The sequence below is a fragment of the Lepidochelys kempii genome, chromosome 19 (assembly GCF_965140265.1).
Source record: "Lepidochelys kempii isolate rLepKem1 chromosome 19, rLepKem1.hap2, whole genome shotgun sequence".
Lineage (NCBI taxonomy): Eukaryota > Metazoa > Chordata > Testudines > Cheloniidae > Lepidochelys > Lepidochelys kempii.
The window spans coordinates 3624515-3675954 of NC_133274.1; the positions used below are offsets into that span (position 1 = coordinate 3624515).

General features: G+C 46.7%; 1 protein-coding gene across 7 annotated transcripts; it reads right to left on the minus strand.

Annotated features, from left to right (window-relative positions):
* Positions 1 to 257: 257 nt before the first annotated feature.
* TFAP2E (transcription factor AP-2 epsilon) lies at positions 258 to 51007 on the minus strand. 7 transcript variants are annotated; one of them, XM_073317757.1, is made up of 8 exons: positions 50807 to 51007; positions 45690 to 46136; positions 43491 to 43542; positions 11085 to 11183; positions 9296 to 9524; positions 7953 to 8071; positions 2786 to 2927; positions 258 to 1872 (listed from the first exon to the last, which is right to left on the minus strand). In XM_073317757.1, exons 1-8 carry the CDS (start codon positions 50852 to 50854, stop codon positions 1584 to 1586), a joined length of 1425 nt encoding a protein of 474 aa, XP_073173858.1. In that variant the 5' UTR covers positions 50855 to 51007; the 3' UTR covers positions 258 to 1583. The 7 variants fall into 7 exon arrangements, 6 of the variants coding, with proteins under 6 accessions (XP_073173858.1, XP_073173860.1, XP_073173861.1 ...); XM_073317759.1 differs by lacking the exon at positions 50807 to 51007 and adding an exon at positions 46601 to 46848; XR_012155639.1 differs by lacking the exon at positions 258 to 1872 and adding an exon at positions 5029 to 5603 and having other exon boundaries at positions 2862 to 2927.
* Between the last annotated feature and the right edge of the window lie 433 nt (positions 51008 to 51440).

Consider the following 51440-nt stretch of genomic DNA (forward strand, 5'->3'; position numbering starts at 1 on the left):
ATCCAAAACATGGATCCAAACACCCCAGAACTTTGTGGGGATCCAGATCCTCATTTTGTAAACCCATCTCTGCTGTATTGTCTTCAGTAAAATCAAAGACTTCAATCCTGCCACTGGCTCTGTGCTCTTGCAGGGGGCCTGCCCAAAGTACAGCTGTTTGCAGGATCAGGGCGCGAATCCTAGCTCCAGTAACTCTCAGCTCATTTCTATTAATCCATAGTTTATTTCAGTCAAACGTCAGCTACACAAACAAAACAAAAGGGGACTTCCCCTCCCTTGGATTTATAGAACTTTTCCTTCTGGCAGCCACAGAAACAGAAGAAACCAAGTGTCCCAGAGAACATGAAGGTGTTTTCTTCAAATAAAAAGAGGTTTATTAAGATAATGAGAATGACACTGTGGTGTGTTGTACATCGATTGCAGCTCTCAGAGAAACAACAGCAAGTACAAAACCCTGCAGAACTTTGATAGCCATTATCATCACAGCCTGTTGTCCATGCTACAGGCCTGTGACTCCAAAACTTCATTCCCATTTCTAATGGCAGAAAATCCAAAGACTTTCCTCTTTCAAAAAAAAAAAAATCCCAACTCAATTAGATATAAATAACTTGCACTGGACATTTTAAAACTTTCAGATTTAATTACACATAAATAAATATGTACAGATTTAGAACAGTTCAGTTCAATTTGGCCTGGTTCAAGTTCTGCTCCTTGTGCTTTATTAATTATTATTATTATTATTATTAATTTTAGAAACCTGTGTGCTGTTATTTGTAGATTGTGGAGTTTTATTTAGTCCCAGGTGTAACTTAACCTGCTTGACCCCATTGGCTTGCATGTAACATTCCAGAAGGTTCTCGTTGATCAATTCCCATCTTGGAAAGAAGTCTGAGTGTAAGACTGTTCTCCTGACATGGTTCAGGGTTCCATAGGCCCTGGAGAAAATCTGTAGTGAGTGTCAGTTTGTTGCAAACTGTAAACAAAGTCTTAAAACCGCTTGAAAATCAAGGCAGCAACGCTGGTGATTTTCCTCTTGTCTTGGGCATAGGACGATTGTGTAGGTGGCATCATTGGAAGATTCCCTGTCTGCCTGTTGAAGGCAGGTTATACATCCAGATCTGCCTGCAATGCAAAAAAATCCCACCTGACTTACTTCTGCCTCAGTTTCAAAAGCATCTTGAGTGGCTGAGGCCTTTCCTCTCTGGTGATTTTTCGGTGTTTCAGTTTGAACAGACTCCTGGGGCACTTCAGTATTTTGTTGTGGGTTAAAAAACAAAACAAAATAAAATTGCACATGACTTGGCTTCCTGCATCCACCATTAAAATAAACAAAAGCCATCAACCTGTCTTATTCTCTTGATCTCAGTGATGTCCATTAAGGTTCTTTTCTTCTTTTTCTTCTTCTTCTTTTTTCTTAAATTCTTTAAATCTTCTTGTTTATTTGTTTGCTTTAAGAGTTGCGTCTCAAGTTCAAACATCGTAGTTCGGAAAACATATTTTTTTTCTAACACCAATAAGATCAGACCTCCTATCATGAGCTGGGAAGAACTCCCCCCAGTGGGGAGGGGGAGGGAGACAGCATGTTATTTCCGATGTTTCACTTCTTTCTCTGATGCTTTAGAGTCTCCAGCTGCATGCCCATTCCCTGTGCTGTTCATGAACATTTTATCCAAACCCTTGAGGGACTCCACCAGGTAGTTCTGGAAGGCTGTGAGTGCTGCACAGATAGCTGGACCCCCGAAGCCGTGGGTTATCAAGCTGAAGTGAGTCAAGCAGCTTTGGACACCTGGCTCTAAGATGAGAGACGGGCGGCTGTTCCCAAGCGGAGAACGATCCTGGGCCATCAAGTCTGCAAACTCTTTACAAATTTGCCTACAAGAGAAAGGAAGCCATTACGTTTTTAAAGAGGCTGGAAACCTATGGTCTTAAGTTTCTGTTTGTGCTCTGTTTCTGTAATTCATTTAATCTGTTATCACTGGGGAGACTGACTGAGCCAAGAGACTCCAAGTGTTTCCCTTCCAGGACACTGGTCTGAATTCAGCCCTGAGCTGGTAGGGATTGAAGGTCATTTCCATTGGCTAGCTGTTTGCTAGCCTGGACGAGATGAGTTTAATGGGTCTCCGATTCAATTCCCTGTGCATCATTATGAAGCCCCAGTAAGAATCATGTTTGCACAGGTGTCACTGAGGGCATGATTTGAAGGCAATGGGGTTGCACAGGTATTACTTAGGGCATGATTTAGCTTGCAGAATCTTTATGATTGGTGATGATGTCCAAGAAGGAAAGAACCTGGCTTGAAGTTCAGGTCCCAGGATGAGTTTGCAGGACTGGCAGTTAAATAAAATCCTTTTACTTGTAAACTAAGTGAAATGATCTGAAAGTCTCTGAGGCCCAAAAAGCAAGGAACCCCATGAAGCTATTTTAATGAGTCACTGTTTGGAGCAGAACACCATTTGAAAACAGTTAGCTTAAAACAATCCAACAACAAAAAATAAGAGGAAAGTGTTTGGTGAAGTGATGCGTTATCCCCAGGGGAGATGTCATAAAAGGCAAACATAAGCCAAATGCGTGCAGTGTCAATGAGCATGTCCTTTGAATGTTCATGTTCGTCCTTCCAATGTGAGTGAATGATGCATTTTTCTGTGTTGTGTATCCGTTGGATATGAGTGTGTGCAGCCCATTACCGTGAGTGTGTCCTCCTTGGGGCAAGGACTGTCTTTCCGTGATATGTATGTACAGTGCCTAGCACAAGGGGGCCTCGATGCTGCTGGGGATGCATACTCACTTGGTAGCCAGGAGCATGTTTTTCCGGGTGTGGAGTTCGCTGGGATCGGAGTGCTGACGGCACAGGTATTCCGCTGCTGCCTTCGCTGGGAACTCTGTTTCACACACGTATCCAAAATCCCGGGCGAGGTGAACCGCTTCGCCTAGAAGAAGGACAAATTAATGAGCTGGGTCTGTACTTGTGTAACAACGAGGGAGCATTTTGTGCAGAAGTCTCCACATATCTTATTGGGATGCCTTGCTCATTTCTGTTGGGGCTGGATGCCCTTTTCCTCAGATCTCTAGCCAAGGGGAGAAAAACTCTGGACTCTCCAGGATTGGCTCTAGCATTCTGGGACTAGCTGCGTCACAGGGTGGCTAGCCCCTGTGAAGAAGTAGGTCCAGCTCTCCTGTGCAAAGACAAGTGCTCCCATTTGGCCAATTAAGAGGGCAGGGCGCCAGTGGGGGCTATAAAGAACCAGAGAGGATCAGAGGCAGGGAGGGGAGTGAGGGATGCTCCCCTGGTAAAGGGATGGGGGGAGGGATAGCTCCGTGGTTTGAGCAATGGCCTGCTAAACCCAGGGTTGTGAGTTCAGTCCTTGAGGGGTCCATTTAGGGATCTGGGGCAAAAATTGGGGATTGGTCCTGCTTTGAGCAGGGGGTTGGACTAGATGACCTCCTGAGGTTCCTTCCAACCCTGATATTCTATGATTCTATGATCTCCCAGCAGAGAGGCTGTGGGGTTCCTGCTGGGAAGAGTGGAGCTGTTCTCTGGATGTGGAAGGGCTGGGCTGGCTGCCTTGGTACAAGGACAGGAGAGGACTGGGCTGGATAGCTGGAGCATGAGGAGGGATCCTAGGACGGTATGCTGTGCATACTGTTTTGGATTATGCTAGGGAAGTTCTAGACAAAGGTTGTGGCACTTTGTTAAAATTTACATGCATGGGACTTCTGTAATAAATGGAATGCACAAGGGCTATATTTATACTTGGGAAGATGCTTTGGAGGGAAACTGAGGCAGACAGGCCTGTTGTGTTGCACCTGCCACAGGGGGGCCCTTCTGGAGGTGCTGCACTATGTCAAGCTCCCACCGAAAGCAATGGGAGTTTCTTGTGCCCTGCTGTGGGAGAATCATGCCCCAGGAGTCCTGATTAACAGTCACCGGCTCTAAGAACAAAATCCCTCCCTCTCTCCTTTGCTGGCTGATAAAGTAACACACCAAAGTCAATGTGGCTGAAGTTACATCTGGGTGGAATTTGGCCCATTGTGCTGTGTTCTTACAGGAGGAAGCATAACAGAGACAACTCTGTCCCTCCCACCTCCCGCATCATCTCTCTCTTTCTCGCACCGGTTTTCTCCTTCTATCTTTTCATACTGGCCCTCCTATTTCAGAATCAGAGTATGATCCCATTGTGTTAGGCAACCATGCTGCCTTACCACAAACCCGGACTATCAAAGGGGACTGACTCCTTTTTTGGGGGGGAGGGGACACCCTAATATTGTGATTACTCAAGAACAGGGGAAGGGGGGAAGCACAGGAGGAATAGAAGGAAGATAGGTTCTTGTTTGTATCCTTCCTCACTGAACAGAAAGGCCTAAGGGGAGAGTGCTCAGCCTAGGTATCCATCATTCCATGGAACTGCCCTCTCATTGATGAAATTGATCCATCTTCAGGCATCCCCATGGAAATAATCAGAGCTGATGGCAATTGATCATGCCCAAACCCCCGGTTAGGCAGACAGAGCTAATTTGACTTGCCCCCCGCTGTTCATACGTATTAGGCCATCCATCCTAATAGCATTAACCTAGTTCCCATCGCTGCCACCCCAGCTCTGAGAATGGTGCGTGAAGCCTCGTTTGGGCAGAGTGTTTGCGCTTCCCCATCTGAAGCGTCTCAATTTCCTTTCCCTCCTCGCTCCCTCAGCCATCACTATATCATGAAATACTAGAAGATCAGAGTGGGGGCAATTTTGTGTGTGTGGGCGCATGTGCGTGTGCACAATATGCATGAAAATACAGTCACTTCTGTGGAACCAAAGCTATAACAGAGGGGTTAAAGCAAAGCACTGGAAGTTGGGACTTCTTGGCTCTGTCCTTGGTGCTTGGTGGAAGCATGTGCTAGTGGCTAAAGCTAAGTGTTTTGAAGGTGACTAGTGATTTGGGAGCCCAACTTGAGACACTGTAAAGGGGCTTGATCCGAGGGTCAGTACATGTTCTTAAAGTGCTTTGCTGAATCAGGGCCTGGTGGAGCAGGGGCTTCCTTACCTGCTGTAATGAAATAGATTGGGACACCTTCAGGCCAGTGTGGCGCAGGAGGGCACATGGCAGAGATGGCCATGAAGGAGAGTTGTCAAGTGACTTTACACAGGTAATGCCCTAATTCAGCCAACATTTCATCCCACGTGTTTCTTTCAGCGCCTGGGCAGTCTCAGTAAAGTTTTCGGGCCAGATGCCTACGTTAGCCACGTTCTTTTCAAACTCTTTTCTGGAGTGTTTGAGAGTGTTTTGAAAGTTGGAACGTAACCTGGTATCTTGTGTAGAATTAAGGCCAACTTCATCCCTGGTGTAACTCCAGTGAAGCCTGCACCCAAAATGCCAGAGAGCAGACGGCCGAAAATCCCATGAAAAATTCCAAACACACATTTCTATTTCTACTGATTTGCCCATGTGGCTCTCTTAAATATTTCTAACATGTCTAGCATTGCAGTATCTAAGTGCTAAATACTGTCCTTGAGTTTTGCATAGTACATTCATGGAGGACATCAGGATGGCTTCTGCTCTTCCCTTCCCCCTGGTTCTAGCATGCCATGCTTCCTCTTTATAAGATGATGAGATTGGCACTTGAGAATCAAAAGAGACAAATCTTAGACTCCAAACTGGCTGAACCTTAGCACAGGAGAAACAGCGTGTGAGTTCTACTTGAAGCAAAGCTCTGGAAGCAAGCAAACTGTCCATTAAGCACATCCCTCGAGTACAGCCTTATGTGTCTAATGTTCTTCTTTTGCTATTTTAGGTGATGATTTTTATTCCCCTGTCTCATTTACCCACGGCCACCAATTCTCCCTACATCTATAAAAAGAAAAGGAGTACTTGTGGCACCTTAGAGACTAACCAATTTATCTGAGCATAAGCTTTCGTGAGCTACAGCTCACTTCATCGGATGCATACTGTGGAAAGTGTAGAAGATCTTTTTATACACACAAAGCATGAAAAAATGGGTGTTTACCACTGCAAAAGGTTTTTTCTCCCCCCTTTTGCAGTGGTAAACTTTTGCAGTGGTAAACACCCATTTTTTCATGCTTTGTGTGTATAAAAAGATCTTCTGCACTTTCCACAGTATGCATCCAATGAAGTGAGCTGTAGCTCACGAAAGCTTATGCACAAATAAATGACATCAACCCTCCATCTATAGTTATGAACAGCTCTGCATCGATATAAAAATATAATTAATGCTCAGAAACACCCAGTAATAAATAAAAAAATGAATAAATAAAAAGTACAGAGGTTGAAGAGGCAGAGGGGAGCAAACAGATTAAAATAAGACGGCAAATGTCCAAGAAAAAAGGGGCCTGGGGCATAGCAGGGCAACCTAGTTTCTATCTGCTGAAAAATGGCAAAGCATTAGCACCTTCCCCTGGGTGAACCATCTTCCAATACCAGAACGCTGAGTTGCAAGAGGAAATCAGATCCATCAAGCACACATGGCCCCACTCTTTTATTTACTATGAGCCGTTAAGCAGTAACCAAAAAGCCAGCAGCCTCGTGAAATCAAAATGTATATTTCTTCCTTTCTTTCGTTCTTTTCGTTCTTTTCTTTGAATGGAAATCAGCCTGTCACTCAGCGCGCACCGACTGCCCTTGGTAACAACCTCCACCTAATGAAGCGGGTCATTTAATTTGCTGGCAACAATGGAGACAATTTTCTATTCAAAAACTGCAGGCAGCTGCCTCCAACACGCTGGGCGCAAATACAATGGATTCCAAAGCTGGAAGGGAGTTGGAGCTACCATTTCATTTGTCTCCTTCCTGTGTCCTTTGGTCCATAGATGCGGTAGCAACATCATCATTTCCATAGTGTGAAGGCTGGGAGGAGAACTACTAAACGTGCAGCTTTAAGCAAGGGGACTTCATGTTTAAAGGGCAAGTTATATGTTGACTATGGAGGCCCTACATAGCATATTTCCCATAGCCTCACTCAGCACCCACCATACTCACAGATCAGCCACTACAGACTGTCTCCCTCTACACACCCTAGAAGGCTGTGGTTCCCTCACTGTTCTCTTTTGGGAATTGAACCCTGCTGTCTCACACAGCAGAGCCATTGAGCCAACCTCAAGCATATTTTTAAGGAGTGTGCGGAGCACTAGTGTATCATGAATCCAGAAATAGGGGCAGCTAGGCTTGGAAATGCATTTGACCTATTTCAAAGGCAAGTCAAGGGAACATGTGGAGATCTACACAAGTCTGAGTCCCAACAAACAGGTCTGTTTGGGCCAAGGACACAACATTTTCAGTAGTGCAGTAACTTTGCAATAGAAGTGAGTGCATATTTGTGAATAGGTTGGTGAATATTCGTGATAATTTCTTAATGAGTTTGCTTTGGCCGCGTTCCTGCTCCTTTTGTGTTTGCTTTCTGTGAATCTTCATGCAACTGAGTTTTACTTGTAGTAATTCACAAAAGTGAATTTTAAGCTCCAATAGTCATTTATAGCACATTTCAAACTAGTGCTGAAAATTTGATTTGAAGAGTTAAGCTCATACAATGAGGGAGCAGAAAGAATAACATTTGACTTATGTGAACCAGTCATAGCTAAGCAACACAGGTTGGGTTTCAGATTTCAGTGGTTCTAAATTCTAGATCCCGTGATGTTCTAAAGGACCCCAAAAGCATTGGTTGCCATGTGTAAGCGCTGCAACATTTGCCCTGACAGGTCTGCAGAGTCCTACCTCGTTCCGATTGTGAGTGCTTTCTCCAGACTGTGCTCTTGTTAGCCCAGCAGAAATCTGTTAGTTCAGAAGATGTGCTTGGGTCAAGATGGAGAATTACATGCAGACCCCACTTTGGCTTAATGATGGCTGCTGCATAATCTGTTCTGTTTTAGGCCTTCTGTCAAATTGCAAATGGAGGACTTAGAATGGGCAAAGGTTGGGCACCCCAGTCTGATGTTAAACCACAGAACAACTCTTACCTTCCACCAACGACGTCAGCAAAGTGACATTGGCAGCTTTACGCCTTCCTGCAGGTAGATTTAAGCCTATTTTCTCTAATCTTTCCCTTAAACACCTTCCACCATTTTTTGATTTTGCCCTGCAAGAGGGAAACAAGGAGGGAAAAGATTTTAGTTGAAAGGAAAGAAAAAGCAACACACAAATTGCTGTTGTAACTGAGTAGTCTCTTGATCTGGCATAAAATATACAATAAGCTTCATGAATCTCAATTGTAAGAACTACTGATAACAGAATATAAAGTTTGTTAAAATCAGTTTCTATATTCCAAATGACACAGTAGTCCTGGATTCTTTTATAGCCCTGGAGAGAATGAAACAGATATGAGACTAAAAAGAACCTTCATCCAATCACTAGTTTTATTGTTTCAAATTCTCAACAATAGCAATCCTCTGTGATGCCTTTGTTCCAACAAACAGCAGCTCATCTAAGTTTGTGCAGGAGACTCACAGATTCATTAACAAAGAAGCATTTGGGCTGCAAACTTGTAGGAACTTGCAAGGTGATGCGCTGTATTTCAAAAATACCCATGTGCCCAGAAGTGCACAGAGACCTGCTGGGCTTTAATATTGTTCCAAAAGGTGGGTCTTACTGGAGTGACAACAGCAACAGCCAACCAGTGAGCTCATTGCAGGTTTGGGGCTGCATCTCCGCAAAAGGCAATAAAATTGACTATCCCCCAAAGCAGCAGCAAAACATGTGGCCTGTTACTGGAATAATTTAATTCAACAACTCTGCAGCCTTTGCTGTTCTGAGATAAAAAGAGCCCTGGACTGGGACTTCTCTATCCGATGACAAGATATAAGAATAACCACGTGGTAGAGCTGAACAAAGCACTTGCAATGGATCCCAGAACTAGGGCACAAGCTGCAAAATTCGTACTTGGGTTCAGATATTGAACACCCCTGAAGTTTGGCAAGGTGTTTGGGATAGGGCTTTGGCTTGGCCTTTTATAGACCTAGGGGGCAGCTGCACAATTTGGATCAGAATGTGAACTTTCCCAGATTCAGATCTCGGGGTTTGAAATTGTAACCAGACCTGTACATCATACCAAATCGGAAGGACCCGCAGATGCCATCTGAAGTCAGTGGGACAGTCTCAAGGGCATTCCCTAGACTGTAAGCTCTTTGGGGCAGGGTTTATCTTTTTGTTCTGTGTTTGACTGAGGCTCCTAGGCTCTACTGCAATGCAAATAATTAAAAATGACCGGCAAGGGTTCATCACTGGAAATAGCTCAGACACTTTGACCTGAAGGAAGCAGAGGAGAGACCAAATCAGAGGAAGATAAGTAAGGTGTGGTACTTACCTCCTTAGGACTCCCCCGAGAAGAGAGGCATTGAGACACTCTGGTGGGGAGAGCCTTCTCTGCACCTCCCCGACAGTCACTTTGTACTTAGAGGTGGAACTGAGAAGGGAGAGCCGGCCAGGCACGGAGCAGAAGACCTCGTTGGGATTTGTCACCCCTCCAATCAAACTGTCTTTGTTCATCGATAGGGCAGAGATGGTGGTGCCGTTTGCCTTTGAGGGGATGGGCACTGGAAGGAAAAGCAGCAAGAGAGAAAGAATGTCACTGGAAAGGATCTAAAGCAGAGGAAACAGAAACTTGGTGATGCTTGGGGCCACTCTGGCAGCATTCCAGGAGCTCAATGTACAGGCATTTCCGTCGTAAGAAGTAAACAGACATGACCAAGGTGTTTTCCTTGGTCTTGTATGTTTCTTAATGGAGAAAGAGAAACTGCCTGAGGGGTGGGTTTGAAAACCAGGCAAAATGCAGATCCGTAACTTATCCCTCCAAATTCAGGGGTGCTAGGACCCGGGGTTCTTGTTTGGCCTCTAGGAAAGGACCAGGTGCATAATTTTGACCAGATCCCCAATCCCGCCTTCCCCTGTCTGTCTTAGGGGTGCTTAGGATCCAAGATTTTGGTTTGGCCTGTCATAGAGAAAGGGGCCATTTGCAAAACTCAGATCTGGATCCTGTTTCAAGATTTCCAGCACTGCTGATTTTTGGAGGGGTTTTGGATTTGGGATTTTCATTGAGGCCCATGGTCACACAGCACCATTAGGGAGGAACAACAGACCTGGACTCTGTTCCTAGCGCCTCCGTTATCTGAGACTCAGCAAACCCCAGGGGAGCTAAGGGAGATGTGTGTGGACATGGGAAGGCTCATATTGACTTCATCTGGCTTTGGATCAGGCACACAGCAAGCGGGAACCCCACACTTGGGTCACCCTGGTCTAAAGTTAACTGAAAAGATCAGTTCACCAAACAACCCAGAACAAACTGCCTTATACTTAATGGGGAAAATGCCAATTAAAAGCAGAAAGGCAGACGGATGATGGTGAACAGCAAGCTCACACAGAGCCCATGGCCTTACACCGAGAGTGAAACTGGCCTATTTTCCCCAGACATCACTTCAGTAAGAAACCTCTTTAGACACAATAAAGGTTTCTTGATTAGAGCCATGGCAGAGGCTTGTGCCAAGTGACTTTGGGTTTTATATTTTGAAATTAATACCCAATTTAACTCTGAATCCACGGTTTTCAAAGACGCCATAGCTAACTGCAAATGCAATCACTCCAGATTGTTTAAACCCTGGCATTCTTTGTGGTTACTGAGTAATGGTCACTCCATGATGTACATTCAAACAGTACACATGCCTAATACTTAGAGCAACAAATAACAGGGAGAGATCCAGGTTTTATAAAGGAAATACACATGCCCAAAATGAAACAGCAAACCTGAAATTTAATCGGAAAGGGCAAGTATACTGAGCCCATTAAGGGGGCCTTACAATCAGCATATTGTAAATACAGCTCAACAACTTGTTAGCATGGCAATAAAAGAGCAGCACATGTTACATAAAAATGGCTAATGTTTTAGGGCTAAAAGATTAATGGAAATAAGCTATGGTCTATTAAGTTCCCTCTCAGTGTGAAACTCTGACAACGTCGGGGGACTGAAGGACAGGTTGCATGGGTTTCCCTTCGGAACTGACTAGCAAAGGGTAAAGTTCTGACAGTTGTGACACTTGGGATTGTGGCTGATGGAGAGGTTCTAAGGGAAGAACAGAGGCTAAAAGATTCAAGAACATCACCGTATGGGCTAGGAAAGCAGAGCTGCTTCCAGACAGCAGCGACGTCAGGGCTTTCTTTCACATTCCCCGGATGGTTAATATTTATCCCTTGGCACATTCCTAAAATAAAAAGCCAGAGCATGTTTTAAAAATGTCCACGTATCACTGCAAAGATGTGTCTCACTGCAGGTCCATGCATTTCTAAGTTTTTGGACTTCATTGAGACATGAATCAACATGCATCCATGCAGCCCCATGCATCCCTGGAGAGCTGTGTATGTCTTGTGGTTTCATGTGTTTTGTGCATCACAGTGTGTCCACGTGTTTCCATGCATTCATGTGTCAGTGAAGAGTTGTGCATTACTTGTAGGTTCATACTTCATCCCTGTGGATTCATGCATCAATGTGTATTCATGCTTCCGTGCACCACTGGGCACCTACGTATCTGTGTGTCTGGCTACATATCCATGCAGGACGGTACAACCATGCAACGCGACTCATCCACATGTCACAGCATTTGTTTTCCCCTGGTCCTGGATGAGAGAGCGAATCTTGGACTTGGTGCGGTATAATGCTGGAAGCTATTGGAAAGCTCACCTTGCAGAGCAAAAAGGTAAAATGCAGACATGTGTTTGGGAGGCATTCCATGCCGTGACAGAGTGCAGGGCAGCAAGGCCAGGCACTACGGTCCATGGCAGCACGGTGACGGGCGGATGAACAGAACATGATGAGGCATTGACACATGGTGTGTCACTATGACAGTTTTAAAACGTGCTGACTTTTTTTTAGGAATATGCACACTGCAGAAAACCAATCCACCTAGAGAAGACTAAGCTAGTCCCTGCCACTCCCAGAGCCACAGTCCAGAACCAGTTAGGCAGTCTCTGTTACATGCAATGACTTTCTGAATGTTATAGGTGCTGTGACAAGGAGAACCCATAGCAGACAATTAATTTGAATAATGATCTGTATTTCAGTAGTGCTTAGAAACCCCAACTGAGACCAGGGCCCCATTTTGCTAGGTGCTGTACATACACAGAAGGAGAGAGTCCCGTCCCAAAGTGTTTGCACTCTAAATAGACAAGACAGACAAAAAGGTGGAAGGGGAAACAGAGGCAAAGAGAGGGGAAGTAACTTGTCCAAGGTTACAGAATAGGCCATTGCTAGTGCTGGGAATAGACTCCAAGATCACTACCCTATCCACTAGACCAGGCTTCCTTAATCCAATCAGACAATCAAACATAACTACATGAAATATTTTTGTTTTGGTGTCGCTTTCTGTTTGCCTGGTCCGATCTCCAGCTTTTTTACCAATAAACCTGCTGCAGATGAGAGACAAAACTACCATCAGAGACTGGGAGTTTGGTTTCCTTGGCCTTTTTGGAACCAAAATTGGCTCTTGTCATGAGCAAACCAAAATGTCCCCCTGATCTGCAGAAAGCTGCTTTCCTGTTGCCTCAAGACTCAGGTGATCGGAACACCAGTCAGCCTGCAGACAAGAAGGAAGCACAAGACTATCAGAGGTTTGCCCAGTACTCAGCAGGCAACACGAAGCCCTGCCTGCACTAGCTCTGGGTTTGCTTTGTTTCCGATGCAAGCAGAATCTCACTTTCCAAACCATGTTGGTGCTTCCAGATGACTGACCATCTGGGAAGTGCTGCGTTGCACTAAGCAAAGAACATTTCTGAGATTTAGACCTGGGCCCCAGTGCAGCAGGAGGAACCACTGTAGCAAGATTTAAAATTACATTACGGGGACAAGGTTTTCAAGGCAAACTAGCTGGGCTTCGGGCCATTGGATGGTTCTCCCCAGGAAGCGTTCTGCTACTCTGTGTGCTAAGCAGAGGCGGCACTGTGTTGTACGGTTTGGATACAAATCTAAATCGGAACATTCCCAGTGTTCAGGGGTGTTTGCCTCCAGCCTTAAGGCTCTGATATACAAATTAAGCAGGCTGCATTGTACTGGGCTTTCTCCTTTAAAGTCTGCTTGGTTTAGACCACCTGAGATGTCCTGTCTGGGGTTTGATCCACCTTGGAACACTGCGGGTATTGCCTTCCCATCAGTAGGCTTATTCTTCCATTAGACTCCATGAGAAATAGGTGTGTATATCAAGGGAGGAATTCGCAAAAAGAAAAGGAGTACTTGTGGCACCTTAGAGACTAACAAATGTATCTATCAACTTCATGAAAAAACTCATGCAGATACAGACAGACATCATCTTCCTCTCCAAATGCAAACAGATGGACATCAGTGGTCAAATAAATTGGTTAGTCTCTAAGGTGCCACAAGTCCTCCTTTTCTTTTTGCGAATACAGACTAACACGGCTGTTACTCTGAAACCTGTCATTATGCAAGGGAGGAATTGACCCCACTGCAGATGGATAACCCTAGAAATATAGGACCCAAATTAGGAACTTTGGTGAGCTGAGCCATCTGTCCTTGTATTATACAAAGACTGTATTTCCACCATGAATGTTACAGGGACACGCCCAAGGCTCTGCTCATCTGTGTAACAGGGTGAATATAAACCCAGCCACTGGGTGGCAAGGAAGGAGTTAAAATGCTCTCCTGGACACAGAACTCACCACAGGTGTTTGTCTCCTCACTGCAGGGATTGCCAGACAGCCAGGCTGGGGAGGAGAGGTAATTGGATAGGGCTCAGCTGAAGGGAATTACTCCAGGAGGACAAAGGGATGCAGCAGTGGTGGGTTTCTCTGTGTGAGTGTGTGTGTTGAGCTGGGCTAGGGGACTGGCAATGGATCTGATTTAAGTTAGTGAGCATCACCTCTACCTGCCAGAGCTTTCAAAGTTACAGAAATCAATGGGATAGGGAGAATGGGGAAGCTGATAAAATATGGCTAGGTGGCACTGTCTGCATAGTTTAGCTTCTATGGATTTAAGCCTTTGCCCTCTTGACTCACCGGTGATACTTTTATTGTGTATTTTTAGTAATTGCCTGGAAAACTTGAAACCTCTTTCTTTCCTGATGCTTTCTGCTTCACTACAACAATTATTATTACTTAATTATTTCTATAGAAACAGTTACCCAGATTAGTACCCCATTTAGCTCCAATGTTGAAAGACAGCCCCTGCCCCAGTGAGCTTACAGACTATGCAACAGCTAAATAATGCGCTCAGACAAGGGAGGACCTGGTAGCGTTAGAGATGGGGCTGGGGGCGTGTTCCCAGAGGTCCGCAGTTGCAGGGAGCCTACAGCCCAGGCAGTGCTAGAAGACAGTGTTCTGCAAAGCAAAGGTGGGATTTAAGGAGGGATTTAAAAGATGTGGCTTGTGTGCTGGGTGACCAGCACGGATTTATTTTTAAGCAAGGAACATTAAGTTCCCATTCTGGGGGGAAAACTCATGGAGTCTGCAGACAGTTTTAGGCAGATGGATAGATTGTGTTTTGGGGCCACCTATCTTTAGTTTCAGAGTAACAGCCGTGTTAGTCTGTATTCGCAAAAAGAAAAGGAGGACTTGTGGCACCTTAGAGACTAACCAATTTATTAGAGCATAAGCTTTCGTGAGCTACAGCTCACTTCTTCAGATGTGCATCTGAAGAAGTGAGCTGTAGCTCACGAAAGCTTATGCTCTAATAAATTGGTTAGTCTCTAAGGTGCCACAAGTCCTCCTTTTCTTTTTGCTATCTTTAGTTGTGTCCCTTTAGAAATCCCAAGTTAAACCCGGGGCTTTAAGACTATAAATGGCAGCGTGACATTAATGAATAGCATTTATTTGGCACAACTGGTGTATTCTGTTTGTGCAAAAAGGCTCCGGTTGAGAAAAGGGACCCATAGTACTGAGTGCTGAACAGACACATAGCGAGAAGCAGTCCCTGCCCCAAGAAACTTACAGCGTAAATAGACAAGGGTGAAGACAAGGAGTATTATCATCTCCATTTTATAGATGGAGAACCGAGGCCCAGATTCACAAAGGTACTTAGACATCTAGCTCCTACTGAAATAAATGGGAGTTAGGTGAATCTAGCCCTACAGACTTGCCCAAGGTTTGAAAAGCTTTGAACTTGCTTTGAAATGACGTTGTCCTGAAATATCGGGGGGATTTTCTCACATAGTCTCTGATCTATTATTCTCTCTCGTATAATAAATTTAGCCATTAAAAATACTGCAGTGTCAGTAATAAATGTGCAAGCAGTGGGCAGATATTGGAAGGAAATTTGCCTCTGTGTTTCTTGTTCGTGTTGCCAGGTGCATTTCCATCAGGCAGAGCTCAGGATCTGACTGTCTGGTTTACTCTCCCAGGGGAGGCACTGGTTGCTACACATTACACATTTTGTGTGTGCTGAACAGCAGGGTAAATGGTGACCTAAAATCCTATGTGAGCGTCCAGCCATGGTTCTAGAGGGTACATGCTGTTTTGTCTTCCCTTAGAATGAGAGAAACTTGTGATTTCCAACCAGAAATGTCGTGTGTGTGTGTGCGTGCGTGTGTGCATGCTGATTTGCCTCTCTTTTGTCCTCTGCACACACCTTGGGCATAGCTTTCTGAGATGGTGAAACTCACACGCTGAGGCAGAACTCAATTAATCTGAGACAGGGACTTTCATAACAAGGGCCGAGAGAGATTTCAAAATGTGTCCCAGTTTCTAAGAACAGACAGCCACGTGGCTGTTCTGTGTACCTTCCCTCACTGCTTTCAACAGGGTTTTATCACCCCATGCTCATCATGCTGCACCATGCCGTGGAGCTGCTATAAACCCACAAATGCTGCAGAGTGGCCTGGTGGTAAGAGCTGAGAGACTGGAAGTCAGGACTCTGGGTGCTATTCCAGCTCTGCCCTGGACATGCATTGTGTCATTTCTTCTCTGTGTGCCTGGGTTTCACTGTCTGCAGAATGGGGATAAAGATACCTTGGAGGAATGTTGTGCTGTTTAATTAAAGCTTGTCAGGTGCTTTGAGATCCTTGGATGAAAGATCCTGTAGGTGAAAGTTCTGGGATGGTAGATGTAGCCAGGGGGAGTAGATACAGTGCCAAGATATGAGACTGGTTGATGCTTTGTAGATAGACAGAAGGGAGCTGAAAGACCAACCTGTGAAGGACCTGGCATCTCCAGTGGGATGCTGCAGTTTTCTCAAAATGTAATGGGAGGCCAGGAGCCTGGGTTCTGTGCTGTGCCTCAGGCAATATAGCCCAGGGTGGTGAAGGGAAAGGTGGCTTTAAGCCATCTCTGTACCTCCTGGATTCTGGGTTCAGCGGGGGCTGCATAGCCTCCTGTTGAAGTTAGGTCCGAGGGGCTGTTCTAACTTGTGGCCATTCTACAGCCCAGAATAACTGGAGTGCAGAGCTCCCTGGCCACATCCTCTCCTCCCATCAGGATGCCCTGGTGCCAGGGGCTGTGCAGGGAGACTGCACAGAGTCCTTTTGCCAGCTCTGCGCTGGCTGAGGAGGCCCCCTGCTCTGAGGGCATTCACCCAAGGCCATCTTTGCCTGCTACCTACCCCCTTCTATTGCTGAGTGGATTGTAATGGAGACTCAGGTGAGGGTCTCTTTGTGACCTGTGCCTGGCTGGGCCCACTGCAGGGTGAAGATGGGCCAGGGGATGTGAGGGACACAGGGCTCATATTACAAACACAGCCCCAGCAAGAGCAGAGGGAAATGAGAGCTACACTAGATCCACTTTTGCCTACAGTTTGCTGGGGGAAAAAAAATCTTTACACATTTACTCCGGTATCAGAATCCTTCCTTGCAAAGCATCTGGACCCAGCACTTCACTTTCCCTAAGCAGCTGCCTCAGCCCCCCGCAATAAATGGTACATCACACTCCCTGCAACTGAGAGCTTTAATTGTCACTTTACAATCTGTAAACTGATCATTCCCTGCAGCACCAGGAGCATGGCTAGAGGAGGGTTTCTCTTCTGCTCCATTGGAAGAATAATGTGTTGGCCGCTAACAATTGGCCCTGATTCTGATCTCGCTTATCTAGGGAACTTCATGGGCTTCACTGCAGTCCCCTCTGATGTGCTCAGAGTGCATGAGAGCAGGGCCAAGGTTTGTAAAATGTACAGATTGGTGTTTACAAAATGTAGCAGAAAGAAAGGAAGCTTGGAGTTTGGGTTTGGTTCTGGTTTGGGGAAGCATCCAAACTCCTGGTCATTTATCTGAATGTCTTGGGACTGGTTCTCACTGACAATTGACACCAGTGTAAATCAGGAGTCACTCCACTGAGCCAATGGAACTAGATGGGTGTGAAACCAGTGCCAGGGAGAACAGAGTAAGGCTTGTTTCTGTAGAATTGGGCTGGAGAGCTTCCAAGGCTAGGAAGCGTAAGCATGAGGTTTCTAGCATGTTTGCTCCTGGTCCCAGCTAAGAGTCCCCTACGTACAGAAGCCTTTGTTTTGGATTCAGGTTCCAGGTGCAGAGAGAAACCAGAAAGGAAAGAGGAAATGTATCCAAGAGGTTCCTCTCAAAAAGTGAGAAAAGTGAGGGCTTGGAAAGTTTCTTATTTTTCCCTTTCTGGTTTGTCCCATCCCACACCAACCTCAGTGTCTGTTAGAAAGCAGACATCTCTCTATCCCCAGCTCCCAATGTACATCAAGCAGAATAAGCTTTCATCTGTCAGGGATGGGTTAGGATTGCAGCACTGACAGATCTGTAACCCTGTGGTGCTGTTGCCTCTGGAGATAACCTCCATCCTTTTTCTGAGTGCATGGTGCTTTGGTGGCAATGACATTCCACCTCCAGGCATCCATGGTGCTGTCTGTCTTTGCAACAAGTGGATATTTGAGCTTGTGAATATATAAAAACTCCTTGCAGTGCTTGGATCTCAAAACCCTATTGTCGAACCAGATACTGTCCTTAGAGACTAGTCAGTTAAACTCCTGATGTACATTTGAAAATGGCTCTCTTCCCTGTTCTTTCATTAGAAAATTGCATTCTTAGCCCCTGGCACACACCAGTATGTAGCAAAGAGAGCTTTACAAGGAAATTGGACTGGATGGAGGGAGTCTTGCAGCCTTGGCTTTGGTATTTCTTAGGTTTAAATTTTTCATCTTGTTCCCTATAGCTGGCTTTATTCCCACTGACATGCCATCCTGATGAGGAGGGGTTATGAATCACTGAATTTTGCTCAAAGAAGTTTCAAACAAGATCTGGGTGTAAATCAGGAAAGAGCCTTCTGCAAATCTTCATTTGAATTCAAAAGTGAATTTCAATTCTGCTGTGTCTGCAGTACGCTCACGTTTGCTTCCCACAAACATCTGAGCCTTCAAGCTTCAGTAGGCAACTTGTAAACAGCAATGTTTAACCAGGAATATTCACCACAAGCAAATTTTGAAGCTTCTATTTAATTGACAAATTAGTAGTATGCACAGTGGTGGTCAGGTAGTGTACATATGGCATCCAATCAAATTACAGGGAAAGTACCACATGATTTCTCTAGCTAGCCACCAGCCACTCAGACACCAGGATGAGGAGAATGATGGACACAGTTTGAGGTTCAGATATTGGGTCTTCACAGCGAATTGTTCTTACAGGAGAAAATATTTTACAACAAAGCGGGCACGTGCTTTTTCATTTGAGAAATGTTTGTCCTTCTTGAAAACAATTTGTGGGCAGAAAAAGTGGCAACATTTGACAACTAAATTGTTTACTGCAAATTACTTGCTCAGCTTGATTTCCAACTCAGTCACTGGGCACGGTGAAGAGGAAACAGGGAGTACGTAGATCAATAAACATCACCCTTCCTACCAGCCTGTTTTCCCCTTCTCTCTGGCACATGCCTATCGAACCCTAGACCCCAGCTACATCAAACCTCTGTGTAATGCAGCTGTTATAGCCACATCTCTTCAGAAACTCAGAATGTTAACACTTGGATGGGTGTTTTAAAGAGGTATTCAGTGAAACCTGTACAGGAGACCAACCCTACAAAACAGCCTCTAGTCTTAAGACTCAGCCCCCAGAAATATCCTTAGACACATTGGTCCTGGTTCTTTCTCCTCTCACTGGTGTCAACTACACTGAGTTTAATGGAGTTACTATAGATTTACAACCGTGAGAGTAAAGTTCTGCTCCACCTTTAAAAGGACACCTGCACTGAGTAATCTATTTTTATCAGTCCTTTGAGAGGTTGCTTAAGAGAAGTTTCACTGTGTGTGATAGAATTCTAGATGCTAGCACAAAGGAACCTTCTGTGTAAGCTAGTCCAGCCCCTTGCATTAGAAACAACAATGGCTAGCGATTAGAGCAGCAGACAGGGAATCAAGATTCCTGGATTCCATTCCTTGGCACAAAGTGGGACGTTGTCTATGTCACTTAAGCTCTCTCTGCCTCATTTTGCCCACTGGTAAGATGTATTTATGTAGACAGGGTTGAGAGGCTTTAGTTAATTAATGTTTGTAAACATTAAGAAGGGCAAAGGATTATCAGCATCCATCAAGGAGGACTAATCTAACCTCAGTTTGAATGTCTCCAGTTGTAAATTACATACTGTAGATACACAGATATACAAGAAGTGTCTGCATGTGGGTGTGAGTGAGAGTAGCTCCTATTGTACTGTTGAAAGCTCTTATTTTCAATCAGACGGTACTTCAGAGTTCAGATTGTTCAATTTCCTGGTGTTTCAGCAGGGAGGTATTTATTGATGGTCCTGAGAAGGAGGTCAGTGCCATCAGCTATATTTCAAACCTGCAGTCTGTAATTATCCTTTCTTCCCAGAGGGGATTATACAGGTATTTTCTTTATCTTGAATGCACGACCTGAACCAAGTCCCCATGTCAAAGACCCTCTCTAGGAAATGCCACACTCTGCTTGCAGGCCTTTTCAAATGGAAGGATCGAAAGAATCTTGTTTTTTATCTTTCAGCTTTCAAGATTCCTGGGTGATGATCGGTAAATGGAACTTAGAATCTCAAAGGGAAAATGGAGTACAGGGCAGAAGCCTCCAAACTGTTCCCACGAGATCGCTAACACGAAGAGACCCAGTGCTTAGCCAAGATCTTTATACTAAAATTTTCTTTCCAAATGCAAATCAATACAGTAGATTATGCCCCCAAAGCTGACCAGGTAAATATGTTTGACCAAAGTCATATTGGAGTAGTCTGAAGGGAGTTGTGGAATCCCTCTCACTGGAGATTTTTAAGAAGGGGTTAGACAACACCTGTTAGGGATGGTGTAGGTACACTTAGTCTTACCTCAGCCCAAGGGGCTGGACTACATGACCTTGCAAAGACCCTGCCAGCCCTATATTTCTATGCAATTCTACATTCTACCTGCTTAAATTTCCCCTGTGATTTCAGTAGAATACAGATTCTTTTTTACTTCCCGCTCAAACTGTTGTCTACTGTTGCTGTGCCCTGTTAAACATATCCTGTGTTTAATCCCAGAGGTAGCTGAATGTCTGTGGTGGGTTTCATGATCAGCTTGTAACATTTATGAGAGCAGCTAAGTATTCTTTGGACTGAAAGGTGCTAGTTAAGTTAAAGATGAAACCTGAACACTGTATTATCTCCTTAAGGAAACAGACAATCAATCGGATAACAAAAACTATTCAAACATATGAGCATAAAGTCCTTTCATCTTCAGGTTTGGGAAATAGAGGTGAGCAAGTAATTGGCAACTAATAATTGTATTTAATTATTTTTGCCTTCTTTAGTGTTCATGAATTGTCTACAAAAGAATCACAAAATGCTCAAATGTATTTGTTATTCAGAATCATTCATGCATTTCTGCAGCTAATTCACAAACAATTCATTGTGAATATTCACAGTATGCACCGTCATGGTTAATTTCATAAGTCACATGGAATTGTTTCAGTTCTCTGATTGGATGACTTAGGTAACAGCCTGAACTGCAAATTTTGCAATTCAAAATTAGCAAATATTCAAGGTTAAAATTCACTCTTTGCTACTGAAACTCAAATGATCACAGAAAGTGAATACAAAAGGGTCACAGACACAGTCCCTTAGAAATGTGCTTTTGAATTTCAATTAATATTTCCGATAATTTTTTCCACCATTCACTCAGCTCTAGAAATAACTATCCAAGTAATGCTCTCCACAATGCTGTCTGCTGTCTATAGTGAACAATGTTGCAATTTTTATTTTCACCTTTATATCTCTGTTGAAAAGGTAGGGTTTATTACAATTTAGCTCCTTCAATTTTTCCTTCCTAATTAAATATAATCTTCCTTTAAGTCATGAAACTGAACCCCTTCTTCATGCCTATATTAGCAAAAATAAAATAAAATATAACAATAAATGAAATCCTTAATTCAATGATTACCAGCTCGCTATAATTCAATAGCTACTGCCCCTTTTCATAAATAATGTTTTTGCTTCACATTAATTTAGAAAAATATATAGATATTTGGAAGGGTGTGCAAAGGAAAATAAAATGGAGAGTAGAAAAGAATGAAAAGATAAATGAAGGTTTGAGAGTTTCCTAAAGTTTAAATGAAAGGAATTTGATACTGGAGTTCGGTGCCGATGACAAAGGAATTTTCTTAATGTCAAACTAGATCAGCCCAGCTTCAGATGTGTAACACAGTAGCAAAGTCTTTCACACACATGCGCGCACACACACCATTCTGCCCTGTAGCATTAAGCATCACAGGTTTATTCATTTAGCAGCACAAACTCCCATTACTTTTTGGCAACGGGTATATGGGATCTTTATGTGTTTAAACAGTATAATCCATTTTACAGTAATATGCTTGAGAGGTTTTCACTGTAATTTCCTACAGAAGCGCCTGAATTTGTGTGGCTTGGATCTACATAATCTAAAAGGAGAGAACAAAGATGCAGTGTCTTTTAGAAAATGGCTATGGATCCTATACAAGCCATGTTAATGTTGCTATCAATTTGTTAAAATGTATTTAGAGTATAGAAGGGTGAAAGACCCTTCAGCAAAGATTAGACTGGAATAGTCATACAAAAAAAGACTTCTCTTCATGTAGAACTTGCTGCCAATCCACAGAACATTTGGGGAGGGCTTTAATTTGAGCTTCAAACCACAGTCATGTAGATATGCCAGTCCACCTGCCATTTTGGAGTTGGTGGGTAGCTTGGAGATTGCTCTAGGGAAAAGACACCAGTACCACTGATCTCCATCAGACACCAGTGTCACAGTGGAAAGAGCCCTGTTTTTTTTTTTCTAGTTCAAAAGCCTGCACACGGGCAAAATCACATGGGATGCCAGGCATTTTTCAGTATAATTGAAACCTTACTTAAAAGAGCAATGGGAGCATTCTCTACAGGTCTGTGAAGCTGCCGCCGTGTTCATGGGTGGGATTCTAGACATCTCATGGAAATGTACACACTGCAAAAATCTTTCATCACAGGCCCACCATGCTTTAGAAACTGCTTTAAGATGAATCCCTTATAAGATTCTGATTCTGGAACTCTGCGCCCATGCAGAACTCCCCGTTAACATCAGTGGGGCTCTGCACAGACGCAGGGGATTTGCCCACATGGGTCCTTGTTGAACTGGGGTCTTGCTCCAGACAAGGGGGGAGTTGGCAGATCTGGGTGTAATACCGACATGAGTTAAGATAAATTGTTTTGCCAAACAACCAATCTCAAGAAATTGATTCCTCCTGGTATTTTTGGTGGAAATTATTAATCAGTTAGAGCTGGTCGAAAAATGGTCCTCCACGTGTTTTTTCAATATAAAATGGCTTTTGAGCAAAACAGGAATGTTCATAGAAAAAATTCATTTTCATCAACATTTTTTACAGGAGAAACAAAATCCCAACCAGCTCTAATAATAAGTGTCAAATTGAGTCCAATAATCTGCATGGAACGGGGAGTAATCATTATGAAAGAATTATTTTAATTGCAGCTGTTAATGTATCTATACATTCTTGTTACTTTTATAATTGTTCTGATCACTTCTTGATTTGAACGGCCCTTCCTGTTTGTGGCGACAAGTTGTGTGCTCCTGAATATTTTCGGGAAAAGTCAGGAAGTGTCTCCTGCTAATACCACATCAAATACAACAAACAAAGTTCCACTTTCTCTCACCTGTTGCTTGCAGCATCTGATTACTGTCTATCTGTAATGAGTCTGCATGGAGTCAATGATGTCTCGTGGTTAGAGGAGGGGACTGCATATCAGGAGGCCTGGGTTCTGTTGCCAGCTGTCATTGGCTCACTGAACAGTTTTGAGCAATTCTCTTAACCAGCTACTTTACTCTCCATCTATGCTACTTATGTGGCCCCATCAATACAGTATCTGAGAGCCTCCCAGTCTTTAATGGATTTATCCTCACAACATTCCTCTAAGGCTGGGAAGTGTTATTATTCCCATTGCACAGATGGGAAACTGAGGCACAGAGAGACTAGGGGCCAGATCCACAAAGGTATTTAGGCCCCTAGTTTCCATTGATTTCAGTGGGAGTTAGAGACCTAAATACCCTTGAAGATCTGGCCCTAAGTGACTTGCTCAAGGTCAGAGAGTAAATATGTGGCAGAACTGTGAATTAAATGCACACCTCCCAAGTCCCAGGCTAGTCCCTAACCTGTCCTCTCTGTGCCTCTGTTTTCCCATCAGTAAAGGTGGGACTTTCTGATCTTTTGCCAACCTGATGGAGCTCACTGGATGAGACAAGATCTTTGGCTGTCATGTGTTGTTCTCAGTTATACGCAGTTCATCATAAGCAATTTTTGCTTTTGTTTTTAGAGGACATTGTGCTAAATAAAGCCAGTGTGAGCTTTTAGCCAGACATGAAAAGATCCCTCTGGTCAATGCTCAGAAAGGAAATCAGTTCAGTCCAATACTGAAGGGGTCCAGCACAAGCCAAGAGAAAATGTATCGGAGTTGTGGGGGAGTGTCTGATCACAGCCAGTGGAGACTGTGGAACAGGAAGCACCGGAGAGATGAGAATTGTCTGGGAGGTTGTGTCTTCATCTAGTCATCTCCCATGTAGAGACGGAGCTCATGCAGCTCAGGACTCGTCCAGCCGGTCCAGATGGAACAAGGACTGACCGGATCCTTCATAACCCAGCCCCGAAGTACTTTGGTGACTCAGGCTAGATAAATAGCTGAGACAGAGCAGGGAGGATTCAACCTAAGCCAAAATTTCAAGCATGTTGGATACTTCTGCCAATGAACTGAAGCTGCGGAGTTCAGCTCCAGGGCTGACTCCCCAGGCACCCCGCCATCCAGCAAGAGACCTGACCCCCCAGGAACTCTGACATCCTGCTCTAAACTTGCCGTCAGTTACAGGGATTTCATTTGGGTTCATCTCTAGCAACAGGGACATGTCAACTGGCAGCTGCTTGGTCAAAGCCTCTTTCCAGTGGGCATGTGTGACCCCCTCAGACGTCCACCATGGAGAGTGAACCTAGGGCTCAAACCAACCCAGACCTCCAGTGACTGATCCCCCTCCCCACACACCCCTAAACCTGCCCAGCTGCCAACTTCTCCCTTGCTCTGCCGGTTCCCAAGCCTCTGCCTGAGTCCAGGACCCTGCAAGTGTCAGCTCTGCCTACGTGTGCTGGTTTTGTCTTGGGGCTGCAAAGCCCAAAAAGCCTGGGAGAGGCTCTTTAAAATATGACCAGCTGAGCCCAGATGTTTTCTCAAGAGCCCTCCAGCCCAGCTGTGCAGGTCCTGGCAATGCAGAGGGGTATCCTGACTTTTGGGAGTTTCACTGAACTGAACCTTCTGGGTAAATGTAGACCTGGTCCTATTCAAATCATTAGGTATTAGAGATGGCTTCCTGTCCCCAAAGATCAAGAGTGTCTGGCATCAAGGCATTGGTTTGGTCCGCTCTGCGCAGTAGGGCATGAAGCCGGATGTTGAGAGGAAAGAACCTTTGCAAATCTACTCAAGCATGTGGATTCTTTTTCCAGCAGGAACTCTCTCTGTGACTCAGAGCCTTTATTTGATCCATTTGAGCCAACAATGGTAACCAGATGCTGCAGGGATTGGGGTGGTAAAATAATCTGACTAGAGTAGAATTTAGCACAGAGCATCTCCAAAGCATTTTACCCACTTTGGCTAATGAATCCCTATTTTAAAGAGAAAAAAACCCCTGAGGCACAGAGAGATCAAGGCCCATGTCCTCAATGGCATTTAGGCTCCTAACTTCCACTGATGTCCATTGATTTCAGTGGGAGTTAGGAGTCTAAATACCTTTGAGGATCTGGGCCTAAGTGACCTGCCAAAGGTCACAGAGGAAGAGGAGGGATGGGCCAGCGGTTAGGGAACAATCTCTGACTCAGAGACCTGGGATCTTTAGGTAATTAAGGCTTTGTACATTTTCATCTGAGACTAGGGATCTTGGATTATCAGTTAGCAAGCAAGCGATGAAGGAGGAAGGACGGTCTAGTGATTACGGAGATTTGGGCTGTGAAGACCTGGGTTTGATTCCCAGCTCTGCCAAAGACGTCCTGTGTGACCTTAGGTAAGTCACATAGCCTCACTGTGCCTCAGTTCTCCATCTGTACAATGAGGATAACAGCAATACCTGGACAGTATGAAGAGAAGACATTAAATATCATGAGGCGCTCAGATACTACAGCAAGCGGGCCAGCTCAGTACCTAGATCGAAAGCGAGCCAGTAGCTGAGCCAGGAATAGAACCTGGGATTTCCTGGCTCCCTCTGTGAGACGTAGCTGCCTGTCCGCTGAGGCAGAACAAAGAGCAATATTTTGCTTCCCGGCTCTGAGTGCTAATGTCAGTAGAGCTGGGCGGTTTGGGGAGGTTAAATGACTCGTTGTGAATCAAAGCCAAACATGCAGAGCAAGGTGACGCTTGGAGGAGGCAAATGCAGCCTGTTGCAGCTGAGGAAGTGTCCCAGGCATGTGTATTTCCAGATGAATATCATTTCTGAGCTGAGTGCCAGCATCCTGGGTTCACAGCACAAGGACGCTGCTGAGCTCCCCAGGTTTATGACTTTGCCGATATGCGGCTAATCTCATTATGTTCCAGTTGGGGCGGCAGCTTCTTAGAGCACATAGCAAGGGGATATTACACCAGAAATATACCGTGGCGAGAGCGTTTGCTAAGTGAAACAAGTGCTCCTGGCAGTGAGGCCATGCTGGACCTGAGAGCACCCAGCCTGCTGCCTACAACACCATGCAGCAAAATTCCGGCGCGACATGGGATGCTGGGGTTTGTTAAACGGCATTTCAGTACTCAGCACGCTCTGCCAGTTCCTGGCTGCTGGAGTCTGAGCTCTGCTGGGAATAGGTTGCAAGCGCTGGGCTGGGTTCATGGGCACTCCAAGTACTTTCCAAGCCAGCAGCATGGGGAGCTCTCCTGCATTTAGCCTCTGGGCGTGTATGGAGGGTGAGACATATATACAGAAAACTGTGATGCAGAAGTTGGTTCTGCAGAGCGTGTGGGTTTGAATGGCTGTACTTAAGTATTTTCATAGATTCCAAGGGACCACTGTGATCATCTAGTTAGCTCTCCTGTACCACACAGGCCAGAGAACTTCCCAAATTATTTCCCAGAGCAGATCTTTTAGAAAAACAGCCAATATTGATTTAAAAATGGTCAGTGATGGAGAATCCACTAGGACCTTTGGTAAATTGTTCCAATTGGTAATTACTCTCTCTGTTAAAAATGTGTGCCTTATTTCCACTCTGAATTTGTCTAGCTTCAACTTGAAGCCATTGGATCCTGTTGTGCCTTTCTCTGCTAGACTGAAGAGCCCTTTATTAAATACTGTATTTGTTCTCCATGTAGATACTTATACATTGTACTCATATCATCCCTTAACCTTCTCTTTATTAAGGTAAATAGATTGAGCTCCTTGAGTCTATCACTATAAAGCAGGTTTTCTAATCCTGTAATCATTCTGTGACTCTTCTCTGAACCTTCTCCAATTTATCAACATCCTTCTTGAATTGTGGGCACCAGAACTGGACACAGGATTCCAGCAGTGGTTGCACCAGTGCTAAATATAGAGGGAAAATAACCTCCTTGCTCCTACTTGAGAGTCCCCTGCTTATGTTTATTTTGGGTGTCTTACTCATTAATAGGAATATAGGAATTGCCAGACTGGATCAGATCAGTGCTCTTGGTAGTCCAGTATCCTGTCTCCAGCAGTGACCAAAACTGGTTACTTCAGAGGAAAGTGCAAGACACCTCACAATAAAATAAGTTGCCTATAGGGGAAGTTTCCTCCTCAACCCAGGCAGGTAACAGTTGGTTTATGCCCTGAAGTGTAAGAGTGTTTATAACCTGTTTCTATCCTGTCTAATGTAACTCCCTGGTTGCTCTCATTAGCCATGTAAGCATCTATTCCTTTTTTGAATCCTGATAAACTCTTGGAATCAAAGCTATCTAATAGCAATGAAATCCACAGGTTGATTGTGTGCTATGTTTAAAATAAAAAAGCTTTTAACTGGTTTAAAATTTGCTAACTATTAGTCCCCTTGAGAAAGGGTAAATACAGCCTGATTTATGTTCTCTATACCATCCATTAGTTTGTAAAGTTCTCTCACATCTGCTCTTATTTGTCTCCTCTCTGACCAGTCCCAGTCTCTTCACTCTCTCCTCGTAAGGGAGTCTTTCCATGTCTCTAATAATTTTCCCAACCCATCTCTGCACCACCTCTATTTTGGCTGTATCCTTTTTTGGAGATGGAGCGACCAGGCCTGGACTCCAGGTGAAAACATCCAGCTGAGTCCCAGAAAGGTGTTAGAATATTCTCAGCTCTATGCTCCACCCCATTCCTCGTGCATCAAAATAGTTGGCTTCTTTGGGGGCTGCTGCTGTCATGTTCATAGAGGTTTCCATGGAGTTGCCCAGGACACCACTCTAGTAATTTCAGGTTTTGTTCGTGCTCTTGTCCCGTTGGCATGTGGATATGTTTGTGGAGGGCTGATGCAGTTTATCAATGAGTCTGTTACTAAAACTGCACTTAATTTAAACCCGTCTAAGCAGATCCCACTGCTGCCAGCACTTCACAGGCAGAATTCACAGTGGAGTCAACAGATGGGCTGGGTGCAGACTGGCAGCATGTTCAGGCAACTCTAATAAACTAACCTCAAATCCTGCCCTCTCCTCCATGACAAGAGCGGGTCTTGGACACTGTAGGACTTGTATGGCTGAACTGCACCAGGAGCAGAGGCAGGACCGGGGGGAGGCAGGGAGCTCCTGCATGCCACCAAACTCAGTTCCTTGGGGCACCTTCCTAACCAGCACTGCGGGACCATAGCGGGGATCTTGTGGTCAGAGGAAAAGCTTGTGGGCTCTTGGCTATAAAGATCTGTCAATCATTCTCCCTTGACAAAGGGATGTGCATCTGTGCTGGAGGATAGTGTAAGAATAAGGTGGCAGTAGCCCCCACTGACCTCATCAGGGACATTCTGTACCCTATCTTATCCCTACCAAGCTCAGTTACTCAGAAGGAGGATCTGTGCCCCGCAAGCAATGAAGTTTTGCCCACTAAGCTTGTTAGCTCCATGCAAGGCACTTAAAGAAGAGTTTTTCATTAGTAAGAATAGTCAATTAACAGCATAAATGTGTTAATTAATTTTTTTAAAAGCTGGTGTCAGGTTCATGTTGCTGCTGTGAACTGAGTTTGCCTGGTGGCTTTATTGGTTTGTTTAGATTTATTCACACACACGCACACACACAGTCCCCGCTCCATGGGCTGTGGGAGCCCCTTGACGTAACTAGAACTGCAATCTTTCAGTCAAAAATTGTTTTTGATGAAAAATGGCCTTTGTTTAAAAAAAAACCCGAAAAATTGTTTGGGTTTTTTTTTAATTTTTTTTCCAATTTTTGGATGGAAAAAACTAAATCAGAAAACTTTTGAGTTTTCAATTGTCCCTCCTTTTGCTCCAATTTCCAGTCTCGCTGCCCCCCACCCCCCACACACACATACTCCTCTTCAGGGACAAAATGATAAAAAGGAGAAGGGGGGAAGGAAAACCAAAATCCAAACATTTTCAGGTTTTCGGAGTTGACAGGGGTGTTAAAATCTGAACGTAGTCATAAGAATCTTCAAGAAAATGACTTTTTTTAAATATTTGCAAAGCATAATTAGTCTTTTTGGACCAGCTCTAGGTATAACTCCAATCCGACATCACAAATGCCCAAACAGAACGCCGGGGCAACAGCACAATTCAATAGAATTCAGCAGTAGCCAGCTAGGCCATGCAAAAGCTCAAATCACCCAGCTTTGCAACAAACCAGTGTAGAAAAAAAGGGCGTCTATCGAGATATGCAGGAGAGTGGCACCCTGGGCTCTGTCGGCTGGTGCTCTGGCTAAGCTGTGTGCAATGGGACAACTCAGAGCAAAAGAAGGGAAATTGGAGGTTCCTTTAGAATCTATGAATGGGGCCTGACCTCCCCTGCCCCAGATCTGATCTACCACCTTATCCTCTCTCCATCTCCCATTCCTGGGTTGGTGCCTTCTGTCATCCTTGAAACAGCCTCCCATCCTCCTCTCAAGCCCTGTTTCACACTCCTGTCCCATAGAGTCTCCCACACACATCTCCTCTCCTTTAAAGAGCATTTGTATGTGATCTGTTATGTAGTAGCTTGAGTGACAGCTCCAGAAAGTGCAGTGACTTGACCAAGGCAGTAGACAGTGACGGAACCTGAACCAAAAACCCAGGGGACCTGATGCCAAATCTACTCTAATCCTGAGATCATGTGTGATGGCCGCTGTCTTGGCCAATACCAGAGACAGAACTGGAGACTTCCTGAGCTAAAAGCATGAATCCCAACAGCTTGAAGTAAAAAGCCGGTTGGGCTCAGGGGGGCACATCTAACATACACTGCCAGTGGGTCACGCACACACCCTCGAGGCATCAACTCATGAGGAACAATCCACGTTCCAAATTCACATCTCCCCAAAGGAAAGGCCATGTCAGTGTAACTTTTAAAGAACGCACCCAAGGAGCAGCCCAGCCACCTTCTCTGAACCTGGCTTTTAAAAAAGGCTTTTCCACTTCCAACAAAGGGGAAAGAATTCATTTAAAAACATCTAATTAAGCAGTAAGTCATGACAAGGTTCGTGAAACTCAGAGATAACACATGCCTGGGAGGCATTCTGAAGGCTGAGACAAAAAACAAGGCCTTCCACTGTGCTTGCCGTATGTTATCTCACATTAACACACACCTTGTTGTATCCTGCTGCAGTTATAAGACATTAAAATATCATTTTAATGAAGGGGTGCTTATGCAGGCACGGGTCAGAGTAAAAAACTTTCTTTTAATCTTTTTGTCTGTGATTATTGGGGGGTAGGGGGTGTATACACTGGAGGGAAACAACACCTCACCCAAATACTGGATACAGTCTTACAACTACAGGTCTTTGTGGCCTTGTATTTTACAGAATGACACCACATCTTCCCTTTCTCATGGCAGGATATGACGTTACACTAATCTCTTATGAATATACTTAATTCATTAACTGTTTTTTACCCTTGCCATATCAGGCTTCATGTTGTATTAATTAATCTGAATTCTACAACACATACTGAAATTAACAAAAAATAAAATCACTCCCCTACCACCACCACCATCAAACTCTACCAAGGCCCATCCTACCACTGGCCTACACAGGAAGCTCCCCCTGAAAATTCTACGTGTGAATCAGGGCTTTTAATTTTGCAGGAGGATTATTTTTTATCTTGAAACCTGAAAATTGTGCGCAGGATTAGTCTGTGTAACTACCTATTTCTCATTCTCCCTCCTTCATTCCATCCATTAGTTTGTTACATCACTTGTTGCATTTAGACGCTAAGCTCTCTGGGGTAGGAACTCTTTGTTACTATGGGTCTGCACAGCACAATGGGGTCCTGATCCTGATTGGAGCTATGACACTTCCACTATCAACAGCAAAATATCCTCAGCTGACAAATCAAACAAATCAAAATAAAGACAGCAAGACCCTGATACTGCTGCCTCTGAAATCAAAGGAAGATTTGCCACTTCCTTCAGAGCAAGCAGGATTGGGCCCTAAACCTGCAAGTGCATTGGATGCAAATAGATATTTACGTTTGGTGCATGTTTTATTTTGCTGATACTTAAGAATTATGACACATCAAAGCCATTTATTTATTTATAGGGCTTCATTGTAGACATCTAATCCATCACTCTCTTTCTAGGTACTCATCTGATCCTCCTGACTGTTGCATCTAAGCACCCATTGCCATACCATCATGACGATGCAAGAGCTTTTTGGGCAGACATGCCCTCTGCTGCTCTCACAATGAATATGTGTCTTAAAGGCACAAAGGTACCTAAGAGATTTTTGTTTTCTTTTGAACAAAAAGACTTTATCAGAAAGTTTCAAACATTCCAGAAAGGGCGTGAATGTGACAACCAAATAAACCTCCTTATTTCTGAGATCAAACTGCAGCCGTTCAGTGTAAAACTCAATGGCACCGTGCTCAATTTGACATACGGAAGAAAACTTCCCTCCACCTTCTAAAAGCCAGCAAAGTGAGGACTCTTTAAGCTACCCCATTTTGAGCTCCAGCTGATTGTTTTTGGACATGTGTTGCTGTTTGTCTGAAGATGCTTTTTAATGTCAGAGTGTGAGCAGCTGTCTCACGCCTCAAAGACACTACGACAGCAGGTGAAAGAGAGCAGAAAATGCCATTTAGCTGAATCTATCAGGACAGCCAAGGCCTGCACTGAATTTGCACTGTGAGCTCAGAGGCATTGTTTGATTGTTCTGGTTAAATTATGGTGTTGAGAAAAATATATTCCCCTTCTCAGTTAAGGCTTGATCTGAAAAATGGTTATGGAAAAGAGGCATTTCTAAACCACTTTCCAACAAGAGAATGAATAAACAGGTTTGTGTGGCGGGTGAGTGGGTGTGTGCACGTGTGGGATAGTCACAATATCTGTATCACCCTGCTTTAGCTATTTAAGATTTTACATATTTTCTTCTGAAACTAAAAATTTCTTATCACTTACCATTGTTAGTAATGGGGGGACGGATGGTCCAGTGGTTAGGTCACTAGCCTGCGACTCAAAAGATCCAGCTTTAATTCCCGTCACAGGCTCCCTGTGTGACCTTGGGCAAGTCACTTAGGTTATGTCTACACTGCAACTCAAGGTGTGACTACAGCATACTTCAATCTAGCTGGTGTACGGAACAGTGGTGGATGCAGCTTTGGCACAAGCTAGCCACCATAGTACAAGCCTGCTGGGGACTGTGCATATGTACCCAGGTTGCTGGCCCACATCGGGGTCTGTGCTGCTGTATCCTCATTGGTATTGTTACCCATGCTAGCTAAATGGGTATGCTGCAATGACCCCTTCGTCTGCAGTGTTGATGTACCTCTAATCTCTCTGTGTCTGAGCTAAAGCCCATTGAAGTCAGGCTATGCCAGCACCTATATTAGGATTCAGCAAATGCCTCACAATGTTCTCTGGATATTCACTTGACTGAAACACAGGGTTTTGTTAGCCTATGTTCATCCTCCATCCCACAAAGATTCTAGCAAATGTGTTTACTGGGATAAATGTTCATGGAAACAGTGAATTTAAGACAATTATAAGAATATTTGTGGAAAGTGAATTATGAATGCATATTTGCAACCAAAATCTGGCTAAAAGGTCTGCACATCCAATCAGGGAATAGAAACAATCCTATATGATCGTATAGGACCCATCAAAACTAACCTACACAGCAACTTCTGAATAGTCACAACAACAAAGTGCTCTTGAACAATCTACAGACCAAGAATTATCCATAGAAATTACCCAGGAAATAATAACAAATAAAGGATAAATCTGAGAACATTGTAAATTTGCTCAGAGATGATTTGTGAAAAACAAAGAGGCTCCTCCATTCCCTGAATAAATTGTTCAGTCTGCAATGATATCTCCACAAACCATGGAACCTTCTTGCAGGCGCAAATCCCCAGCCTGCTGCCATGCTTAAGGAGCTGGATAAGAACAAAATCTGGCCCTAAATTCTCTAGCCCTAACTGTCCGTGCTACAAACTGTGGTGCGCATGGCTATATCATTGAGAGAAATAGTGTTGTTATGCTTTATGCGTACCTCACCTTTAAATGTCGAGGAGTCTCCCTGTCTGCTGCTTGGGAGCTGTCATTTTGTCTTTCCTTTCAGATGCAGAATGTTGGGAGTGAGTCACACACTCTGGACTGATCCCCCCTACCTTCCACTCTGTGCAATCCACTGAATCTGTGCAAAGTGTGTGCAGTTGGGTGTAGGAAATGCCAGCAAATCAACCAGCAGTGTTTTATACCTGCCATGCACAGGGGTAAATGACTACACAAGGTGCAGGGCTATTGGGACTCAGGCTCACATTCCCTTCCTCCCCCCTGATACTTAATATTTGTTCGTTCTTTGCTGCTTTTCTCAATCTTAAATAAAAGCAACTTAGACAGAAGGAGCCATGTTTAGCTCTGCGAGTCTGAGAAAACACAACAGATCCATATCAAACCACTTACTTCATCTCTTAAAGCTACATAGAAATGGTCTATGATGACACTAGCTACCAAAACTACTGACGTTAAAAAAACCCAACCAAATATTTTGGCAATAAACCCTCAAACTAAATGAAATCTCCTCAGTTGTGACCCTACCTGCTGTTGCAAGTATCTGAATGAGATGTCTGCAATATTGAATAACCGCCCTCTGCTGCAGCTTTACTCCATTGCCAAACAGATTGCATTAAATCTCAGTCACTCAAGGTTAGTATCAATTTGTGCAAAGGGAATATGGATCTGCTCCAGCCAGATCTATAATTATGGTCGCTGTACTAAAGAGATGAGGCATAATGCACCCTAGGGACTCCCAAGGTGACAGACTATACAGGCAGAGCTACTGTTTACAGGCATCAGAGATCTTTGTTGGGAAAGTTAGAGCGGTCTCTTAATATTTTGCTGCCATTTTTCGGCTCAAGTTTTCTGTAAAATGATTTCATAGCTTGGGACATGAGAATCTTTCAGATAAAGATGGGAAAAGGTCAGTTTAAAGTTTATGGAGTGGATGATGGAAGTTTTGTTGACCAAGTGAGTTAGCCTTATCTCAGCACTTAGAAAGGAGTTTTTTCCCCTTTTCCCCTGCAACGATTTATATTAGATTTGTGTCAGGGAGATCCATTGTGGGGAAGTTATGGATTAAACTTGCCTGATGCAGTAAGATTAAAGTGCAATTCTTGCAATACTGGGTGCTCTTTACATTTATCCATAACATCTAGAAGAGAGAAATATACTCAGAAATCCCCACTATAAATGTGTTCATCTCATAACTTTTATTCCCTGACTGTAAATTGCTTAGAATTTGTCTATGCAGGTTTTTTAAAATTAAAAAAAATTGAAATTCATTCTTTCAGTGCTGCCAGGGCAGGGAAGGGTGGATCCCGCAGAGAAAATGCAACAATATGTGCTTTGGTGTCTAGCGAATAAAAATAGCAACCCCAGACTGGAGCAAATCCTGAGGGTCCTTATTCGCTTCTCCCTTAGTGTTTACGCAGGTAAAATTCCCAGTTACCTGGAGCAAGGGCTTCCAGATTTGACCCTGAAGTAAGCAGAGGTGAGTGAAGAAAGAATGATGCAATATCACCTCAAAATAAATAAGGCTGCAAGGTAATTAGTTCTGCCTACTTCCAGTTAACAGCTCCACTGTTTATTTACTATTGACTAGCAACTCCTGGCTTACAATGCAAAAACATATCTTCCCTTCAGACATGCAAAGCAGAATGGGCAGTTATTTGAGGATTAACATACCATTAACCATGGCTATAGATATAAACTCTGGACAATGTTAAGGGCCTGATCGGCTCCCACTGATGTGAATGAGATCTTGGCCACTGACTTCAGTCAGAGAAGGATCAGGCCCCCGTTTCTTTTTGAGTCAAAATATGCCCACTCTTGTAGGTGTTGCGGAGTTGTTAATCAAAAAGGGGAAACAGACAGGAGTTACTGAGCCCAAACTGCCGAGTGTAACGGGACTGAGTACCAAGAGAAAAGTACAGGGTCTGATCCTGCAAGCATTAACTAGGGAGCAGAATATGTAGTGCTGTCAGAAACCCCACTGGCTAGGCATGGTAAAGTACTGCACCCTCTAGTGAGGGTTTTCAAGATCTGGCCCACACGGTCACCTCCACCCCAGAGCAGGATGCACGGGCACTGTTTAAGGCCCATAGGCCTCTTGCTGGCCACCTGTACCAGAGGGAATTCCACTCTCACTACCTTAAAAATGAGGGACACCTTTCTGTGGTTTAAAAACTTGCCCATGAAACATGCCATGGGCCCAATCCTGGGGCTCTTATTCTGGCAGAACTCTGTTTTGCTAAGGAAGGCAGGATTGGGCCCCAGGTTTAGAAGGCTGGTTGTCTTTCTTTCTCCGTGGAAAGATATGGTTCCTGGGCAGAAGTAAAGCTCCCTGTTACATTAGGGACATGGAGGAGAGCTGGGGATTCTTTTGGTTTTTTGCAAAGTAGATCTTTTTCAGATACACATTTGCAGCTATTGCTCATGTAAAAGTTTCCCTAACTGCCTCCTTGCATCATAACACAACAATTCGGACTGTGTTATTGCTGAGCCACCAAAATGTTTTGGAATACATGATTAGAGATTATCTGTTTAGTTTGCACACTCTGCACTCTCATTTACGAACTTCACAATCAGTTTCTGCATGTACATACAGAGAGATCTGGAAATTGTGTGCAAGGCTTTAAAGACACTATACTGGGGAAAACAAAAACAAAAATCTGATTACTCTCCAAAACATATTGTCCGTCTTTATTCTAAACGTAGCAGTTTGCTCGAAAAGAAACCTGATTGGAAATTATTCATGGGCACTGAAGTTGCAGAAGACTTGTATCTACTTGCCTTTTCTTTTCAGACTTTTTTTCCCCCCTTGAGACACTGCAAAATCTTCAGGATGCAGGCCTGGCTTTGTAACAATAATGATAATTCCAATTTGGGAGACAGAGATTTTCTAAATAATCATAAATTTTGACAAGTGAAGAGGGGAACACCCTCCCTTCACCCACTGTAATTACACCCAAACTTTCCAGACTTGTATTCGCATTGAAGCATATTTTAAAACTGTTATCTCTGATGCTTTTGGCACACACAAAAAAGCAAATGTACAGCAAACACTTATGTGTAATGAGAGCGCAAACACACACTGGAGCCTGTTGTAATGATTTCTCATGCAATGGTATTTAATGAAATGCCTCTTATATGTTCTAATTAAAGCTAAAATAATTATGGTTGTTAATGCTTCACTGAAATGCCTTCTGTAATGAAATTTTATTCTTGGAATAACAATTTTCCTGTAAAGGGTACTGTAATGTACGATGGTTTTTTCTTTTCTTTTTTTTTACTATGTAATGACTACCATCAGTGCACCATTAATGTCGATTGGAGCTTTGCCTGAATAAAGATTTGCAAGATTAGACCCAGTAAGAAAGGATTCTGATCTCTGCTAATCTCAGTGATTTACTCTAGGTTCCAACTGGTGAAATTAAGATCAGAAGTTGGGTTCAAAAGGTTTACCCCCACCCCTCACACCCTTTCTTCTTAAAACACAGTATAAATAATAGAGAGGCCTGATTTCTCTATTGCTCTATACTTTGTAGAATATAATCATTTACACCAGTGCAAAGTTAGTGTAAGATACTACCACTCTGATTTCATAGGGGTTTACACACCCACTTTGCACTAGTGCAAATGATTGTACAAATTGGAGGGCAATAGTGAAGCAGGCCCCAATTCTACAATCTTTACTCAGGCAAAACTCCCATTGACTTTACTGGTGTTTTGCTTGAGCAGGAGGACTGCAGCCCCAGGTCTCTCATTATTAACCCAGTTCAGGTGTCACTCAGATATTATCAGATATAGTTATCTCAGGAACCTTTGCATCCCTCTGAACTTCAGAAACCTGAAACTGCCCATATTAACTGTCACCACTAAACCTTTAAAGAGGGCTGTGGTTTTGTCCCTGTGCTTGTGTTTAATGGCTACACGTATCAGTGGTTAAACAGCGCTTTCTATCTACATGTTTGCTCTCTTCAAAATGTGAAGGGAAGCCAAGAGCAGGGTTTGACTATTTCATACAAGTTATTATCCCAGGGAGCCGCATAAATCGATCATGGTCTTAACGCTCTCGACAATACTCCGATGAAGTTTTTATTAGAAAAATATTTCACAGAGTTGAGCTATTTTAACCACGGGTCTTTGTTTTCAAGCAGATGGGGGCGTTTAACAGGTAGAGGCGAATCAGTCGTAAATTAGGAAAGACACTCTCAGTGACACCAGAGACCGTCAGCTACGTGTGTGTACACTTTGTGCGGGGCTGTATTTATGGCTCAAGTTTCTCTGACTGTCATTATTGCAATCCGGTTTCAGAGTAACAGCCGTGTTAGTCTGTATCCCCAAAAAGAAAAGGAGGACGTGTGGCACCTTAGAGACTAACCCCTTTAATTGAGCCTAAGCTTTCGTGAGCTACAGCCCACTTCATCGGATGCATTCAGTGGAAAATACAGTGGGGAGATGAATGCATCCGATGAAGTGAGCTGTAGGTCAGGAAAGCTTAGGCTCAAATAAATGGGTTAGTCTCTAAGGGGCCACAAGTCCTCCTCTTCTTATTATTGCAATCCGTTTTCCTGACCATCAGAAATAGGGAATAAACTAAAGAAAAAATATCGCGTTACCATGGCAGGCGTTATTAATGTGCGGGTTACATTCTGCTGTCGGTCATTAGGGTTTACGCTGGTGAAATAGTGTTGAAAATCAGTGGCCTTGATTTGCGCTGGTGCAAGGAAGAGTAATTTGGCTGCATCTTTGGACAGGGAGGAAGTGTTTGGGGTTCAGGTGGGAGGCTGGTTTCGATTCTTTGCTTTAACTGGGGGAAGGTAGTCAAGGCTTATCTTTAGAAATTTAGGGAAATAGAGGGCTCTTGAGTAGAAGCGGGCTGAATAGGTGCAAAGTAGAAATATTTTGCACAGAATGAGATGAATGCGACTTCCCCTGTTTCATAAAAAAGTGTTTTCAGAGAGAGCGAGAAAGAGACCCCGGGACGATCAGTAAATACACCGAGTTCTCAGCAAAACCTCCAGAGCGTTCAGACGCTGTTTTATCTCCCGGGTCTCGGGGCATACTTCACAAAGTGACTGTTTAACGTTTGAAACAACCCACTATTAACCTCCCGCTGAATGCTCGGCCTGTTTGATTTGGAGTCGAATTTAATTTGGGAAGGTTAAAAATAATCCGCTCAAGTGGGGCTCCCAAATTAATCCCAAATAATCCGCTCAGGTGGGGCTCCCAAATTATCTTCAGTTGGCGTTAGGATCAACTGCGCTCAGCTGAAGTCAACTCCATTTCCCTGACATCAGCTCGCTTCGCTTTTCCAATTTCTCCCCAACAAGGATTTTGTTTTACACGGTCAGGGAGCGACTGGAGTCTGGGACAGGGAGGCAAATTCTGCATTTGCTTTGACTAGTATTCATTCGGATGGCGGGTCCGATCCTCAACCCTTTGTCGAATTAAAAACAAAACAAAATTGAAATCAGGGCAGGATCTGGCCCTTGGCTTTTGTAAGGTTAGAAATAAATGGACTCTGTCATGGGACAGCAGCATCAGACTCAGTGAGAACCGATGGCGGGGAAACGAGGTCAGGATCCGAATCAAGGGGGTGAGAGAAGCTGCGAAATGGCTGAGATCAGAAACGAGAGCCCCTGCGATAAAGCAGCGGGAATGGGTTGTAAGCGCCTAGGAGTCCCCCGCCGAGGGGAGCAGCAGTGACATGCCTACAAGACTCAGTTTCCCCGACCTGGTCTTTAATCCCAGGCTCTGGAAATAACCCGGGGTTTACAAAGCGCCTTGAAATCGTTTAAACATCGAGTCTAACGTAAGAGTGTCAATGGATAAATATCTCTGGGCCCATCGAGATCCGTGGGCTTTCTATTTGAAACCTTCCCCCCCCCCCGCTTTGGCAGTCCGGCTAGATGTACGGAAGTGCAGTTAATTCGCAGATGAGCTAAACGACACCAGTCACCCCATTAGGAAGGGTTTGTTTTTCCTTTGAACTGTTCCCGGGGATTGTAACTCGCCTGGCGAGCTCTTCCCCGGCCGGCCAGAGGCACAACGGCCTTGCGCGGCCTCTTGGGCTTTGTTGTTTTGCAAAACAAGATGAGAAAATAGTCTCGAAGCTGCATTTCATTAGAGCCCTTTACGGGGGGCATCCCTCCCCTCCGTCCGCTGCCCGCCCCAGCGCCCTGGGAGAAGAACATCCCGTCGACACGTTTCTTCCTCGCTATCTTCTTCTGCTGAGCGTTGTGGGGGGCGGGGGGCCGCAAAGCAAAGCGTGACCCGAGCCCTTTGAGGCGCACCATGCAACGGCCCGGGACTCCTCAAAACAGCCGGCCCGGCCGAGTGGGACCGGCGGCTCCTGCCCGCCCGGGGAACTTCCTCGGGAACCTTCTCGGCTCGGCTCCCGGGCCCGGGGAGACCTGCGCCGGCCGCGGGACGGGCTTGGCTTATGGCTGATCAAGTCCCTGCGACTGGCTGCGCCCCCGGTTCGAGTTCAAGGGGGTGAACTAGCGGGAACTCCCCGGGTTTTACACCCCCCCCCCCCGCAGACCGGCAGAGGCTGCCCCCCGCGCGCCCCCCCAGTCAGCAGGGGCTCATGGAGAGGGAGGACTGACAGCGACTCCAACGCAGCTGGGAGGGCTGATCCTTCACACCGAGATGAAATCTCATCCTCTCCTGCCCCCTGATATTCGTCTCATTTCCCGAGGAGCCCTTTTTGCTGTGGCATTCTCAGCCTGTTACCCTGTTTGGGTTTCTCTCGCTTTCTTATCTCTTTATTTTTTAAAAATGACCCAGTCTCATCCAAAGCAATGTTGCTGCCAAGAGCCCAAAGACCCTCTCTCTTTGTGGTGCCTTGCTCTGGTGCAAAGCACGGACCATTTCATGAACAAGAGAAACTAGTCTTGAAAAAGAAAAGAAAACCGCATGCGGGTCTTCCTGTGACACCTTCACTCTCCGGGGCCAGGGGCCACTTTCTCTCTCTGCATTAATGCGACCCCAGACGCCTCTCTAGTCTAAACCCCTAGTTTAGTCCGAAATCAATATAAACTCGCCCGTACCATTGTTTTGGCCCAGACTGAGACTTGGCATACCGAGGTCCGATTTTTAAAAAGTAGATTTACAACAACAACAACAACAAACAAAAGAAGGAAGCCAATTCACTGGCTTGCTCAGAAGGGATCCAAGGTTTCGGCGCCGACCGAAGAAGTCTGCAGGCCAAACGCAAGGCAGGGCAGTTTGCAGTCACGGTTGCAGATGCCTTTTATGTTGCGTTAGTCGAGAAAGTCTCGTTCCAAAATACAGCGCGGTAATTAATTGTCCCTGGTCTTTGTTTGTTTTGTATTCAAATGGCTTCCCGGGAATTCCTCCCGCTTTTGTCCCGACTTTAATCCGGCTTGATGGGGGTGCGCGGGGGGAGAGGGGGGCTGTGTGGAGTGTGACCCAGATGCTGTGGTCTCGAAACCAATTGCTCTGCGTTCGGGGGTAACTTTTGACAGCAAACTTCGCCCTGGCGGCGCAGCGCCATCAGCGCGCAGTGAATGCTTGAACCTTTGCACGGACTTTTTAGGAACCTGCCCAGCGATTATGAAGCCAACCCCTGAAGGTCCCCGAGTCGCTGCTGGAAGGAACCAGCATTTTTCTGCCTATTACTGCGCAGTGACTTTTGGGGGGGTTGTCGCTGTTTGGGGGAGAGCGAGGGATGTGGACGCGGAAATTTATTTTTAAAAGTGCTAACCAGGTTTGCCCATTTCTCCATAACCCCTGGGAGCTGTTACGGTCCGTTGGGTAAATGCAGTTTCCAAACCGGGAACACATTCCGAGCTCTCCTATTTAGAAATGCTGCTCTGGAGATATTCTAGTCCAGGGATAAATAACCTGTGAGATCACCGCTCGGCTGCTCTCGGCAGCACCAGCCGCGTGTCGGGGCTCAAGAGGCGGGACAAGTTCCTGGAAGAGTTTGCAAACTACGCGCCCCGTCCTGCATATCTTTACCCAAGCGAGCAAGTCTGTACCGGGCCGGCCTGAGCCTGCATTCCCCGGCCACCCAAACCCGGGGGTGCCGGAGCGAGGCGGGATTGGCTAGCACCTTTGCACAGGTGGCTCCTGAGGCAGGCTCTCCTAGGCCGGGCTTTGTTTTTAAATTGTCTAATTGAGAGCCCCAGGTCTGCCGGTTCAATAGCAGAGCCAGCCAGCCTGCAGGCCCCTGGAGAAAACGGCTCCGCTTTGATTTTCTGTCTCGTATAACCAGGAGGTTTTGCCACCCACCCCCGGGCTGGAATTCCAGGCTCAGGGCTGGTTCCCCTCGGTCCCCAGCCAGCTCAGGGAGGGGGATGTAGTAACTTTGGCCGTACCGCCCTCAACCCCTGTGGGCGACTTGGATGGGGCCATACCTTGCCCAGAATCCCTGAGCCCGAGCGTGGCTGAGCGGCAGCCGACCTGCCACCCGCAGCATCCCGCTCGGATTGGCCCGGGAGTGTTGCCCTAAATCTGAACAGACAAGTTTCGATGGGCCGGAGCCTGCCCGGATTCCTGTGCAGAGAGTTAGCTGGGGAGTTGTATGGGGGGGGAATTTACTGGGGGAGGCGGGAGTGCAGTGACTTGCTCCGGTGTCTGGGTCCCATCCTGGCTGTGCCAATGACCGGCTACTTGGCCTAGGGTAAGACCCAGATCCAAAGCGCACAGGGGCCAGCAGCTAGATTCTTTCCATCGGCCCCTGTAAGGCAGGGATACTATTCACCGGGGGGGCGGGGGGGGCGCTGGGTGTTATTCATCATTATGGAAGAAGGTTTGGGGCACGAGACGGACAATTAGACATAACGTCGCTGGTCAAAGCCCTCTGGCCCCCGGAGACGCGTTTCTCCTTCTTCCGACTGTTTGTGCGCGTTTTGCTGGGCTTTCCCTGGAGTTTGACTGCTCTGGCTCCCGGGCCATTCCCGGCGTGTCACCCTGTAGGATGGTTGCCTTGGCCACATCCGCCGAGATGCCCACGGGCCAGTTTCATATGGAGCTGGCTGAATGGCTCCGCCACAACTGCGGGGCCTTTTATTTCTTATTCCGCTCTCCTTTTTCCCCAGGCGCTTTCAACCCAGCAGGTCTCGTTTTTTAAAAACTATATTTGACTTTGCTAATGTTATTTTACTGACCCACCTCAAACGGGACATTTTGATTCTAATGGGTGACTTTTTTAAAAAAACAAAAAGGCAACTGTAACTTTGTCTGCGATGAGCACAGACTGTAAGAGCCCCAGCCCCGCCGTGAACCCAAGGTCTTTCCAATGCTGATCAGCGAGCCCGGATGGGATCCCAACCAAAGTCAGATTCTATTTTTAAAAATATTTTCCTAATTATATTTACTCTCCTGGGGAGGGGGCCGAAGAGACACTCCCCGCCCCCTCCCCCCCGCCAGCTTCGGGAATTCGCAACGATTTCACTTAGCCAATCAATCGGGCGAAGTGCAATCGATCGGGAGCTGCCGGCCAGGACAGTAAATAATCAATAGTAGATAATCACCCCCGAACTCTCCCGCTTTCTGCAAGATCGCGACTGCTCTTACCAGGAGCTGGGATTGGTGCAGTTTAAAAAAAAACCACCACCACCACCCATCCCTGCTCCACAGTGGTTTATTGTACCACTCCTGTTCCCGGCTGCTGAAGGCGCCGATCCAAAGCCAACTAAAATCCATGGAAGTCTTTCCATTGGCTTCCTTCGGCTTTGGATCAGGCCCCGTGTCCACTAGCTTGGAGCCTGTTCGGAGAGGGTTGTAGAGAAGTCCCCCCACCCGACCCCAGCACCCTTGCGTAGGAAGCAAGAGACCCAGGCAGTCCCCGGGCACCCCCAACGTGTAAGCCCCAGCCAACCTCCTTCCCCCGGATCTGGAGCAGCTGCGGACTGGTGCGAAATAGCCCCAGCGCCAGGTCTGAGCAGTAGAGTCCATCCTTGGGCCCTACGGATTTGGTGGGGTGGGGGGGATTCCCGTTAATCAGTGCCCTGCCCCCCCCCATCTGTGTTTCTCCGGCCCCTCTGACTCTGACATTGTTAGTGCTTTATGAGGCAGTAAATATCCAGAGGCAGGGAGGATGCATTTGAACGCCGGGCAGGCCCCTAAGTAATTACTTTTAATAGGGAAAAAAACCGAGGGTCTCTGCGAGAAACCGGAGATTGGATCAGGCCCTAAGTCCGGAAATTGGAGCAGGCAGCCCGGATTGGCAGCTCGTCTCTGAGCTGGTGTGAAATGTGTTTAAGGGATTATTTAAAAGGAAGAAATGCGGGGCCGGACCCCATAAAGAGGCGAGGGACCCGGAACTGGTGTTTGGAGCAAACCCTGCGGCTTCAAACCCTAGGCAGCGCCAGAGATTGGGGCTCTCTCCCCCTTCCCAGTGGGAACTGGGGTCCCATTGCAGCGCCGGCCCGGTCCCCAGAGGTGGGTGGGCTACTAAAAAAGACTTTCCTTGCAGCCCCTGTTTCCAGAGGAGATCTCCTTACCTTTCTTGATCACCGACTGATCCAGTAAATTCAGCCCAGCATCATCCACAGCCTGAAAGCACGCAAGGCACAAATATTAGGGTGCTGCTTTCCTAATGCAGAACTGAGGGGTGGGGAGCCGTGGAGATCTCTCCGTTTTCAAACGGGCCACATCATCAACACACACACACCAACAGCGGAGATCTAGGCTTCCCGGGGCTTTTCTTCAAAGATCGAATGAGATAAATTAGACCCTACAAATATTGGGCTTGCAAATGGATTCGTGCAGCTCCTGTGAACAGTCACCCCCAGTTATTTCATCAGATACTTTTAAACCTACTTTATGATTAAATTTTTACAGAGAGCAAGAATCTAGAGTTGTTCTTTCTTGTTAGCAACGCGCAGACTTCCCTGTGCGAGTATACTGCCTCGGTCGCTTAGGGGGACCGGGGGGTCGTTCCAGGTAACTCCGGAGCTAATTCCTGTTTAAGGGGGGGACGCAGATAGTTTGCAATTGCCTCCAAGCGGCAGACAAACAAAAATATTCCGAGATTTGAGAGGACAGAGGACTAGGCTGTTCGCAGTGTGATTCTAGCCGTTGGTCCCAGGATATGGAGAGAGACCAGAGAGGCGAAGAAATGTTTTTTATTGGACCAACTTGTGTGAATGGAATAGATTTTTCCTCAAAATGGAAAAAAAATTGTTTGAGCTAGGGATTAAATATCGTTCTGGGTGCTTTTGTATTCTTTGCGCATAATGTTTCTTTCTCCATATTTCCTTTGCTAGAGAGTTGACAAATCCGGAATAAAAAGCACACGCACATAAAAAAACCAAACCGTGTCGTGTTTTGTTAAAGTAATTGAAGTTCTCTACAAAACTCCTGCCCCTCTGCTAGCTACTGTCTTCACGTGGTAAATAAATAAAATGATACGAAAATACAAATAGAACTCGAATTACTTCGGTACACTTGGGAGTGCGAACAAAACACCGACACAAATTCTCTCCCTGGGCTCTTTGTTAGCAGTTTGTGTCTTTGATGGCTCGGATAAAAGCATCGCTGGAATAGAATTGGATCAAACTAAAGGGAACGTCTCGATTTCTGTCCTTTAGAACGAGGATAGTATTTTGCTCCATCTTTTAAAACAGTGAAATGATGTTTTGTAAATATCTCTGCGCAGCCATTCCCCCGAGTCCGTCTGCGGCTAATATCACGATATAAAATGAAAACAGGAGAGGAGACATCGTGTGGCTAGAAAGTTATAAAACATTTCACATTCGGGGCGATTTGGATGGCAAAGGAAATCTAGTTTCTTGACAGGACAAGAGAGGAAAGGATCTGAGCGGAGGCGCAAATTCGGGAAAAGCGAATGGGAAGGAGAGTCTTGAATTTGCAGCAAATCCAGAATTTACCGCAAAGATCCAACCAATAGAATTGTAAAATAAGAAAATGAATATATCTACCGGACCGTTTTGCAATGGAAATGTCCCCCTCGATCCTCCCCAAAACAACCAACGAGGCAAAACACCAGTTCCAAGCGCAACCTCCCCCCCCATCCTTGTCATTTTCTTTTCTTTCTTTCTTTTTTAACGAAGCATCATCGAAAACGAAGGGGTGAAAGCGAAAAAGGAGAGTTGTACTTTTAGAAGCGAACCCTCCCTTCGGAAAATGAGCCATCTCCACAGCCTGAGTGTGAAGGTCCCAAACCTCCCCCTGCCTGGGCAGAGCCTGCCTGTTACAGCGGAACAGAGGGTCTTTTCGGCTCCGAGAGACCAGCCGGGCATTTTCGGGATCACTTTTTGGTTTCACTCCCGGGATGGAGCATCTGATGGAGCAGCGAGGGGCTGTTTTATGATTAATTGACCCCATTGAACAGCTTCTCTCAAACAAAGGGGCTCCCCCTTTAGTCCCCCCCACACTTTAAATTAACCCCCTTTCCCCTTGAATCGCTTTGTTCCACCCGCTTTCCCCCCTTGGGCTGCCCGGGAAAGTCCGTTCCAAAAGACTGGACACAGCGCGGGGAACCCCTCCAGAAATGCAAACCGGGCCAGGGGCTCCGGGCTTTGCGCCCCCAGGGCAGCCAGCTGGGATCTGGGCACCGGCGGAGCCGAGCCCTTCGGCCGGAGAAAGGCTGCTAACTCCCCACCAGCCCGGCCTCCTGGGGTACCCCCGCCACCCCCCGCCTGGCGGGCCTTGGGTCGTTCCACAGCCACGGGATGTACCTGGATGTCCTCGAGGCTGGGATGTCCGAGTCCATGGAGGCCCAGCGGCCCGTCTCCTAGCCCGTGGCCCGCATCGGCCAGCCCGTGCAGCAGGCGGGGGACCCCCGGATATTCCCGGCGGGGATCCAGGCTCAGCGCCCGGTGGGTCTGCGAGAGCAGCCCCGCTTCCTCCTGCCGGGCCCGCTGCGAGTGCCAGCCGGGCTGCTGGTGCTGGTGGATGGGGTTGATGGTGCTGTACGGATCCCCCAGGTGCGGGTAGCCGGCCTCCTGGCTCTGCGAGTAGGGCATGGGGGGCTGCGGGTAGGGCGGCGGGAAGTAGGGGGGCTGGAAGTCCGAGGCCGGCGTGTGGCAGAGCGGGGGAGCCGAGGAGTAAGCCGCCTGGTTCAGGGAGGAGAGCTGGGAGAGGCGGCCGCCGGTCGAGGCCCCGTTCAGCCCATCGGGACGGTCCTGCGGGGAGAAGAGAAGAAAGACGCTGGTCAGGCGGAGCTGGGGCCCCGGCTCCCTGGCCTCCCCCGTGGGCGCCCGGCTCCAGGGCCACCTGGCTTCCCAGCGGCGCAGAGAAGGTCACCAAGCCCTGGGCAAAGCCCCCAGCTCCAGCGCCTGACACCGCCTGGCCACCTCCCCCGCCACGGGGCTAGGAATCCGCTTTGCCCCCTGGCTCCGCGTCCCCTTGGCAGGGACAGGTCCCCGCTCCAGCCTGCAAACACCTTCCTACCTGCACTTCCCTCCTCCGCTTGGATCCCCCCGAGCCTCCCCAGGAGAAAACAAAGCGTCCGCTCGGGACCCCCGAGCTCTGACATCTGGCCAGAATCAGAGGGTGAAATCCCTTCTCGTTGGGAGGGACGAGGCTGCCTCCATTAAATATCTCTGGGGTGGCCCCCTATGAGTCTCTCCCCCCCCCACCAACTTACCATGGCTGAATAAGTGTGAACTAGCATCTGTGCGGGGGCGGGGGGGGAGGCCTAGAGGAAGGTGTCAAAGCAGAGACGTGGAGGAATAAAAGAAACCCCAATAACAATCCTTCAAAATCGGGTACGGCCCAGCAGCTCCATGCAGGAAAAATCCCAGATCCAGCGGGGGGGAGTTACGCGGATGGCTTTGTCCCTTCGATTACAAAACCGTTCAGTTCCGAAGTGTTTCAGATGGTTCCCACCTCCCTCTCCCTCTCCCTCTGAGCCCAAACCAACGCCATGCACTCCAGTTATAGAGCCGGGGGCGCGCCGGCAGCGCCGGGAGCGCGCGTTAAAGAGACAGAGCCCGAGTCTCGCCTTTTTGTATTATTATTTTAATGGGCGGGGGGGGGGGAGGTTTGTGTCTCTTTCTGAGGAGGGTTCTTTTTCTTTTTCTTTTTTGTTTTTCTTTTTAAACAACCACTACATTCAGGGGAAGAATCTTAAACAAATCATATCCGTGTGAATCCGTTTACACTGAAAGGACTCTGGATTTAAAAAAAAAACCACACAAATATTAAGAGAGAGAGAGAGAGAAACCGTTTAGCAAAAATCAAATTGGTTCTTAGAATTTTTCTTAGTGGTTCTTTTAAGACCAGGTTTGTCTCTTTTCCGTTGAACACGGATGAGGCATCAAAGGGGGGGGGGGTTGATTCCGCTCCCACGGAAAATTCAGAGGGAATTTTAACTCGCGAGATCTCATTAACTATTCGCCTAATCTGGATTTGGAAGAACTGTGTTTTCTCCTGCTTTGCTTTGCTGGATTTTTGTGCCTTTCTTCCGGGCGTGCACCGCTTTCCATGGGGTCCATTACTTGCATTTTTTTTTTTGTTTCATTCTTGCATTTTTGTGTTGAGCACAGACTCATTTAAAAAGAAAAGTCCTCCCCTTCCCCCCACCCCCGCCTGTTGGGGTGGGAGCCGGTGAATCCCAACCACCGCAGCCTCCAAGCAGGCTGCAAAAATCTTTGGAAATTCCGGTTCTCCCCCCCCCCGCCCCCGCCCCAGTCCCTCAAGTCCACTGATGTCGACGCTGTGTCCCGCGGGCTTGGGGGGGGGGGGGCGGTTGCTGGAGCAAAGAACAATTTCAAATGGCTGAGTCGTGGCTGGGCTGGGGGAGGGAAGATGCTTGTGGAGGTGGATGGTTTCAAGGAAACGTTTGTGTGGCTCTAAGGTTTCAGTTTATTAGCCTGAGCAAGGTGTTAATTTTTCTCTTGTACGAAAAGCGAAATTCCCAGTAGCAGCCTCGGAAATCAATCGATTCCCCCCCCCTTCACCCCCCAACGCGGAGCAAAGCGGCTCCCTCTGCGTCCCGCACCGACCCGCGGGGGTTATTCTGAACTTTACGAATTCACTCTGGAAATTGCAAGAATAAAAATAGGCAGGAAACTTCAGAGCAGCAGCCGCAGACGCCAGCTCCTTGCGCCCCCCGCTGAAACCCGCCCACTGTCCAGCACCCCCAGCCTCTCCCCGCCCGGGGGAAGGAGCCCGGCCGGGGGCGCCGGTCGCGAACAAATCCCTGGTATTCTTTAGACAACAATCTCCAGGCTCATCGATACATGGTTGTGTGTAAATCCCCCAGCCTCTCTGGATCCCGATCGTCCGGATGGGCCAGCGGGCGGGCCGGGCCCAGGCAGGGGGGAGCCTGCCCGGGGCAGGTTTCACCAGGTGAGCGGGGTCTCTGCCCGGGGCTCCGGGCGAGGGTGGAGGCCGGCCCGCTGCCGCCTGCCCTCAGCCCGCTCCGCAGGTGTTTTGTGGTTCAGAGCCCGTATTTTTGCAGCCCCAGCCACAGCGAGGACTGGGGGGAGGGGGAGGTGGGGGTGGGGATGGGGCGGGGGTGAGCGTCTGTGTGAATTAAAAACAACGAAATAACTGTGTGAACCCCCCCCCCCCCCATGCAAAAAGAACAGGAGGCCTTGTGGCACCTCAGAGACTAACACATTTATTTGAGCAGAAGCTTTCGTGAGCTACAGCCCACTTCATCGGATGCATCTGCAACGCTAAGATGTGATCCCCACCCCCCACCCCAGAGCTGGCGGCCCCTGCGCTGGAAAGTCCGTCAGCAAACGCTGAGTGCTGAAGTCTGGAGACTTGGAGTTTGAATCTCGGGTAGGCACCAGTTTAGCGCAGGCACCCACAAGCGCATCTGGACAAAAACCACAGCAACGGGCGTGCACACACACGTATCAGCACCCGCGTGCACGCGCGCACACACACACGCGCGCATCTGTGCAAAAACACACCAACGGATCTGCACACACACACACACACGGATCTACACACACACACACACGTGTATCTGTACAAAACCACATAAACGGATCTGCACACAAACACCCCAACGGATCTGCACACACACGCAGAAGTATCTGTACAAAACACACAAAAGTATTTGCACACACACACACGGATCTACACACACACGTGTATCTGTACAAAACCATATAAACGGATCTGCACACACACACACGCAAACGTATCTGTGCAAAAACACACCAACGGATCTGCACACACACACACACACACACACAAATAGATCTCCATAGCTCCCCACGGACTTTTACAACTACTCAGAAGTCTACATAGCGACACACCCCAAGATCTCGTTAAGTGTCCATAGACACACACATCTCTCTCTGGGGCCGGCCACACAAGTACGCTTCTGTCTCTAGAATTATCCACCCACCGAGAGACAATTACACCCCCCCTGTAGCAATGCACAGACGCCTCTTAACACCGGCGTCACACACAGACACAAATCTAGAGCCACGTGCCATTGTCCATGGCGGGCTGCACACACAGCGAGCCGTAAGCTGCCCTAAGCAAACATTGTCTGCATCGCAGAGGCGCTCAGCGCCACGCCTCGATCCCTACCTACAGACAGGCACAAACATCTCCCGGGAGTGCACAACCAAACACCGGGAAATGAACATCTGGGGGTCCGCCGGGGCGTGCGCCCGCATCCCTCCGAAATAACACAACCCTGGGCACCGCGGAGATTGCTCCCAGTCTGAAATAACACAACCCTGGGCACCGCGGAGATTGCTCCCAGTTTGCTGTGTTTAGAGAAACCGGATCAACTTTGCTTAACCCCCTTGAGCCAGCCCCAGGCAGCCGGCCCCCTTCCCCTGTCACCCCGCTTCACGGGGCTCCCGTCGCAAACCCGACATGTGCAATTCTCCCACCTCCTGCGGGACCTCGCAGATGCAGGGACGTGGTCCGAGCAGGCGAGAGAACAACACACAGGAGACGTACAAACATTGTCCCTCAGGCACCGAGTCGGAAAGTGGCGAATTAAGCTGTTTATTTCGGAGTGGAAAATCATAATATTAAAGGAATCGACGTATTTCCCTGACAATAAAGATATTACGGATTTGTTTAAAAAAAAGAAAAGTGAAACACTGCAGGGGAAAATCAAGTTCCTTAGATTGCTGGTGAAATGAATTGATCATAGACACAGATGCGCCGGGTACTTCTCACCCTTCACAGCCACGACGCGCAGGGAACTGACTGGCTGATCGCCCCTCTCCTGTGGGCGCTCCGGAGGCAGGCAGGGCCCCGCGCCCCACTCCACCACAGTGCGCCCCCAAGAGAGGGGCAGAGAGCCGGGGGGCAAAGTCGGATTTTAAACAAAGTTTGATCCCTCACTTTCCTGTTTGCGCGTTAGCAAACGTCTCGCCCCAGTCGCTCCTGAAATGCTGAGATTCACACACACACACACAGACTATTCCCCCTTGGAGGAACAAGAATGAGGACTGTGTTGTGACACAAGAGACTTGAAGGGACATCCAGAAACCCAGACTATTTCGGGTTCTTTCTCCCTCCCTGCTGGGGCTAGTCCCACAATACAAAGCCTTATTCTACCGGTCCAATAAATCATTTCCCAGCCTTAGGACAAAGCCATGTGGCATTTCCAAAGCAGGTTCCCTGTACCGGGGGCAAATCACACGTCCTTCCGGATAGGAAATAAAACGAGGAGAAAGGAGCGTCACGCCACCCTTTACAGCTGCGAGGATATCGCACTGAAAGGCTTGAACTCCAGAGCCTGGCCAGCCTGTAGCAAAGGGGATCCTGCTGCATTTTAAATCAGCTTAATACATCATCAAGCCCCAGCCCCGAGAATAATCATTCTAATCACCAGCATCCCCCCCCCGACCCAGCTCCTCACCTGCAGGTACAAATGTTCTTCTTTCACGTTCTCGGCTTTCCAATGCATTTTGGGGCAGAAGGGAACTAAAAGCGCCTTTGTAAAGAGATGGAACAAACAATCGAATCGGACGAGCCAAATTCTTCTCCGGCTCCCTCCCTTCTCCCGAGGCCGCCTTTCCTCTCCAGCCGGCTGGGCTCGCGTTCGGGGCCGCAGGATCCAAGCTCCAGGAACCGGCCAGCGAAGGGCAGGTTCCAGGAAACCCGCCGCCCCTCGGAGGAGCCCGTGACCCCTGGCCCGGCGCACGTTTAATTTCCAGCCCTAACCCAATTCTGGGGCAGGCGCAGTGGGGTGGATTTGAATATTGCGCTGCAGGGCGCGCTGCTCCGCATTAGAATAATTGAATCCGGAATCCCGAGTTCATTTGAAACTTTCCAGAGACTCGCCCGGGCTGAGCCCCCGGAGGGAGCGGGAGCAGCCGTGTCAGGAACCGAGCTAAAGGCGAATACCCCCCTCTCGGGTTTCTTGCTGGCTCGAATCGTGTGTCAGGTAGATCCGCGCTCCGCGGAGGCAGGGGACCCTCCCGCCTGCGATGGGCCGGTGCCTTCGGGCAGCGGGAATCGACCGCGTCTGGACCCAGGCGAGGGCAGAATTA

Excerpts from the sequence above, each read along its gene's own strand:
- TFAP2E (XM_073317757.1), bottom strand. The coding sequence starts at position 50,854 with ATGCATTGGAAAGCCGAGAACGTGAAAGAAGAACATTTGTACCTGCAG. Across the intron at positions 43,543-45,689 it reads CCAGCCTCGAGGACATCCAG|GCTGTGGATGATGCTGGGCT; the intron begins GTACATCCCGTG and ends GCGTGCTTTCAG. Across the intron at positions 11,184-43,490 it reads TCAGTCGGTGATCAAGAAAG|GAATGTGCCAAGGGATAAAT; the intron begins GTAAGGAGATCT and ends TTTTTATTTTAG.